Source organism: Ziziphus jujuba, chromosome 1 (genome assembly GCF_031755915.1).
Source record: "Ziziphus jujuba cultivar Dongzao chromosome 1, ASM3175591v1".
In the NCBI taxonomy this organism is placed as follows: Eukaryota; Viridiplantae; Streptophyta; class Magnoliopsida; order Rosales; family Rhamnaceae; genus Ziziphus; species Ziziphus jujuba.
In genome coordinates, this window is record NC_083379.1 from 30,421,286 (window position 1) to 30,493,374 (window position 72,089).

The 72,089-nt window shown below is 33.3% G+C and overlaps 3 protein-coding genes across 5 annotated transcripts; 2 read left to right on the top strand and 1 right to left on the bottom strand.

Moving 5' to 3' along the window:
• Nucleotides 1-39,781: 39,781 nt before the first annotated feature.
• On the top strand, nt 39,782-42,171 carry LOC107427065 (probable small nuclear ribonucleoprotein G). Of its 3 annotated transcripts, XM_048467399.2 has the most exons (5): nt 39,782-39,941; nt 40,059-40,081; nt 40,917-41,009; nt 41,716-41,837; nt 41,936-42,171. In XM_048467399.2, exons 3-5 carry the CDS (start codon nt 40,985-40,987, stop codon nt 41,996-41,998), a joined length of 210 nt encoding a protein of 69 aa, XP_048323356.2. In that variant the 5' UTR covers nt 39,782-39,941; nt 40,059-40,081; nt 40,917-40,984; the 3' UTR covers nt 41,999-42,171. The 3 variants fall into 3 exon arrangements, with proteins under 3 accessions (XP_048323356.2, XP_015892889.2, XP_048323357.2); XM_016037403.4 differs by lacking the exon at nt 40,917-41,009 and having other exon boundaries at nt 39,785-39,941; XM_048467400.2 differs by lacking the exons at nt 39,782-39,941; nt 40,059-40,081; nt 40,917-41,009 and adding an exon at nt 41,036-41,074.
• Nucleotides 42,172-43,925: 1,754 nt separating this feature from the next.
• On the top strand, nt 43,926-44,650 carry LOC112490401 (class V chitinase-like). The gene is made up of 2 exons (XM_060813223.1): nt 43,926-44,020; nt 44,164-44,650. The coding sequence occupies exons 1-2, from the start codon at nt 43,926-43,928 to the stop codon at nt 44,648-44,650; spliced, it is 582 nt and encodes a 193-aa protein (XP_060669206.1).
• Nucleotides 44,651-62,361: 17,711 nt separating this feature from the next.
• Nucleotides 62,362-63,943, bottom strand: LOC107427075 (class V chitinase). The gene is made up of 2 exons (XM_016037415.4): nt 62,778-63,943; nt 62,362-62,556 (listed from the first exon to the last, which is right to left on the bottom strand). Exons 1-2 carry the CDS (start codon nt 63,883-63,885, stop codon nt 62,534-62,536), a joined length of 1,131 nt encoding a protein of 376 aa, XP_015892901.3. The 5' UTR covers nt 63,886-63,943; the 3' UTR covers nt 62,362-62,533.
• Nucleotides 63,944-72,089: the final 8,146 nt, after the last annotated feature.

Consider the following 72,089-nt stretch of genomic DNA (forward strand, 5'->3'; position numbering starts at 1 on the left):
ATTACAAAAATAAAAATAAAAAATTTCTACATAGCCGAACTTCTTTCTTTGTTTACCCAAATTTTTGCTTCCTAGTTTGTTGGTTATTTTGCATATTAGTTCTTCTTAATTTGGTTTTTTTTTTTTTTTTTGGTTATTTTAATCTAAATTAGTTGCATTCATATATTAAAAAAAAATAGAGATTTGAAAGCATATTGCATGAAAGCCCTAAAAATTTTGCAATTTGTTCTTGTTTGAAATATGGATCGGGTTTGGTGAGATTTTGGCATTGGAAGTGCAATTTTAGTGTTGTTTCTTGCTATTGGAGTTGGTGTTTATAATCTGTGAGTGTTTAAAAAAAAAAGAAGAAAAAAGCCGAAGATAAAAAAAAAAAAATTACCGCACAGAGGTCGGTTTTGGTAGATCATTATTGGGGATTGTTTGCTTTCGGGAAACACAATTGTACCTACTGGTTGTTGATTATTTGTTCAATATTTGGTTGCTAGATTTTGAATTTTGAGTGCTAAAATTGTTTGGATTAAAATTGGGAAAGGATTTGAAACAAAAACTTTAATTACAAGAACTATAACCAACAAATTTTCCATAGTTTGTTCAAATTGTTTCATATTCGTTGTTTGAATTTCTTTTCTAAATTTTATCCTTGAATTATTGGTTTCTTAATATTCTAGCCTACTCTTTATTGATTCTAAAAATTGCTTGTTGATTTACCTTGTTTTCGGTTAGTTAGGCCGAGGCTAAGTTTTATCAATTCACTCGATATTTTCCTGTTTTAGTTACTGTTTTATTGATAAGTTTAATTAGTGCATACTCGTGATCTAATTTCTATTTTGAGTGTGTTTTAATAGAACTTTGAGATAATTTTTTGAATGGAAAAAGGCAAGAACGTGTGAGTTTAAAAAAGGGTTAAAAGTCAAAACTGGTGTGCAAACACAAGTGCTGAGACCTTGTTTGAGTGAAACACGTGAGGGAGTGATTTTGGTGAGGATTTTTGCATTATGTTTATGAAAATGACAGATCAAAGAATGAGAAGAGGAGATGGTTCATTAAGAAGTCTTGAAGAGGAATATGTGGGATACAAAGGCTAATCAAGAGCAACGAGACTTAAAGGTGAACCTATCGACATGATGGCGATCTTAAAACAAGTCCAAATGATGAATGCTCGCTTTGATCACCTAGATCAAAGAATGGATAGATTTGAGAACTCACAAGTTGATCTGAATCCTAGGATGGATTTACATGGAGGCTGAGGACAAGGTCAAGAAGGCCGTGGATGTCTTAGAGTAAGATTTAAGGAAGGTAATTTTGGAGACAATCTAAAGTAGGAGTTTGATGATATTTTTGCATTCCAAGGAAGGAAAAACTATGGGAGGCAAGCTAGAGATGAGGATGATGACTTTGGAAATGTTAAAGTGAACATCCCACCATTTTTGGGGAGGCATATATAGAGTGGGAGGAGCACATGGAGATGATATTCGATTGCCATAACTACTCTGAGGCAAAGAAGGTTAAATTGGCCGCTTTGGAATTTAGACATTACACACTCCAATGGTGGACTAATGAGCAAGGTACTCGAAGGAGAGTTGCTGATGAACCTATTACTACTTGTCGATAAATGAAAGGAGCCATGAGAAAAAGATTTGTGCCTACTCACTACCAAAGGTTGCTACATCAAAAGCTTCAATCATTATCAAAAGGAAGTAGGACCGTCGAGGACTACGACAAAGAGACCTAATTCAAGTGTTTGGAGAAGCAATCCCACATATGATACAAAGCCAAAACTGAAACATGGTGAAGAGAGCTCTAATCGGCCAAGGAAGGACAATCTGGCCGAACACCCACCAGCACCTAAATCAAGTGGTAAGCTTGATTCTAAACCTTTTGGAACTCAAGATATTGTTTTTTTTAAGTGCCAGGAACAAGGACATATTGCCAACCCATGCTCGAATAGAAGAATTATGATGTGGAAAGGCAATAGAGAGTTAGAGCTTGAAAGTGAGGAATCCGAAGCTGAAATTGAATTTGTAGATGAAGCAATTGAGGATGAAGAACAAGAGGAAGCCAAGACTATCAAAGCTTCAAAAGCCAAATTGAGTTTGGTAGCAAGAAGGGTCTTGACCATGTATAAAGATGAGGATCAAGTCCAAAGGGATAACATCTTCCACACTCGATGTGAAATTCAAGGAAATATTTGTAGCATGATAATTGATAGTGGAAGTTATGCTAATGTAATTAGTAATATGGTAGTTGAGAAATTAGAGTTAACAACCATTAAACATCCTGAACCATATAGATTACAATGGCTTAATGATAGTGGTGAGATGAAAGTAAACAAACAAGCCAAGGTAAAATTTAGCATTGATAAATATGTGGATGTTATTTTATGTGATGTTGTTTCCATACATGCTGGCCATATTTTATTGGGTAGGCCACGACAATTTGATAAAGATGCTATAAATTATGGTAAAGAGAATTCCGTTGTATTTAAATTAAGGGAAAGAAGATTAAGCTGGAGCCACTAACTCTAAAGGATGTATTTAGAGACCAATTTCAAATGCAATAAAGAAGGAAGGTCGAATGGCTCAAGGAAAAACCAAGCATGGCACCCATGGCTTCACCATTTATGAAGGAAGGTAAGGCCAACTCATCCATCCAAGGTAAGTCTTCAAAAACTGAATTTTTGGGGAAAAAGAAGGACCAACCAAGAGAGAGGAAAATGGTGAGAAAGCAGAAAGTGAGGGAAAAATATTGGTGGCCGAGAGAGGTAAAAAAAAAAAAAAAAAAGAGTGGAAGGAGAAGAAAAAGAAAAATTTTACCTTAGTTTTGGTGAGGTTAAAAAGGTAGTTTTGAGTAATAAACCATTGCTAGTCATGATTTATAAAGATATTTATCTAAATGATCAAGTTAACCTTGAATAGCTTGAGTTGCCAAGTTCTATTTCTTCTCTTTCATAGGAATGTAATGATGTCTTTCTGGAGGAAATTCCTATTGGTTTACCACCTATTCAAGGGATTGACCATCAAATTGATTTTGTTTTGGGAGCAGTAATTCCTAATAGACCTGCATATAGGAGTAATCCCGAGGAGACAAAGGAACTATTAAGGCAGGTAAATGAGTTGTCAGACAAAGGTTATATTCATGAGAGCATGAGTCCATGTGCTATTCTTATTTTATTAGTACCTAAGAAAGATGGTTCATGGCGCATGTGCATTAATTGTAGGCTATTAATAATATAACTGTTAAATATAGGCATCTAGTTCCTAGGTTAGATGATATGCTTGATGAATTACATGGTGCATGCATGTTTACTAAAATTGACTTTAGAAGTGGGTATCATCAAATTAGGATGAAAAAGGAGAATGAATAGAAAACTGAATTTAAGACTGAATATGGATGGTATGAATGGTTAATAATGCCTTTTGGATTAACTAACACACCTAGCACTTTCATGAGGTTAATGAATCATGTTATGCGTCCATTCATTGGAAAATTTATGTTTGTTTATTTTAATGATATTTTAGTGTATAGTTGAAATCTTGATGAACATGTAGAACATCTTAGGCTAGTTTTAAAAGTACTTAGGAAAGAAAGATTGTATGCTAACTTCAAAAAGTGTGATTTTTTCCAAGATGAGCTTGTATTTCTAGGATTTGTTGTGATAGTGTCTGATTTAGGAGATTGGGTTTGGTTACACTTAAGAAAGGAGAGGCTTTTGGAACAACGAAAGTCAAAGCATATGCCTTGAAGGAATGAACATTTTCAAGTCTTGGAGAGGATCAATGAAAATGCTTACAAACTTGACTTACCAAGTGAGTATCATATGGGTGCTACCTTTAATGTTACTAATTTATCTCTATTTTTTGCAGGTGATGATTTTGATTTGAGGATAAATCCTTTTCAATAGGAGGGGAATGATGAAAAACACCCGTTCCCGTACAACCGACTGCCCGCTGGGGTGCCAATCCTATACAAATGAAGACAAGACCAATCATGAGGGCACAAGCTAAGAAATTCAAGGATAACCTAGTTAGTTTCCATCCAAGGAGTGATTCAATCTTAAGAGGGAATGGCAATACCAGAAGATCCAGAGCCTGTCTTATGCATCCAAGTTATGAGGCTGAAATGGACCCGACAAGCTATTTTGGTGCTTCTATGGACTCTAGGCAGCAATGAGTGGATTCAACACTTTATGAACTCAATTGATATCACTAAAAGGCCATAGAATCATATCAACGTAGAAGCAAGCATCCAAATTCAGTTTGTGTGCATAAGCTTTCTTTTTGGCTGAAATGCTCATTCTAGTATTCTGACTTTGACTTCTTTTGTTGATCAAGCAAGCTTGACTTATTCCATTAAAGGGGCAACGCATGAGAATCAATGTTAATCCTATTTGGCATCCTACATGTCATATTAGAGCTGATTTGGAACATAAACTAGCTGGTGATTGGTAAAAAATAGCTTAGTTTGAAAACTAGTCAGTTAGTTTCCTAATTTGAGTTTGACATTTTGTTTAGGAAATTAGTCTTTTTATTTGATTACTTGCTGGAAAAATTAACTTAGGAAAGTTGATATTTTATTATTTCAATTGTAAATTAATTAATTTTTATTTCAAAATTAGGGAATTAATTAATACAAATTAGATTAGGAAAGGGTGTGAAATTTGGCATTTTCCTTTTATTCACCAATGTTGGCTGAATTAGGTACTGTTAGCCTATTTAAAGGCTCATTTTTCAATGAGAAAGAAGCTTAGATTATTATTCAAAAATTATTTTTGAGAAGAATTCATTTTGTTTTCTTTGAACACCTAAAACATTGAATATAGATCGAGTGTTTTAGTTTGACTTATAAATAGGACATCCATAACCTATTGTGGCATCTTCATCATATACCAAGGTTTCTAATCACAGGTAGATTAGGAGTCAAGGTGACCATTAGAATCTAAACATAATTAAAATCTGGGCTAATATAATACGGATTTAGGAGCAAGTCAACCAGGTTCGAATCACCACCATTCTTGGAAAAAAGTGATCTGGAGGCTTACTTGGAATGGGAAGAAAGGATGGAGATGATTTTTTATTGTCATAACTATTCGGAGGCTAAAAATATTAAGTTGGCCGCTTTAGAATTTGGACATTATGCATTCCAATGGCAGAATAATGAGCAAAGTACCTCCAATGGCAGAATAATGAGCAAAGTACCTGAAGAAGAATTGGTGATGAATTAATAACCACTTGGAGACAAATGAAAAGAGCCATGAGGAAGAGATTCATACCAAGCCATTACCATAGAATGTCGTATCAAAGGTTACAAGCTTTGTCTCAAGGAAGTAGAATCATGGAGGATTATTACAAGGAGATGGAGATGATTATGATGAGGTTGAGCATGAATGAGGACCATGAGGCAACAATGGCTAGGTTTCTTAGAAGATTAAACTGAGAGATTTCCAACCAAGTGGAATTACAACAATATGTGTAATTGGAAAAGTTGCTGCATGTGGCCATCAAAATTAAAAACCAACTCAAGAGGAGGGGTAGTAGCTCAAGGTTTGAAAAAGTTTCAAACAGTGGAAGGACAAGTTCAAGTGGTTGGAGAAGCAATCCTGCAATCGAATCAAAGCCAAAACCAATACTGGAGGAAGGTAGTTCCAATCAGCCAAGGAAGAACAATATGGTTGAATCCATACAAACACCAAAGCCGACTGGTAAGTTTGATTCTAAACCATCTAGAACTCATGATATTGTGTATTTTAAGTATCAGGGCCGATGACATGTTGCCAACCAATGCCCAAATAGAAGAATTATGGTGCTTAAAGGTAATGGAGAGTTAAGGTCCAATAATGATGAAGTTGAAGCTGAAACTGAACAGGATGATGGAGAATTCGAAGAGGAAGAACAAGGTGAACCTAAGACTCAAAAAGCTTCAAAGGCCGAATTAAGCTTGGTAGCATGAACGGGCTTGACCATTTACAAGGATGAAGATCAAGTGCAAAGGGAAAACATCTTCCATACTTATTGTGATATCCAAGGTAATATTTGTAGTATGATTATAGATAGTGGAAGTTGTGGCAATGTTATTAACAATGTTGTTGTGGAGAAATTAAGTTTAACAACATTCAAATATCCCTAGCCATATAGACTTCAATGGCTTAATAATAGTGGAGAAATGAAGATAAACAAAAAAATGCAAGGTAAAGTTTAGTATTGATAATTATGTGGATGTATTTTTGTGTGATGTTGTATCTATGCATGCTGGATATATGTTTTTAGGAAGATCATGGTAATTTGATAAGGATATGATGCGAATCCATCGAAACCCGCTCAACCGACAACCTTTTGGGGTGCCGACCCGATATGGATGAAGACTGGGCCGATCACTAGGGCTCAATCTAAGAATTTTAAGGGCAATCTTGATGTCTTTATCCAGGGAGTAATTCATATTCAAAAGGGCTTGTCCATACCCAAAGATCTAAGACCTATTTTGAGCATACAAGTGGTGGAAGCCGGTACGGACCCAGGTAGCAGTTTTGGTGCAATTATGGAGGCCAAGACACATGAAATGGTTCCAATGTTTCATGGATTCAATACATATGTCTAAGAGGACATGGAATCAAGTCAATGAAGCCTCAGAGTTGTCCAAAAAGGGGCTGTACAGACAGTTAGTAAGTTTGGCCTATTTTCGCTGTATTTTGTGTTAGCTTTACTGTATTGTTCTAAGTTGGCTTTTTCTCTTTCCTCCAAGCAAGGGCAATGTGTGGGACTCCATAATAAGCTATTTGGCAACCTAAAAAGCATATAGAAACTGATTTGGCACTCAAAGAGGTTAAAGATTGGTCAAAGTCAACTTAGTCAAAAAGCTAGTATTTTAGTTTCCTAATTTGATTCTACTTTTTGTTTTAGGAAATTACCATTACTTTTTGGTTTTTATTTATTTATTTTCTGGAGAAATAATTTTAGGAAAGTTATTAATTAATTATTTTCATTGTAAATTAATTAATTCTTAATTCAAAATAAAGGAATTAATTAATCCAAATTAGATTAGGAAAGGAGTGAGAATTTCGGCCACCATAGGAAACCACTTTGTATGGTCGGTTTTCCCTTTGGTTTTTAGGATTTATTTCATGAATTTATAGCCTATTTAAAGGCTTATTTTTCAATAATAATTAAGCTTGAATTTTATATAGAAAATTATTTGTCAGATTGAATTCTCTTTGTTCTATTGGACACCTTAAACACCATTAGTGAATGAGTATTTTAGTTTGACTTATCAATAGGCCTTCCATCACTTATTGTGACGTCTTCATTATATACCAAGGTTTCTAATCAGAGGTTGGTTAGGAGTCAAGGTGACCCTTAGAACTAGAACATAATTAGATCTTAGCTGATATAATACGGGTTTAGAAGCAGGTCGTCCTAGGTTCGTATCATTTAGTATCAGAGCTGAATTTTGTTCACGTTTGATCTATCTTTATTTTCTTTATTTGTTTTTGTGTTATTCTACAATTTTACCATTAGGTTAAGGTTGCATCCATCCCATACACATTCTGCATCATTAAAAAAAAAAAATCATTCCTAGTTGAATTAGGATTTCCTAGTTTTACCATATTTTTGTTTCCTAGTTTGTTGGTTGTCTTTCATATTGTTCTTGTTAATTTTGGTTTTTTGTTGATTTTTCTTTGATGTTTTAGTCCTCAGTATTTGCATTCATATATTCAAAAAAAAAAAAAAGGAAAAGAAAATTCAAACAGATATTAAAAAAAAAAATTGCACTTTTGTTTTTGCCGGAGGCCACGGGTTTGGTGGATTTTTGGTATGGAATTGCAATTTTTGGTGTTGATCTTTGCTACTGCAGTTGTTTTATGTTCTTTTAATGAAAAAAGAAATAAAAAAAAAAAGAGAAGAAGAAAAAGCTGAATAAAAAAAAAAATTCGGTTTGTTTGGAGTTTGATTTGTTTGCTGGAAATTTGTTGGAGCTGCTGGTTTGTGATTACTTATTCAATATTTGAGTTGCTGGAGAATTATTTTTGCTGCTGGATATTTGGAATTTTGGGTGCTTAAATTATTGGATTAAAATTAGTTAAAGGGATTGATACACAACTAGAATTACGAGAATAACAACCAACACTATTCCTTATTTTTGTTCGAATTGATTCTTGTTTGAGTTTGAAATTCTTTTTCCTAAATTTTATTATCAAATCCTTACACTCTTACTATCTGGTCCAGTTCTTAAAAATTCCAAAAATTTCTCATTGGTTTTCCTTATTTTGCCTAGAAAAGTCGAAAACTAGGATTTGTTAATTCTTTCGGTATTGCTTACTTTTCTGTTTTGTTGATAAGTTTAATTAGAATGTACTTGTGATCTAATTGCTGTTTAGTGGATGTTTTAATTAGAACTTTGGATAATTCATTGAGTGGAAAAAGGAAAGAGTGTGTGAGCTTAAAAGAGGATAAAAGCCGAAACTAGTGTGAAAACATGAGTGTCGAGACCTTGTTTGAGTGAAACACATGAGGGAGTGAATTTGGTGAGGTCTTATTTCATTTTTACATTATTTATACTAACATGGCATATTCAAGGGTGAGAAAAGGAGATCCACCTTTAAGAAATAATGAAGAGGAGTCCGTAGGATTTAACAACGAATCCCGAGCTACAAGGAGTGGCGAGCAAACGGACATGAGGGCTATAATGGAGCAACTACAGTGGATGAATGCTTAATTCAACCACATCAATTAAAGGATGGATAGAATAGAAACATCTCATGGAGGGACAAATTTGACACAAGAATCCCATGGAGGTCGAGGAGCCCGTGGGAGACCAAGAGAGGAGTTATAGGAGGAAAATTTTGGAGATGACTTTGAAAAAGGAATGGATGAAACACTTGCTGTCCAAGAGAGGCTAGGCCATGGGAGGCATCGGAGAGAGGATGTAGATGATGATCTTGGCAACATCAAGGTAAACATCCCACCATTCATGGGTAAAAGTGATCCGGAAGCATATTTGGAATGAGAAGAGAGAATGGAGATGATCTTTTACTGTCATAATTATTCGGAGGCTACAAAGGTGAAATTGGCAGCAATGGAGTTTGGTCATTATGCACTCCAATGGTGGAGCAATGAGCAAGACACCTGAAGGAGAGTTGGTGATGAATTGATCACTACATGGCGACAAATGAAAGGAGCCATGAGGAAGCGATTCATATCATCCCACTATCATAGGTTGTTGCATCAAAGGCTTCAATCTTTATCTCAAGGAAGTAGGTCCGTGGAGGATTATTACAAGGAGATGGAGATGCTTATGATGAGGCTAAGAATGAATGGGGATAGAGAAGCAACTATGGCAAGGTTCCTTGGTGGTTTGAATTGTGAGATAGCCAATCAACTCGAATTGCAACAATATGTGGAATTGGAGGAGATGTTGCATGTGGCTATTAAGCTTGAGCATCAATTTAAGAGGAAGGGTGTAAGCTCATGGTTTAGGGTATTTTCCAACAGTGGAAGATCAATTCCAAGTGGCTGGAGAAGCAATCCTACCTATGAAAGCAAGCCAAAGCCGAAGGTGGAAGAAGAAAGCACCAACCGATGAAAAATGGAGCATAAAGCCGAATCTGTCCAAGCACATAAAAATGAGGTAAAATCTAATCATAAACCTTCAAGATCAAGGAAAATTATTTGTTTTAAGTGCCAGGGATGAGGACACATCGCGAGCTAATGCCCGAATAGAAGGATGATAGTGCTGAAAGGTAATGGTGAGCTAGAATCAGAAAGTGAGGAAAGTGGTGATGAAACCAAGCAAGAGGAAGAGGAAGAGCTTGAAGGTAAGGCCGAAACTTTGAATGCTTCACATGCTGAATTAAGCTTGGTTTCTAGGAGAATGCTAGCTGCATCCAAATTTGAGGATGTAATTCAAAGAGAAAACATCTTCCACACCCGATGTGAAATCCAAGGTAAGATTTATAGTATAATTATTGATAGTGGAAGTAGTACCAATGTAGGTAGTAATCTCGTGGAAGATAAACTAGGCTTAACCACAATTAAAAATCCCAAACCATATAGATTACAATGGCTAAATGATAGTGGTGAGATGAAAGTAAATAAACAAGCCAAAGTAAAATTCAGCATTGATAAATATATGGATGTAGTTTTGTGTTATGTTGTGCCTATGCATGCAGGACATATTTTACTTGGTAGGCCTTGGCAATTTGATAGAGATGCTATTCATTATGGTAGAAAGAATAGTATTATTTTTAGATTTAAAGGTAAAAAGGTCAAGTTAGAGGCATTAACTCCTAAAGAGGTGTACAAAGATCAAATTCAAATACAACAAAGGAGGATGGCCGAACAACTCAAGGAAAGGACTAGTATGGCCCCCACGGCAACAACACCCATCCAAGGAGTCCAAGCCATGCAAAACCAACCAGGTAAGTGTTCTAAAACCCAACTTGAGTGGAAAAACCAAGAGAAGGTCGAAATTGGAGTGGAAAAAAAAGAGAAACCTGAGAGCTATAGCAAGAAACCCGTGAGTGATGAAAAATGTGTTGTGGCTGAGAGAGAGAGAGGGAAAAAAAGAAAGAATAAAAATATTTATTTGAGTTTTGGAGAAGTAAATAAAGCTATCTTGAGTAAGAAACCATTGCTGGTCATGAATTTTAAAGATACTTATTTAAAGATGTTTTTTATGCATAGAACTTTATCTGTATTGTTAAAAGCTTTACTTAGTGGAAATTTGAAAATTAGGAAAGATTGTTTACTAATATTAAAAGGTTTGGTGAACTTGTATTTTTAGTATTTGTTGTGATAATGTTTGACCCAGGAGATTGGTTTTGGTTTCAACCAAGGAAGGAGAGGATTCCCAAAGAAAGAAAGTGTTTATGCTACGAGGAGATGGATATTTTCAAGTTTTGGAAATGATCAATGAAAACACCTACAAGCTTGATTTACCGGGTGAGTATAATATGAGTGCTACATTTAATGTTGCTTATTTGTCTCCTTCTGTTGTAGGTGATGACTCTGATTTGAGGGCAAATCCTTTTTAAGAGGAGGGGAATGATGCGAATCTGCCCGAACCTACTCAACCGACAACCCGCTGGGGTGCCGACCCAATACAGATGAAGACCGGGCCGATCACTAGGGATCAAGCTAAGAAGTTTAAGAAAAATCTTGCTGTCTTTATCCAGGGAGTAATTCATATTCAAAAGGGCTTGTCCATACCTGAAGATCTTAGACCTATTTTGAGCATACAAGTGATGGAAGCCAGTACGGACCCGGGTAACATTTTTGGTGCAATTATGGAGGCCGGGAAGCATGAAATGGTTCCAATGTTTCATGGATTCAATAAATATGTTTAAGAGGACATGGAATCAAGTCAAAGCAGCTTCAAAGTCAGCCAAAATGGGGTTGTACAGACAGTTAGTAAATTTGGCCTCTTTTCGCTGTATTTCGTGTTGGCTTTACTGTATTGTGCTGAGTTCGCTTTTTCTCTTTCCTCCAAGCAAGGGCAACGTGTGGGACTCCATAATAAGTTTGTTTGGCATCCGAAAAAGCATATGGAAGCTGATTTGGAGCTCAAAGAGGTTAAAGATCGGTCAAAGTCAACTTAGTCAAAAAGCTAGTATTTTAGTTTCCTAATTTGATTCCACTTTTTGTTTTAGGAAATTAACATTACTTATTTTCTGGAGAAATAAGTTTAGAAAAGTTATTATTTTATTATTTTCATTGCAAATTAATTAATTCCTAATTCAAAATAAAGGAATTAATTAATTCAAATTAGATTAGGAAATGAGTGAAAACTTCGGCACCATAGGAAACCACTTTGTATGGTTGTTTTCCCTTTGTTTTTTAGGGTTTATTTCATGACTTTTTAGCCTATTTAAAGGCTTATTTTTCAATAAGAATTAAGCTTGAATTTTATACAGAAAATTATTTGTGAGATTGAATTCTATTTGTTCTTTTGAACACCTAAAACACCATTAGTGAATAAGTGTTTTAGTTTGACTTATCAATAGGCCTTCCATCACCTATTGTAACGTGTTGATTATATACCAAGGTTTATAATCATAGGTTGATTAGGGTCAAGGTGACCATTAGAACTTAAACATAATTAGATCTGAGCTAATATAATACGGGTTTAGGAGCAGGTCATCCTAGGTTTGTATCAGGATACCATACATTATCATTGAGAAAATGCTATTGTATTCTGATTTAAAGGTAAGAAAATTAAGCTTTAACCATTGACACTAAAGGTGGTATTTAGAGATCAATTGCAAATGCAACAGAGGAAGGAAGCTGAACGGCAAAGGGAGAAGTCTATCATGCCACCCACGGCTTCAACTAGTATTCAAGAGGGCAAGTCCGAGCATCATCATTCAGGTAAGTTTTCTAAGATCGAGAGTGAGAAGAAAAAGAAAGAGGAGCCCAATGGTGATAAAGAGAAATTTGAGAGTGAGAAAGAAAGGAAAGAGAAGAAAAAGAGAATTTTTTATCTTAGCCAAGGTGAGATTAAAAAGGCATTTTTGAGTAATAAACCTATTCTGGTCATGATGTTTAAATATGCTTATTTAAATCATCTAGCTAACTGAAGAGCTTGTATTTCCAAGTTCTATATCTTCTCATTTGTAGGAGTTTGATGATGTCTTTCTATAGGAGATTCCTAGTCGATTACCACCTATTCGAGGGATTGAATATCAAATAGATTTTATTCTTAGAGTTACAATTCCTAATAGGCCTGCATATAGAAGTAATCTTAAGGAGATAAAGGAACTACAAAGTTAGGTTAATGAATTGCTTGAAAAAGGATACATTAGAGAAAACTTGAGTCCATGTGCCGTACCCATGTTATTAGTGCCTAAGAAAGATGGTTCATGGCGTATGTGTTGTATGGCTATTAATAATATAATCATTAAGTATAGACATCCTATTCCTAGATTAGATGATATGCTTGATGAATTACATAGTGCATGCAGGTTTTCAAAAATTGACCTTTGGATTGAGTATCATCAAATTAGAATGAAAGAGATAGATAAGTGGAAAACCGCATTTGAGACAAAGCATGGTTTATATGAATGGTTAGTAATGCCTTTTGGCTTAACTAATGCACCTAGCACTTTCTGAGACTAATGAACCATGTTTTGCATCCATTCATTGGAAAAATTTGTGGTTGTTTACTTTGATGATATTTTTATATATAGTAGAAACTTAGATGATCTTGTAGGACACCTTAGGTTAACTTTACAGATACTTAGCAAAGAAAGGTATTTGCTAATTTTAAAAAGTATGATTTTTGCAAAGATGAACTTGTATTTCTAAGATCTATTGTTAGTTCTGTAGGAATTAAAGTTGACCAATCCAAGATCAAGGTAATTCAAGAGTGGCCAAAACCTACTACTATAACCCAGGTAAGAATTTTTCATGCTTTGGCTAGCTCTTATAGGAGATTTGTCAAAGATTTTAGTACAAGTGCAGCATCATTGACCAAAATTGTCAAGAAGAATGTAGGATTCCAATGGGGAGAAGCACAAGATAAGTCTTTTAATTTATTGAAAGAAAAATTAAATAATGCTCCTTTATTGATCTTATCAAATTTTTCTAAAACTTTTGAAATTGAATGTGATGCTTCAGGTATAGGTAGGTATTGGAGCTATGTTGATGCAAGAAGGATGACCTATAGCGTACTTTAGTGAGAAGTTGAATGCGCGACATTAAATTATCCAATCTACAATAAAGAGATGTATGTTTTAGTTTGGCTTTGGAGACATGGCAGCATTACTTCATACCAAAGGAATTTATGATTCGAACAGATCATGAATTTTTGAAGTACATCAACACCAAGGAAAGCTTAACCGAAGGCATGCAAGGTGGATTGAATTCATTGAGACTTTTCCTTATATCATCTGCTACAAGATAGGTGAGGAAAACGTGGTAGCCGATACCTTATCCTGAATATATGTTTTGTTTTCAATGTTAGATTTTAGATTGCTTGGTTTTGAACAATTAAAAGAAATTTATGAGCATGATAGTGATTTTAGTGCAATATATAGATATTGTGCTAAACATGTCTATAATAAATTCTATATCGTTAAAGGGTATTTGTTTCGAGAAAGTCAACTTCGTGTACCTTATTGTAGTATTAGGGAATTGTAAGTTAGAAAAGGTCAAGGTTGGGGCTTAATGGGACACTTTGGTGTAGCAAAAACTTTGTTCATATTGCAAGAACATTTTTATTGGCCGGACATGAGGAGACATATAGAGAGGTTGTGTGAAAAGTTCATAAATTGTAGGAAGTCAAAATCAAAGTTAAAGCAGCATGGCTTGTACATTCCCTTACCTATTCCTTCACATCTGTGGGTTGACTTGTCAATGGATTTTGTACTTGGATCACCGAGGTCTATGATGGGTGAGGATTCAATTTTTGTGCTTATCAATAGATTTTTTACAATGGCACACTTTATTGCATGTAATAAAACTGATGATGCATCTTATATAACTAATTTGTTCTTTAGGGAAGTGGTAAGACTTCATGGTATGCCTATGACTATTATTTCAGATAGGGATGCTAAGTTCTTAACTTATTTTTGAAAAATTTAATGGGTTAAGTTAGGCACTAAACTTTTATTTTTAACTACTTGTCATCCACAAATTGATGGTCAAACTAAGGTGGTGAATAGAACTTTATCTGCATTGTTGAGAGCATTGATTAGTTGAAATTTGAGAACCTAGGAAGAATGTTTACCACATGTCCACATGCATTATTGAGACATGGCAGCTCATGCCGAAGGAATTTGTGATTCGCACGGATCATGAAACTTTGTAGTATATCAAAGGACAAGGAAAGCTTAATCGAAGGCATCCAAGATGGATTGAATTCATCGAGACTTTTCCTTATGTTGTCCACTACAAGATAGATAAGGAAAATGTGGTAGCCGATGCCTTATTCCGAATGTATGTTTTGTTTTCAACGTTAGATTCTAGATTGCTTGGTTTTGAACAATTAAAAGAAATTTATGAGCATGATAGTGACTTTAGTGGACTATATAGAAATTGTGCAAAACATAGCTATAATAAGTTCTATATCTTTAAGGGGTATTTGTTTCTAGAAAGTCAACTTTGTGTACCTTATTGTAGTATTAGGGAATCGTAAGTTAGAGAAGGTCAAGGTTGGGGCTTAATGGGACACTTTGGTGTCGCAAAAACTTTGTTCATATTGCAAGAACATTTTTATTGGCCGAACATGAGGAAAGATATAGAGAGGGTGTGTGAAAACTGCATAAATTGTAGGAAGTTAGAATCAAAGTTAAAGCAGCACGGCTTGTACATTCCCTTACCTATTCCTTTACATCCATGGGTTGACTTGTCAATGGATTTTGTACTTGGATCACCTAGGTCTACGATGGGTAAGGATTTAATTTTTGTGCTTGTCGATAGATTTTTTACGATGGCACACTTTATTGCATGTAATAAAATTGATGATGCATCTCATGTAGCTAATTTGTTCTTTAGGGAAGTGGTAAGACTTCACGATATACCTATGACTATTGTTTCAAATAGGGATGTTAAGTTCTTAACTTACTTTTGAAAAATTTTATGGGCTAAGTTAGGCACTAAACTTTTATTTTCAACTATTTGTCATCTACAAACTGATGGTCAAACTAAAGTGGTGAATAAAACTTTATCTGCATTGTTAAGAGCATTGATTAGTAGAAATTTGAGAACTTGGGAAGAATGTTTACCACAAGTTGAATTTGCTATAATAAAATGATATAGTTTGCTATTAAATATTTACCATTTGAAATTGGTTATGGTTTTAATCCATTGACTTCATTAGACTTAATGCTTTTACCTTAAAATGAATGTGCTAATCTAAATGGAAAAAAAGAAGAAGCTAAATTTGTTAAGTAGATTCATGAGAAGACTAAAGCAAACATTGAAAAGTGGATTGAGCAATATGTAAAGGTAGCTAATCAAGGCTGGTTTAAGGCAGTGTTTGAACCATGAGATTAAGTTTGGTTGCATTTAAGAAAAGAGAGGTTTCCTAAAAATGTGATGACTTTGATTTGAGGACAAATTACTCCCAAGAGGAGGGGAATGATGAGAAACCGCTTACACTTGTGCAAACAACAATAAGCTGGGGTGTTGTGCAACCGAAGACCGGACCAATTACTAGAGCTCAAGGTAAGAGGCTTAAGGACAATCTTTTTCAGCTTTATACAAGGAGTTCTTAAATCTCAAGAAGGCATAATGATACTAGAAGATTCTATGGCCTTGTTGAGTATCGAAGTTGTAAAGGCCAAAATGGACTCGAGAAGCTAGGGACGATGGAAGATTCTATGGCCGTGTTAGCTTATGAACATGATTGATCTCACCAATGGACCATGGAATCAAGCCAAGACAGAAGCTAGGGCATCCAAGTTCATCATTTGCGTCCAAGCTTCCACATTGGCCGAATTGAGCATGTTTGGCGCTGGGAAGGAGTTATCTTGTAATCCAAGTAAGCTTTGATCATTCTAATCAATGGCAACGTGTAGGGACCAATTCTCATCCTATTAGGCATCGTATATGGCATATTGGATCTGATTTGGAGCCTAAACTAGTTGGTGATTGGACAAAGACAACTTATTTTGAAAACTAGTCAACTTCTTTCCAAATCTAAAATTTGACTTTTGTTTCAAGAATAATCCTTTATTGTTAGTTTTTATTTATTTATTTGCTGGATAAATTTTTTGAGACGGTTGATATTTTAATATTTTATTGTAAATTAATTAATTTCTATTTCAAAATTTAGAAATTAATTAATCCAAATTAGTTTGGGAAATGACTTGGATAATTCGGCAATTACCTATTATGTTGCTATGTTGGCCGAATTTGACCCAGTTACTTTAGCGTTTTATTTTTATCACTCAAACCTATTTAAAGGATTATTTTCTCAATAATATGCAGATCATCATTCATACAAAAAATTACTTGTGAGAAAGATTTCTCTTTGTTTTCTTAGCACACATAGAACTCCATTAGAGAACTAGTGTTCTAGCTTGACTTATCAATAGGACATTCCATAACCTATTGTAGCGTCTTCATCATATACCAAGGCTTATAATCTTATGTTGATAAGGGGTCAAGGTAACCATTAGAATCTGAACTTAATTTCGATCCGAGCTAATTTAATATGAGTTTAAGGGCAAGTTGACCTGGGTTCATATCATGATAGCATCTTTGTTTGTCTATTTATGAAATGGTTTTGTGAAGATTAAACTTCTTATAAGGTCAGTTACTAAAGCTTATGTGTAATAAATATGGAAATTAATTTTTATGATGCTAGTGAACTAGTAGCTAATTGAGGCATATGGATTTGATGTTTGGGTAATGTTGATAATTTGTTATGAATGCTTTGGTATTTGAATTTGAAGTGTTACTAAATTTAACTTTGTAGATGAATCATGTTTTGGTGGTTTGGAGTTGTGTAGGCCAAATTTAAAGTAATTTAGGGAAAGGAACTAGCTTGGTTAAGGTTGGTTTACGTTGATGAAATTGTTGGTAAAGGTGTTGAGGTGAAATTGTAGGATTGTAGAATATTCATTATAAAGGGCTACAACTATCTTGTTTTATTTGGAAAATTTTGTGGAGATTGGGTGGGTTTGAATGGAGATTTATGTGGTTTTGAAACTAGCTGATTGGGTAAGTTTTTATATGGATGTAGTAAGTTGGAAATTCAGTTTTGGTAAGTTAATATGCTGATTTGACTGTTGTAGTTGCCAAAATTAAGGTGTTCTATTAAGAAAGTTAATGGATAAGTTTGTTTTTGGGTATTTGAAAGTGGGGGTCAAAGTTTATAAGTTGAAATTGTTGAATCATGGGAGTAATTTAGCCAATGGCAATAGCCATTTGATCTTGAAAGTCTTAAATAAATGTAGGAACACTATATAAGGGTCCTTGAGGAGCACGTAAACCAAGTTCAATATAGAAGCACAAGTTTTATGAGTGGCTTATACAAATAATTATTTAGAAGTTAAAAACAAAAAGCATGTAAGTGCTAAAATTTGTTATATGCCTAGATGAATATATATATTCAAGAGTTTATATTTATATATATATATATATACACTTTCATGTCTATACATTTGATGGATTTATATAGTTTTGAAATTACGGGCATATAATCATGTTTTCATGGAACTGTCATTTTAAGGCTTATGAATACATCTTGATTAAGAATTTTTGAAAGTCTTTTCTTGTAATTGATAATTTGATACCACTAGTTTGGCTTAGGAAAATGATTTTGTTGGACTTGGTATGTTTGACTTTTAGGTTGGTATTGGAATTAAGGAGTGTTGTTTACATAATTTTTTTTTTTACTTTGAAAATATTTAGATGCAAATGATTTACTCTCCTAAAACACTTCCGTGGTTAAATATTTATTTTCTATTATGGAATTTTGGAATTTTTGTATTACTTAATGTCATACTTGTATGTATGTAGATACATATATATATATGTGTGTGTGTGTGCTTGCGTATTTGATGGTATTGACGACGATTTCTTAAAAAACTATTGTCTTTTTGGATGTCCAAACAATAAAAAGATACAGATGTTTACACCATAGAAGGACCCCATCTATATATATATGGTATATATATTCGTTAAAGGATTTTACTTTACTATATATATAATGAAAATTGTTTATAAATTATAATCTACTATAGATTTTATTTTATATCAAAAGTGATTATATTTTTCTAAACATTGTTTGTGGGTTATAAAAAATCTATTATTCAATTTGATTTTAACATGATATGTTTATATTGTCAGATTATGTACTGTGTAAATATATAAATGTGTATATATATAACTATGATTTTTGCAAGATTATTATTTATGCTTAATTATATTTATTTTAATTTTAATTTTATTTTATTTGTTTACTTATTTATTCAATTATATTTTTATTTATGGTTTTAAAAATTGGGATTATGTGGTTTTTTTATGATGCAACATAGAGTACTGATGTTTTCGTTATAGACATGATCGATATTACCGCAGATTATATTTAATCATCCTCTATGAGTTGTGATGAGCAAGGATAGACATGTATTTGACAATGATAACATTAGCTACCTTCCTCATAGCCGAAGGACGGTAGGTTTGCTATTCTTATAGACGCTATGGTGAGCGAAGGTTGGCAGGTAATTCTATCGTGATAACAGTAGTCACCCCCGTAGCTATAGGATGCAGGTTATTTAGCACCAGCACCATTGGGATGCTAATAGAGCCACGTACAAGTTCTCTTCTCCCCTATCTATCAAGTATTGTTTGGGATGCCAGGCATCACTTGATGATATTGTTATATCATATGGTGCATCAAAATATCCTTTTGACGTATATGTGTGTGTATATATATGTTAGGTTATGTTGTGGTACAGACCACATTGTACAAGGCAACAACCAAGCTCGACTTATGAACAGCTTAGTATCATATTTCTACTATCTACTGGACCAGCAAATTGGACTGCTATTATATGCAACCATCCCTAGTCATATTGGTAGTAATATACCTATGAATAGCTAATATTGTGGGATTGTGCATTAATATACTGTACAGTATATCAGATATATTTTCGCTATGAGTGTGTGAGTTATATAATGTATTTATCAATTTTAGTTCCATTTTACCTATTTATGATTATGGTTATTGTTATTATTAGTGTTATTGTTGTTGTTGTCAATGTCAACTGCATAATTATCATATTTGTCTTAATGGATGACTTAATAAGTTGGAAGGATTGCAGCCTTCGAGCAGTTATTGTAGCTTTTAGACAAGGCAAGTATTGTAACCTTTGGACAAGTATATTAACCTTCAGACAGGTACTGTAGTTTTCAGGGTAGGTATTGTAGCCTTTGGACAAGTGTATTAACTGTCGGGCAAGTATGGTAGCTTTTGGGCAGATGTGTTAACCGTTGAGTATGTGTGTTAACCTCTGGGTGGGTATTTCATTCTTAGGTAGGTTACCCAACTTTTTGATAGGCTATGTACAAATATGTAGAAAAAAAATATATATATATATATATATATACATATATTTACGTTGGTTCTCAATAGTAGTGATGTTATCGATACTACCGTTAAAACCTCAACTATCCAATTTAAAATACTTTTCTATTATGTGTGTTTTTTTAAGTGTAATTTATTTTATTAAAAGTTGTCTTACAATTTATCGATTATTAGCAGTACAATTTGTATATAAATACTTTCTAGATGTTAAAGGCCTAGGCTGAATGGTTTAGGGTATGGGGCCTAAATTGTATTACTATTATTATTATTGTTCTTGTTCTTTTTATTCTTCTTTTTACTTTTACTAGATATAAATGCACTTTCCAAAAACTCCTTCTTTTTTATGGCTCTTCTTTATTTGATTTCTTGAAGGGCATTGATAAGTTCATTCAAAGTAATCTCACTAAGATTCTTTAATTCCTTAAGGGAAGAAATCTTAGCTTCAAACTTTTCGGGCAAGCTTACCAATACCTTCTCTATAACCCTTTGGTCGATTAATGGCTCTCCAAGGACTCTAATTTGGTTACAACCTTTAGTATTCTATTAGTGAAGTCCTTAACCAACACATTTTCTTTCATTCTAATTATTTCAAACTCTTTTCTTAAGTTTAAAACTTGCATTTGTCTAGTCCTAGTGTTTCCTTGAAATTCTTTTTGCAACTTTAACCAAACGTCTCTAGCACTTGTACAAGACATGATTGTAGTGAAGATGGAGTCATTTACCAAAAAATGAAAGGCTGTTAAGGCCTTGAATCCTTTAGCTATCTTGGCCTCATGTGCAACTCCTTGTGCTTGTGTGGCATTTGGTCTTAACTCCTCAACTTTATAACCTTCTCCCATTACAGCCCAAAGTCTAAAGACTTGTAGGTAGGCTTTCATCTTTATGCTTCAAATGGAGCAGTTTTGGCCTTTGAATTTTGATGGAGTGGGTGGTACAAAACTTTGAGAAGCCATGACACAAAATTGAATTTTGAAGAAAGTAACTCTCAGGTTGGACTTTTGGTGAATTTTCTAACAAGGTTTTTTAACCATTTCAAACCAAAAATGAAAGAATGAAATGGGGGGTCCCATAAGAAAATTGGCTAGATAGAAAACGTACAAGGTCCTTCAATGGTTCAAACAAAGCTCTAATACCATGTTAGAGTTTGGTGTGGTTTTAGGTTCACTTGACTAAGAATGTTGTACACAAGGTATTAATCTTGTGTACAACTTTTAATCCGATTTTTGTTCGCTATTTAGGTATTTTTGTGTTTTTTTTTTTTTTTTTTTTGGTATGGTGATATTAAGGTTTGTTAGGGGCTTTTATTTGAAAGGAAGAAGACAAAGATGAAGAATAAGAGAATGTGCTAGGATTGGCCACACACACTAGACAACTTAATAATGTTATTTTTCATTTCATAGTTATATTATATTGGTGCAAAACTTAGTTCACATATGTGAAGTGTGTGTGAGACCAAATAAAGCCTTTAAAATTCAAAAAAATATAAATTTCCCACCAATAATCTAATAACAAAATGTTGAACTAGCAGCTGCATGTGTAAATGTACAAAGATGGTAAAGGTTGGTAAGATTTTGAATTACAAAAACTGTCTCCTTCCAAGTTGGGTAAAGCTACTTTGACCTGATGGAAGGCTAGGATATCTTCATACAAACTGCTTGGTATGTTAAAATATTGAGAATGAAATCTAAAGAAGACTAGGTCTAAAAGAATTGGGTAGAGCTGTAAATTCATCTTAAACATGTGGGCTAGTACTGCTGAAAATCTCAGCAGTTATGTAAACTTGTAACCTGCATATCTTAGGCTTTCTAAGTCCTTTTTGAGTCATTTTTTTGGTGATATTTTCCATTACATGTCTATTACAACATATCCAAAAATCATAACCTGGTTCAAACAACACAGAGCACACCAACCCCACAATGGACCTATGTTGCTGAAAACATAATTTTCAACACATAGTCATTTTACAAGTAAGTAGCAATACCCAACAAAAAGGACAATTCCAAAGATAGATACAATAATACATAGGCAATCCAAAGACATTAAAAGGAGAATAAAACATAGATATAAATATATCATTAAAACATTCAACAAAACATCTCTTGTGAAGAAAGAAAGAGGATGCAAATCTTGGTGGACTTTGGCCTGCACAAATGGCAAAATTACCACATTTTCAACACTTACTTAGATGGATACTCTAACTATCACAGTAGAGAACAAACCTTTCCTACTTCTAGCCTAACTCTTGTAAGAATCTTGTCATCCTTAAAATTTCCTTGCAACATTCAATAATTGCAATATACTTAGCTTCAATGTTAAACAAAACAACACATTTCTGCAATTTTGATTCCCACGATATAGCTCACCCTTAAAAAGTAATTAGATACCCGGATGTGGACTGCCTAAAATTAACATCACCAGTAATGTATGCATTTGTGTATCCATTTTTACATAGATTTTCCATCTTCAAAGCATAGACAAGCTTTAGAAGTACCTCTGCAATATTTAAGAATCCATTTTACAACTTCTCAATGCTCTTGCCTAAATTTGAGAGAAATCGACAGACTATTCCAACTACATAAGTGATATGAGGCCTTGTGCATACCATAATGTAAGCTACCAATTACTGATGCATAATGTACCTTATTCATCAATTCTTTGTCTTTCTCACTTGTAAGATATTGTTTTCAACTAAGCTTGAAATGACTTGTAAGTGGAGATATAACTGGTTTTGCCTTGCTCATGTTGAATCTCTCTAAAATTTTCTCAATATACCTTTCCTAAGATAACCAAAGTTTTATGTTTTATCATGAGTAATCTTCATCCTAAAAATCTATTTTGTCGATCCCAAGTTCTTCATGGCAAAGGATATATTAAGGTCCTTTTTTATAAGGTCCTTTTTTATCATTTCAATTTTACTTGCATCATGACTCACAATTAACATATTTATTCAACATAAAGGAGAAGAGTAATGACATCATTATTAGAAAATTTCTTCAAAAATGCATAGACTGAAGCTGAAATTTTCATATCCATGATCTTCCATGAAAGAGTCAAATTTTTTGTACCATTATCTTGAGGCTTGTTTGAGGCCATATAGGCTTTTCTTCAATATGGAGACAAGATGCTTTTTGCCTTTAATCTTTAATCCTTTAGATTGCTCTATTTAAATCTCTTACTTCACATTCCCATGGAAAAATTAGTATTCACATCAAGTTCTTCAATCTCCAAATTGTTACTAGCTTTAAACCCAACGCAACTCTCATAGAAGAAAAACATTATTACAAGTGAAAATTTTTCTTCAAAATCTATTCGTTGTTTTTGTTTAAACCTTTTCATAGCTTATCTTGCCTTATACTTTAGTTGTGACCAATTTTCTTAAGTGCTCGACTTGAAAACCTGTTTGTTCTTCGAAGCTCTTCTATCATCTGGTAATTATACCAAGTTATATGTGCGATTTTCATGCAATAATTTCATCTCTTTTTGCATAGAATTTATCCATTTGTTTTTCTTCTCAGTGACCACAACTTCTTTATAGCTATCTCATTCTCCCCCATCAATGATTATCACATACTCATAAGATGGATACAAGCTAGAAGATCGTCTTACCCTTGTAGATCTTCTCAGTTGAAGTTTAAGTTGTAGATATTAATGATCTTGCTCATTTAAATTCATAGGCTCATTAATGAGAGGTTTATCCTCTATATTAGAATTAGCTTCTTGAACATCTCCTTTTTCATTGTCATGTCTCATAGATGGAGGAGCTAGAACAATTATTTATTTATTGGTGGACTTTGGTTTGTCATTCTTCTTAAGGTCTTAATGGTTTAACATTCAAAGACTACAACATCTTTGTTTTTGATGACCTTTTTGTTAACGAGATTCCAAAATCAAGAGACAAATTCTTCATGGCCATACTTAATGAAAATGCATTGCCTTGTTCTGTACTTAAGCTTAATCCATTCGTCTCTATGCACATAAATAAATGTCTTACAACCAAAAACCCTAAAGTGGTCATACGAAATATCTTTTCATGTCCAAACTTTTTCTAGTACATCACCATCAAAAGGAACTAAAGGGGACTCCCATTAATAAGGCCCACAACAATTCTCATAGCCTTACCCAAAAGGATTTAGGTAGCTTTACATGAGAGAGCATGCACTTGATTCTATCATTAATTGTCTAATTCATTTCTTTGCAACGTTATTGTGTTGTGTTGTTTTCGTAAAAGATTTCTCCAATCTAATTCTATGAATTTTGCAATGCTCTTTAAATGATCCTCTATATACACCACCATTATCTGCCCAAACTGATACGAGCCTAGGATAATCTGCACCTAAACCCATATTATATTAGCCTGGATCTAATTATGTTCAAGTTCTAATGGTTATCTCAATTCCTAACTAACCTATTATTAGAAACCTTGGTATATCGAAGACGCCACAATAGGTGATGGACCTATTGATAAGTCAAACTAAAACACTCATTCACTAATGGTGTTTTAAGTGTTTAAAAAAGCAAAGAGAATTCAATCTCACAAATAATTTTCTGTATAAAATTCAGGTTGATTTCTTATTGAAAATAAGCCTTTAAATAGGCTAATATTACAAAGAAAAAGCCCTAAAAATTAATTTAAAACCAGACACAAAGTGTTGAGAAAAAGAAAGTAGAGAAAAGGGAAGTGCCTAATTTTTGTTAGTTTCCTAAACTAATTTGGATTAATTAATTTTTTTATTTTGAATTAGGAATTAATTAATTTACAATTGAAATACTAAAATAATAACTTTCCTAAACTTATTTTTACAGCAAAAAAAATAAATAAATATTAAAATAAAAAATAATTTCCTAAAATAAAAAGTCAAAATCAAATTAGGAAACTAGTTGACAAGTTTTACTACTAAGTTATCTTTGACCAATCTCCAGCATGTTTGGGCTCCAAATCAGCTTCCATATGCCATTTAGGATGTCAAATATGATTAATAATAATTCCCACACATTTCCCCTTGATTGCAATAAGTCAAACAAGAAAAAAAGTCAAAGCCAGCGGCAAAACAGCACATTTTCGGCCAAATTGAGAGGCTGTCTGTACATGGCCTTTTTAGATGCTTTTGATTTCATTGATATTCATTGATTTCATGAAGTATTAGAACCATTCCTTGCTGCTCGAAGACCAAATTTGCATGAAAATAGCTACTCGGGTCTATATCAGTCTCCACCACTTGGCGACTTAAAACGGGTCTCGTATCTTCAGGTATTATCATATCCTCTTGAGATTGAATCACTCCATGAATAAATCCAGCCAATTTATCCTTAAATCTCTTAACTTGTGCCCTAGTGATTGGCTCCATCTTCATTTGTATAGGATCCGTACCCCAGCAAGTAGTCTGTTGAAACGGCACTAACAGAATGACATCATTCCTCTCCTCTTGAAAAGGATTTGCCCTCAAATCAAAGTCATCACCTGTAAAAAGGAGATAAGCCAGCATTAGTAAATGTAGCATTAACATTATACTGATCCGGTAAGTTAAGTCTGTAAGCATTTTCTTTAATCCGCTCCAAAACTTGAAAAGGTCCATTCACGCACGGCATAAGCTTTGACTTTCTTTATTTTGGAATCTTTCCTTTCGTAAGTGCAATCAAAGCAAATCTCTTAGGTCAAACACTATCACATCAAAATCTAAAATACATGCTCATTATGGCAAAAATTACATTTTTTAAAGTTAGCAAATATTCTCTTCTTAATTTTCAAATTGCCACAAAGTAAAGCTCTCAACAATGCAAATAAAGTTCTAAATAACAAAAGCATATTTAAATAAGCATCTTTATAATTCATGACCAGAAATGGTTTCTTACTCAAGATGACTTTATTAACATCCCCAAAACTCAAACAAAATAATTTTTTTTCCTTCCTTTTCTTTCTTTTCCTTTCTCACTCATGGATTCATTGAATTTTTCATCACTCTCGGGTTTGTTAAAATTTTTCCACTCACCCTGGGTTTTAGAGGACTTACCTTGGATAGCAAGCTCACATTTTCCCTCTTGAATGGATGGTGGAATCTTTGGGCCATACTCACCTTCTCTTTGAGCCTCTCGGCTTCCCTCCTTTGTTGCATTTGTAGTTGGTCTCTAAAAATCTCATTTGGGGTTAATGGCTCCAGCTTGACCTTTTTACCTTTAAATCTAAAATCAATACAATTTTCTCATCCATAATGAATAGCATCTTTATCAAATTGCTATGGTCTACCTAATAGAATATGTCCGGCATGCATTGGCACAACATCGCACAAAACAACATCCACATATTTATCTATGCTAAATTTTATCTTGGTTTGTTTATTCACTTTCATTTCACCACTATCATTAAGCCATTGTAATCTATATGATTTGGGATGTTTAATAGTTTTCAAGCCTAATTTATCAATCATAATGTTACCAATTACATTTGTACAACTTCCACTATCAATAATCATACTACAAATCTTACCTTGAATTTCACATCGGGTGTGGAAGATGTTCTCTCTTTGAATTTCATCATCATCTTTGTATGCAGCCAGCACTCTCCTAGAAACCAAGCTTAATTTAACATGGGAAGCATTCAAAGTTTCGGTCTCACATTCAAGCTCTTCCTCCGCCCCTTGCTTGGTTTCATCACCACTTTCCTCACTTTCCAATTCTAGCTCACCATTACCCTTCAACCTAATGATCCTTCTATTCGAGCATTGGCTAGCGATGTGTCCTCATCCCTGGCACTTAAAACAAATAATTTCTTTTAATGTTGAAGGTTTAGGATCAAATTTTACCTCATTCTTTGGTGCTTGGACAGATTCGGTCTTGGACTACCTTTTTGGCTGATTGGAACTTTCTTCACCAAGTTTCTGTTTTGGCTTGTTCACAAAGGTAGGATTGTTTCTCTAGCCACTTGGATTTGATCTTCCGCTGTTGGACTCCCCAAACTGTGAGCCTACACCCCTCCTCTTGAATTGATGCTCTAATTTAATAGCCACATGCAACATCTTCTCCAATTCAATATATTGTTGCAATTCTAGTTGATTGGCTATCTCACGATTCAAACCACCAAGGAATCTTGCTATGGTTGCTTCTCTATCCTCATTCATACTTAACCTCATCATAAGAATCTCTATCTCCTTGTAATAATCCTCCACGGACTTACTTCCTTAAGATAAAGATTGAATTCTTTGATGCAGCAACCTATAATAGTATGATGGTACAAACCACTTCCTCATGGCTTCTTTCATTTGTCGCCATGTAGTGATCAAGTCTTCACCAACTCTCCTTTGGGTGTTTTTCTCATTGGTTTACCATTAGAGTGCATAATATCCAAATTCCATTGCTCCCGATTTCACTTTCTTAGCCTCCGAATAGCTGTGGCAATCGAAGATCATCTCCATATGCTCCTCCCATTCCCAGTAAGCCTCCGGTTCACTTTTTCCCATGAAAGGTGCAATGTTTACCTTGATATTCCCTAGATCATTATCTTCATTCCTTATTGGTCTCTCATGAATTAGCCTTTCTTGAGGTTCAAAAATTTCATCAAACCCCTCATCCAAGTCATCTCCAAAGTTACTTCCCCCAAATTCCTCTCTTGGTCGCCCTCGACCTCCATGAGCATCTCACCTTATATGTGGCCCTCCTCATGATGTTTCTATCCTATCCATCCGTTGATCTGTGTTGTCAAATCGGGCATTCATCTGTTGCAATTGCTTCAATATAGCCTTTATGTCTGTTTGCTCACCACTCCCCATAGCTCGTGAACCACTATGGAATCCCATTGACTCTTCTTCATTAATTCTTAAAGGTGGATCTCCTCTTCTCACCCTTGAATCTGCCATGTTAGTATAAATAATAAAAAAATGAAATAAGACCTCACCAAATTGACTCCCACACGTGTTTCACTCAAACAAGAACTCGACACTCGTGTTTCCACACTAATTTTTGCTTTTAACCCTCTTTTGAGCTCACACTCTCTTGCCTTTTTCCTCTCAATGGATTATCTCATAGTTCTAATTAAAACACCCACAAAATCGCAATTAGAACAGAAATATGTTTTAATAAAACATATCAACAAAACAGTAGCAAAAAGCAAGCAATACCGAATGAATTAACAAAACCTAGTTTTCGGCTGTCTAGGCAAAATAAAGCAAATTAATAAGGAAATTTTCGACACTAGCAAGAACTAGACCAGATGGTAAGCAATTAAAGATTAAGGAATAAAATTTAGGAAAAAGAATTTCAAACATGAACAAGAATCAAATCGAACAAATTATAGAATAGTGTTGGCTATTGTCCTCGTAATTTAAGTTTTGCATCAAATCCTAAAACTAATTTTAATCCAAATAATTTAAACACCCAAAATTCAAATATCCAGCAACAAAAATAATTCTCCAAAAACTCAAAATATTGAATAAATAATCACAAACCAGCAGCTCCAAAAAATTTCCAACAAACAAATCAAACTCCGACAAACCGAAATTTTTTTTTTATTCGGCTTTTCTTCTTCCTTTTTTTTTTCCACTCCTAGATCATAAAATAACTGCATTAGCAACACCTAAATTGCAATTCCAACACCAAATAATCTCCAAACCCATGACCTCCAACAAAATACAAAAGTGTAGTTTTTTTTTTTTAATTTGTTCTGTTTTTTTATTTTTTATTTTTTTTTCTTTTTTTGAATAGATGAATGTAATTATTTAAGACTAAAACAGTAAATCAAAATTAGAAAAAACCAAAATTAACAATAACAATGATGAAAAACAACCAAAAACTAGGAAGTAAAAATACGGTAAAACTAGAAAATCCTAATTCAACTAGGAATGAATTTTTTTTTAAAAAAAATACACAGAACATGTATGATGATAGAAGGAACCTTAACCTAATGCTAAAATTACAGAATAACACAATAAAAAATAAAGCAAATAAATATAGATAAAACCTGAAAAAAATTCGGCTTTGATACCAAATGATACAAACCTAGGACAATCTGTACCTAAACCCATATTATATTATCCCATATCTAATTATGTTCAAGTTCTAATGGTCACCTCAATCCCTAACCAATATATGATTATAAATCTTGGTATATTGAAGATGCTGCAATAGGTGATGGAAGGCCTATTAATAAGTCAAACTAAAACACTCATTCACTAATGGTGTTTTAGGTGTTCAAAAGAACAAAGAGAATTCAATCTCACAAATAATTTTCTGTATAAAATTCAAGCTTGATTTCTCATTGAAAATAATCCTTTAAATAGGCTAATATTACAAAGCAAAATCCCTAAAAAACTAATTCAAAACCGGACACAAAGTGTTGAGAAAAGGAAAGTGCCTAATTTTTCTAAGTTTCCAAATTTGGATTAATTAATTCCTTTATTTTGAATTAGGAATTAATTAATTTACAATTGAAATAATAAAATAATAAATTTTCTAAACTTATTTTTCCAGCAAATAAATAAATAAAAATTAAAATAGAAGACTAATTTCCTAAAACGAACAGTCAAAATCAAATTAGGAAACTAGTTGACCAGTTTGACTACTAAGGTATCTTTGACCAATCTTCAGCTTGTTTGGGCTCCAAATCAGCTTCCATATGCCATTTAGGATGCCAAATATGATTAATAATGATTCCCACACGTTGCCCCTTGATTGGAATAAGTCAAACATGAAGAAAAGTCAAAGCTTGCGGCAAAACAGCACATTTGCAGCCAAATTGAGATGCTGTCAGTACAAGTCCTTTTTAGATGCTTTTGATTCTATCTTGGCTGGATTCCATGCCCTCGTAATGATGTTCATTGAGTTAATGAAATGTTAGAACCATTCTTTGCTACTCGGAGACCAAATTTGCACAAAAATAGCTACCAAGATCTGTATCGATCTCCACCATTTGGAGGCTTAAAACGAATCTTGTATCTTTGGGTACTGTCATGTCCTCTTGAAATTTAATCACTCCATGAATAAATTCATCCATTTTTTTCTTAAATAAAAATATGAACTTGTGCCCTAGTGATTGGCCCCACCTTCATTTGTATAGGACCCGTACCCAAGCAGGTGGTCGGTTGAATAGGTACGGGCAGAATTACATCACAAACTAATCTCAACTTTTTTCCAATTTCTCTTTCAAAAGTAGTGTGAAATTGTTTGAAAGTATCAAACACTTGGCTTTTTTTCTTTCAATGAGAAACTCCAAAGTGTTTTTGAGTAGTCTTTAAAAAAAAAAAAAAAAACAACATAGTATTTAGCACCACACAAAATTTTGGCATCCATCAAATAGACACTAGTATGCACTAAATCCAAGATATTGATTTTCTAGAAGGAGGAAAACTTTGGAACATAACTTTATTATTTACCAGTTAAGCAATGTGTGCATACCTTCAAATCTGTACTCTTCAAAGCAAGAATTTTATGTTTCTTGAATAATATTCGCATCCTGTTTTTACTTAGATGGTTAACCCTCGTGTGCCATAACTCAGTAGAAGATTCAGCAATAGTCATAGCCCTTTTTATGTTGCTTTGCTTGCATTGTCTATAAGAAACAATTTCTTATACCTTTAGCAACCACAAAAGACCATCTAATGAGCTTTCATTTTCCATCATCAAAGCAATTTTGATAGCCTTCATCACCAAGTACACTAGTAGATATTAAGTTAAGATGGAGGTCAGGAACATTTTTGACATTTTTCAATAGCAACTAACACCTTTTGTTCATCTCCAAACATACATTTCTAATGCTGCAATCTTACACTCTGCATTATTTCCCATCTTTATATAACTAGATTGTTTGTTGGAATATGATGTGAAGAAATTACATCAAGATATGATGTGATATGAGGTACCAAAGTCAACAACCCATTGAGAATTATTGTGACTTAGGTTTATAGAATCATTGTTACAAAGTATAATGATGTCTCCATTAGATGCTACTATAGTATTATTATCTTCTTTCCTATTATCACCTCTTTATTTATTTTTGTTCCCTTTTTTTACTATTTACACTGATATTTCTTGTGGCCAGGTTGTCCATAGTGAAAGCCTATAAACTCCTTCCTTGGCTTAGCTCTTCCCTATGACTTGTCATCATGTTTGTGATTGTACTATGGAATTCAACTTTTACTACTTTCTAATTTTTCTAAAACAACTACTTGAGATTGTGGATTTATTTCGTGCTCTTTTGTTTTGTTTTCTTCATTTTTCATGCTGTCATAGACCATTCTTATGATAACTTTTCTATCAAAAGCATAATTACTTGATGAAAAAATAATGAGTGGTTCTAGTTATCAGCCAATAAATCCATCAATATCAAGGCTTATACTTTGTCATTGAATGTCATCTACAATGCCCTAAGTTGATTTAACAAATCTTTGAACTTTCTTAGATGCTTTGCCATGGGACTTCAATGTTGATATTTTGGCTTCATAAACTTTTTAATTTAAAAATAAAAAAGCTTACTTTTAAGCAGCTTTTATCTCGAACATCAGTTCTAGGGTCTCCCATAAATGATGAGAATTGGTTTCCTATGCAACAAACAATGTGGCCAACCCATTACCTAATCTTTCCAAAAGCTTTTTTGTTCAAATTTTTTTCCATTTAACGTCATTAATGTTGCTTTGCGTGCCAGCATCTTCTTCTATGGGCTCATAGAGATCATCCTCAAATAACAAATCCTCCATTCTAAACTTCCAATTTGTATAATTTGAAGTCATTAATTTGATTATTGAATGGGATTTGTTGATTCCTTCCTCCATTTAGCTTGCACAAGAAATGATGAAAATCCATCCAAGGCTGTACAACTAACAACCTGCTGGAGTTCTGACCCGATACGGATGAAGACTGAGCCAATCAGTAGAGCTCAAGCCAAGATATTTAGGGAAAACTTGGCTGACTTTATACAGGGAGTAATTAATTCTCAAAAAGGCTTGTCAATACCTGAAGATACAAGACCCGTTTTAAGCATCCAAGTAGTGGAAGCCAATACGGACCCAGGTAGCTGTTTTCGTGCAAATTTGGACTCCGGGCAGTAAGGAATGGTTCCAACATTTCATGAACTCAATGAATATCATTAAGAGGATATGGAATCCAGCCAAGGTAGAATCAAAAGTATCTAAAAGGACTTGTACAGACAGCATCTCAATTTGGCCAAAAATGTACTGTTTAGCCATTGGCTTTGACTTTTCTTCTTCTTTAACTTATTCCACTAAAGGGGGAATGTATGAGAATAATTAGTAATCATATTTGGCATCCTAAATGGCATATGAAAACTGATTTGGAGCCCAAACAAGCTGAAGATTGGTCAAAGATACCTTAGTAGTCAAACTGGTCAACTAGTTTCCTAATTTGATTTTAACTTTTTGTTTTAGGAAATTAGTCTTTTATTTGGTTTCTATTTATTTATTTGCTGGAAAAATCAACTTAGGAAAGTTATTATTTTATTATTTTCATTGTAAATTAATTAATTCCTAATTTAAAATAAAAAATTTAATTAATCCAAATTAGATTAGGAAAGGAGATGAATTTCGGCCAAGCTAGGTTTCCTATTCTTTGGTGGCCGGTTTTACCTAAATAATTAGGGTTTTATTTTGTTCTTTTCTAGCCTATTTAAGGGCTTAATTTTTAGAAGGAACACACTTTAATAATGTTCAGAATTTATTTTGTAAGATAGGATTCTCTTTATTCTCTTTGAACACCTAAAACACCATTAGAGAGTATGTGTTTTAGTTTTGACTTATTAATAGGAGATCCATCACCTATTGTGGCGTCTTCAATATACCAAGGTTTCTAATCACAAGTTGGTTAGGGTTTGAGGTCAATTCATTAAAATAGGGTTTGAGGTCAATTTATTAAAATCTGAACTTAATTGAGATCCAGGCTAATATAATATGGGTTTAGGCGCATGTCGACCTAGGTTCGTATCATATGGTACCAGAGACAAGATTTTGTTCAGGTTAGATCTATCTTACTTGCTTTATTTTGTTTTGTGTTGATCTACAATTTTAGCAATAGATTAAGGTTGCTTCTATCATCATACACATTCTGTATATTATCAAAATAAAAAATAAAAAATTGTTCCTAGTTAAATTCGGTTTTCTTAGTTTTACCGTATTTTTTATTTCCAAGTTTGTTGGGCGTTCTTCATTATTGTCCTTGTTAATTTAGTTTATTATTGATTTTTATTTGCTGTTTCGATCTTAAATATTTGCATTCGTATATTCAAAAAAAAAAAAAGTGTGTTTGCAGCAATATATATAAATTTATAAAAAAATACAAATTTGTATTTTGTTGTTGGTGGTCACAGGTTTGGTGGTTATTTGATGTTGGAATTGCAAATTTGGTGTTGATTCTTGCTGTTGCAGTTGTTTTTATGTTCTATGAGTAAAAAAAAAAAAGAAATCGGTTTGTTGAATTTAGTGTTAAAATTTGTTGCTGGAAATTTCTTGGAACTGCTAATTTGTTGACTATTTATTCAATATTTGGAGTTGCTGGAGATTTATTTTTGCTGCTGGATATTTGAATTCGGGTGCTAAAATTATTTGGATTAAAATTAGTTAAAGGATTTGATACAAAAAAACTTGAATTACAAAGAATAACAACCAATAACTATTCCATAGTTCTGTTTGATTTTATTCTTGTTCATGTTTAAATTTATTTTTCTAAATTTTATTCTTAAATTCTTAATTTCTTACCATCTGGCCCAATTCTTATTGATTCCAAAAATATCTTGGCTAAATTGCCTTATTTTTTATTAGAAAATCCGAGAAATAAGTGTTTAAAAATTCACTTGGTATTGTTTGCTTTTTGCTACTGTTTTGTTGATAAGTTTAATTAAAACATACTTGTAATCTAATTGTTGTTTAGTGGGTGTTTTAATTATAACTTTGAGATCATTTTTTGAATGGAAAAAGGCAAAAGTGTGTGAGCTTAAAATAGGGTAAAAGCCGAAACTAGTGTGCAAACATGAGTATCGAGACCTTGATTGAGTGAAACACATAAAGGAGTGAATTCGGTGAGGTCCTATTTAATTTTTGTGATATTCATACTAACATGGCAGATTCAAGGGTGAGAAGAGGAGATTCACCTTTGAGAATTAATGAAGAGGAGTCCATAGGATTTAAGAGCGATTCCTGAGCTATGGGGAATGGGGAGCAAACAGACATGAGGGCTATCTTGCAGCAATTACAGCAGATGAATACTCAATTTGACAATATATATCAAAGGATAGATAGATTAGAAATATCCTAAGGAGTGCCGAATACAAGGTTTGATGCTTATGGAGGCCGAGGTTGAGGTTGAGGAGGCTGAGAGTGACCAAGAGAGGAATTTTAGGAAGGTAACTTTAGAGACGCCTTGGATAAGGGATATAATGAAATTTTTGAACCTCAAGGAAGGCCAATCCATAGGAGACCAGCAAGGAATGAAGATGATGATCTTGGGAATATTAAGGTCAACATACCGCCTTTCATGGGAAAAAGTGACCCGAAGGCTTCTTTGGAATGGGAGGAGCGAATGAAGATGATTTTTTATTGTCACAACTATTTAGAGGCCAAAAAAGTTAAATTGGCAGCAATGGAATTTGGATATTATGCACTCCAATGGTGGATTAATGAGCAAAACACCCAAAGAAGAGCTAGTGATGACTTGATTACTACATGGCGACAAATGAAAGGAGCCATAAGGAAGCGATTTGTACCATCACACTATCATAGATTGCTGCATCAAAGACTTCAATCTTTATGTCATGGAAATAAGACCGTGGAGGATTATTACAAGGAGATGAAGATGTTTTGATGAGGTTAAACATGAATGAAGAAACCATGGTAAGGTTTTTAGGTGGTTTGAATCGTGAGATAGCCAATCAACTAGAATTGCAACAATATGTAAAATTGGAGGAGATGTTGCATGTGGCTATTAAACTTGAGCATCAAATCAGGAGGAGGGGTGTAAGCTCATGGTTTAGGAGTCTTTCTAACAGCGGGAGGTCAAATCCAAGTGGGTAGAAAAACATTCCTATCTATGAAAGCAAGTCAAAATTGAAACTTGAAGAAGAAAGTTCAAATCAGCCAAAGAGATAGGCTAGAATCGAATCTATCTAAGCACCCAAAAATGAAGATAAATCTGATCCTAAACTTTCAAGATCTAGAGAAATTATTTGTTTTAAGTGCCAGAGATGAGGACACATAGCCAATCAATGCCTAAATAGAATAATCATGGTGCTAAAAGGCAATGGTGAACAAGAATTTGAAAGTGACAAAAGTGGGGGAAAGGCAGAATTGGATGATGAAGAACTTGGAGAGGATGAGCATGAGGAATCCGAAACACTCCAACCTTTAAAGGTTGATTTGAGTTTAGTTGCAAGGGGGGTCCTTACTGTATACAAAGATGAGGATCAAATTCAAAGAGAGAACACTTTCCACACACAGTGTGAAATTTAAGGTAATATGTGTAGTATGATAATTGATAGTGGGAGTTGTACAAATGTGATTAGTAATATTGTGGTTGATAAATTAGGCTTAGCAACAATTAAACATCCCAAACCTTATGGATTACAATGGCTTAATGATAGTGGTGAGATGAAAGTGAATAAACAAGCCAAGGTAAAATTTAACATAGATAAATGTGTGGATGTTGTTTTGTGTAATGTTGTGTCTATACATGTCGGACGTATTCTATTAGGTAGACCATGGGAATTTGATAAAAATGTTATTCATTATGATCGAGAAAATTCTATTGTCCCTAACTTTAAAGGGAAGAAGGTCAAGTTGGAACCATTGACTCCCAAGGAGGTGTATAGAGATCAATTACAAATATAACAAATGAGGGAAGCCGAAAAGCTAAAAGAAAGGACTAATATGGTACCCACAGCAACAACACCAATCTAAGGAGACAAGGCCGAACAAAACCAACCAGGTAAGTGTCCTAAACTCAAACTTGAGGGGAAAGAAAGAGAGAAAGCTGAGAGAGAGAAAGAGAGAGCAAAACCCAAGAGTGAGAGTGGAAAAAGTGACTCCATGAGTGGGAAAGAAAAAGAAAGAAAAGAAAAGAAAAATAAAAATTTTTATCTTAGCTTTGGTTATGTAAATAAAGCCATCTTGAGTAAGAAACCATTGCTGGTTATGATTTATAAAGATGCTTATTTAAAAATCCTTTTGTTGTATAGAACTTTATCTACCTTGTTAAGAGCTTTACTTTATGGAAATTTGAAAATTTGGAAGAGATTATTTGCTAACTTTAAGAAGTGTAATTTTTGCCATAATGAGCATGTATTTCTAGATTTTCTTGTGATAGTGTTTGAACCAAGAGATTTGGTTTGGTTTCACTTATGAAAGGAGAGATTTCCAGAACAAAGAAAGTTAAAGCTTATGCCGCGTGTGGATGAACCTTTTTAAGTTTTGGAGCGGATTAAAGACAATGCCTACAAACTTGATTTAACAGGTGAGTACAATGTTAGTGCCACATTTAATGTTACTGACTTATCTCCTTTTGCTGCAAGTGATGATCTTGATTTGAGGACAAATCCTTTTCAAGAGGAGGGGAATGATGAGAATCCGTCCGAGCCCTCACAACCGACAATCCGCTGGGGTATTGACCCGATAAGGATAAAGATTGGGCCGATAATTAGAGCTCAAGTTAAGAGATTTAAGGAAAACCTCACTGCCTTTATATAGGGAGTAATTAATTCTCAAAAGGGCTTGTCAATACCTAAAGATACAAAACCCATTTTAAGCATCCATGTGGTGGAAGCCGATACAGACCCAGGTAGTTATTTTCATGCAAATTTGGAGGCCGAGCAGTAAGGAATGGTTCCAAAACTTTATGAACTCAATGAATATCATTAAGAGGACATGGAATCCAGCCAAGGAAGAATCAAAAGCATCTAAAAGGGACTTGTACGGATAGCATCTCAATTTGGATGAAAATGTGTTGTTTAGTCGCTGGTTTTGACTTTTTTTCTTGTTTGACTTATTCCAATCAAGAGGCAACATGTAAGAATCATTATTAATCATATTTGGCATCCTACATGGCATATAGAAGCTGATTTGGAGTCCAAACAAGTTGGAGATTGGTCAAAGATACCTTAGTAGTCAAACTAGTCAACTAGTTTCCTAATTTGATTTTAACTTTTTGTTTTAGGAAATTAGTCATTTATTTGGTTTCTATTTATTTATTTAATAGAAAAATCAATTTAGAAAAGTTATTATTTTATTAGTTTCATTGTAAATTAATCAACTCCTAATTCAAAATAAGAAATTAATTAATTCAAATTAGATTAGGAAAATAGGTGATTTTACCTAGATAATTAAGGTTTTATTCTATTCTTTTATAGCCTATTTAAGGGTTTCTTTTTTAGGAGGAACACAACTTTAATAATATTCAAAAAAAATTTTGTGAGATAGAATTCCCTTTGATCTCTTTGAACACCTAAAACACCATTAGAGAGTGTGTATTTTAGTTTTGACTTATCAATAGGATATCTATTACCTATTGTGGTGTCTTCATTATATTAAGGTTTCTAATCACAAGTTGGTTAGAGGGTAAGATCAATCCATTAAAATCTGAACTTAATTGAGACCCGGGCTAATATAATACGGGTTTAAGCGTATGTTGACACCCTAATTATGTAGGTAAAAGCGGCCACCAAAGAATAGTAAACCTAGCTTGGCCGAAATTCACCTCATTTCCTAATCTAATTTGGATTAATTAATTCTTTAATTTTGAATTAGGAATTAATTAATTTACAATGAAAATAATAAAACAATAACTTTCCTAAGTTGATTTGTCCAGCAAATAAATAAATAGAAACCAAATAAAAGACTAATTTCCTAAAACAAAAAGTCAAAATCAAATTAAGAAACAAGTTGACTAGTTTGACTACTAAGGTATCTTTGACCAATCTCCAGCTTGTTTGGGCTCTAAATCAGCTTCCATATGCTATGTAGGATGCCAGATATGATTAATAATGATTTCCACACATTGCCTCTTGATTGGAATAAGTCAAACAAGAAGAAAAGTCAAAGTCAGCACTTAATAGCACATTTTTGGTTAAATTGAGATGTTGTCTGTACAAGTCCTTTTTATATGCTTTTGATTCTGCCTTGGCTGGATTCCATGTCCTCTTAATGATATTCATTGAGTTCATGAAGTGTTGGAACCATTCCTTACTACTTGGAGTCTAAATTTGCATAAAAACAGCTACCCGGGTCCGTGTCGGTTTCCACCATTTGGATGTTTATAACGGATCTTGTATCTTCGGGTATTGACAAGCCCTTTTGAGAATTAATTACTCCCTGTATAAAGGCACCTATGTTTTCTTTAAATTTTTTAGTTTGAGGCTTAGTGATCAGCCCAGTCTTTATCCATATCGGATCAGCACCCCAGCGGGTTATCAATTGTGCCAGCTCGAGCAAATTCTCATCAAGAAATATATCAAAATAATGATCAATAAAGTGGACACGAGAATACATTACCCTTTGAACATATGATACTAACCTAGGTCGACTCACGTCTAAACCTGTATTATATTAGCCGGATCTTAATGAAGTTCAAGTTCTTATAGAAAAACCTATGATTATAAACTTTTGTATAATGAAGACATCACAATAGGTTATGGAAGTCCTATTGATAAGTCAAAATTAAAACACTCACTCTTTAATGGTGTTTTAGGTGTTCAAGAAGAATAAAGAGAATTATATCTCACAAATAATTTTCTGAATAATATTAAAGGTGTGTTCTTTTTCAAAATTAAGTCTTTAAATAGGCTAGAGTCAAAAAACAATAAACCCTAAAAACATAAGAAAAAACCAGGCAAAAAGATTAGGAAACCTAATGTGGCCGAATTTTTTCTTTCTTTTCCTAATCTAATTTTGATTAATGAATTCTTTTACTTTGAATTATGAATTAATTAACTTACAATGAAAAAAAAATAATAACTTTTCTAAGTTCATTTGTCTAGCAAATAAATAAATTGAAACCAAATAAAAAATTAATTTCCTAAAACAAAAAGTCAAAGTTAAATTAGAAAACTATTTGATTATCTTTTTAACTAAGCTGTCTTTAACAAATTTTTGTCCAATTTAAGCTTCAAATCAACTTCCATATGCCTTATAGGATGCCAAATATGATGATCATTGAGTCCCACATGTTGCCCTTGATTGGAACAAAGAAAAAATGCCAACTTAGCAAAATACAATAAAACCAGCAACAAAATCCAGTAAAACCGGCCAAAATTTCTCCTATGCGCATAAGCTTATTTTGTTTACCTTTGATTCTATCTTGCTTTAATTCCATGATCTCTTAGTGATAATCATTGAATCCATGAAAAGCTGGAACCATTTCTTACTGTTTGGAGTCTATATTTGCACAAAAACAGCTATCTGGATCCATATCGGCTTCCACCACTCGGATGTTTAAAACGGGCTTTGGCGAAAATATATTACTTATCAATATCTTAAATTCCAAATTTTTCTAATGAAAATTATATTCACAAAATTTTGTTAATATGATAGTTTCTATGTTTACATACTATATGTTAGTAAAAAAGTTATGTCTTTCTTTTTCAGCTTTTATTTTACTTCTAAAAGTTTAATTGTTATTTTTATTTGATCGAAGTTCTATTTATCAAAAGTTAGGCAGCAATTTTTTATGTAAATAATATACATATTTTCAATTTTCGGCTAAAAAGTGGTATTGGGTCAAGGGTTTTCTAAACCCGAACCGGCCCAAATTGAGGATTCCCTCCAAATCCTGCCCAATTCCTCTGCTTTCCCTCATATGCCGCGTAGCTATCTTAGGGTTTTGGTTTTTGGGAAGCCGAAGTCTCTAACGCCTCTGTATATCTCTCTCTCTCTCTCTCTCTCTCTCTCTGAATTCGATCCCGACGGAATGAGCAGGTCAGGTCAACCTCCAGATCTCAAAAAGTAAGCGCCTTCTGCTGCTTTCTCAAGTTTATAATCTCTGTTCCATGCTCTATATGTTACACTATTTAGGTCTTTAGACTATCTTCTAGATTTTTAACAGCCGCTCTTCTTTGACAGGTACATGGACAAGAAGCTCCAGAGTAAGTCCTTTGTCACATTTTTTGGGGATGCTCTGCTATTTTTTTTTTTTTTTTTGGGTTATTTGTTTCCAGTAATTTTCCGTCCACTGTATTCCTGTTGTTTGACTATCCACAAGTCTAGCTAAAATTGACAAGTATCGAGCTAATTACTGGCTTATTGTTTCTTGAGTTTGGTTTTAGATAATGCTTGTGCGGAAAAGAAAATGCTTGCTTTGTTTCCTCTTGATTTCAAGTTTCTTTGTTTATTTTTTGGGAAAATCTTAATGGGTTAGTATTATTAAAATGTGAATTTTGTGTCGTTTTGTTGTGTTGGTTGTACTCTATTTTAACAGTTGACGTTTCCCTTGACACAATTAGCTATTTAATTTGTAAAGATTGAAATTTGGACGCTGGTTTCGTTTAGTTGGGCAAATTATACGTTACTGTTGATAATGGTGGTTTTGGCTTTATATCGATGCAAAAATTTAGCGGTGTGCATTGTAGCTTTAGGTTGCGCTTGGGGATTAAGGTGTTAAAATCAACAAAACTCGGGTCCTTTTGTGACATTCTTCTAGTACATGATTCATTTTTCAGAGATGATATTATATGGGCCTCTGTTTTCTATTTTGTAGTCACAACGTTTATTTTATATGTCATGCGGTTTATAAGTCGTGGAGAAATCTTCTGTTGTGCCTTTGTAAACCTTTTATGTTTCTTAAAACAAATACTGACCCCTTTGAAGTGCATGATGAGATGTCCTTTTTCGTTTTCATATATGTATGAAGATCCAATTTTTTACGAATTTCTTTTCGTTGAAATCTATTGGTTATTTGTATATCAATGCTTGTTCTTTTAGTTAAAGATTTGATCCAGGATCCTCTTGGACATGTGGCTCCTCTACAATCCAAATAGGCTTTGCGAAGTATGGCTATTGGGAAGAGCTTTATTGGTCTGATGCTTAATGTCCTATGTGAAGCCCCTTTTTTTCTTTAAAAAAATTATATTTCTTAGATGGTGGGTTAAATCTTTCTATCCATGAACTGCTAGAGTATAAACTCACATTCACTACATTCTTTATATTGGTGAAATAAGACTTTTGGATAGCGCTATGCGGGTCTCACGAATAGCGGGTCTCACAAATCTATAACTTTTTAGCAAATCATCTTGTGAACCTAATTATATTCTGAGTAAAGGATCATAACAATGATCAACTCTATTTGAACCATGTTTGACAAGTTGGTTATCTATATCAGCTAGTTGGAATATGTTTAAGAACTATGTAGTACATGCAGAATTCTGCCTTATAGTGGTATGCATGGGTCACCTTTTTACTTGTAGTCCTCATATTGTTTGCAATATGCATCAGCAAGATCAGATGACTTAGATCAAATATACCTGGAGCATGCGTTGGGCTTTTATTGATGTTTCTATGGCCTACCCCATTTCCACTTTTTGTCACTATTTAATAGGATTGAACATGTATAAATCTTTCCTTGGCTTGTAGTTAAGTCAGGGGCAAGAAAATGTGCACATTTTTTCATCCACAGTTCCAGGACTAACAAATCTTTAGGCTAATATATAAATTACTGTAATGTGCATTTTAGGAACTTAGTACAACTGGAAATGCTGATTTAACTGGTATTTTCACCATGTAGTAAAACTGAATGCAAATCGGATGGTTGTTGGAACACTTCGTGGATTTGATCAATTCATGAATCTTGTGGTTGACAATACTGTGGAAGTGAATGGCAATGAGAAGACCGACATAGGCATGGTGGTGGGTCTCCACTGTTATCTTTTTTTTTGTTATCTGTAGTCTGCTTCCCTCTTAACTAATTTAGCATTTTGCAACTAATAATACTTCTATTGTTGCAGGTCATCAGGGGAAATAGTGTGGTCACTGTTGAAGCTCTTGAACCAGTGGCCAGATCACAGTGATTATGGCTTTGTAGGGATATGATCCGATACATAGCTGCTAGTATGGAAGAACCATGTTTTGTAGTTTTTAGTTTAGTGGTGGTCAAGACTCTTAACTGTGGGGTTCTTTTTCATATCTCTAGATTCCCCTTCAGAAGCTGACTTTATTAAGTATAATATGAATTTTTATTGAATAGCAGTTAAAGTAAGCTAGGAAATATGCAATCAGTTCGTGCAGCCTGAATGCTGATTGTAGTTTGATGAGGTAGCAAAGAGTATATATTTTTAATATATCTATTTTATCTATTGAATATTAATATCATATTTTTATGAAAAAAAATTAAAATGATATACACCTTTCTCACGTTTTTAATGTTGTAGTAAACTAATGATAATTTTTTTAAGGGCAAATAACAACTATGTTTCTAATGTGGCACTAAATTAACGATAATATTATTTTAGGGTAAATAACAATTAACTTAATAGTTTATTTTAATGTGGTACTAAATTAACGATAATATTATTTCAGGGTAAATAACAATTAACTTAACAGTTTGTTTGTATTATTAGAAGTCCAAATGTAAACGTCAGAGAGTTTATGTGAGGTTTTATATAACTAAAGCTTCTATTTGATTTGTGCTATTACTATCCCTCCCAGGTGTTGTCTAAGCCAGCGTAAACTTGCCCTGGGCAAAATGGGTGCATGCAAAATTAATATAATTTTTGTCAATTGCAATTGACGTACCAAAATTGGTAACAATACTCTGGTTAATATAGACTGTCGAAATTACATAGAAGCAGCCAGATTGACTATTTTTAGGCGAGTTTTTCATAAGGAAAAGCTCAAATTTGAACACAAGGCTTGGTGGGAAATTCCCGTATATGTCTTATTATTTGAATGTCCTCCATATTGTTCTTGACTTGCAGTATGCTGATCTACTATAATATCGTTTCTTAAGTCAACATAAACTTAGCTCCATTGTAGCTTGATATATTAAAAAAAGCTTCGCTTTTCTAAATAGGTCTACTTTTATACATCTTCCTTTAATCATCAACTATATCTACCATGGTGGCCAAGAGTATCATTCTTCTTTTACACGTTTACCTTTCTCTAGTAATTCAATCTTCAATCCAAGCTGGATAATAATTTATTTGTATTATCAAAAGTTCAAATTTAAATAACAGTTTATGGGAGGTTTTCTATAAGTAAAGCTTCTATTTGTTTAGACCTATTCCTATCCCACCAAAGTGGGGTCTAAGCCGGCTTAAACTTGCCCATGATACGGGTCAAATTAGGTGCATGTAAAATTAATACGATTTTTGCCAATTGCAATAGACTGATCAACAGAACTGCTACTATGGGCAAAGTGGGGTACCATATGGGTCAAATTAGGTGCATGTAAAATTAATATGATTTTTCCCAATTGCAATAGATGTAGCAATGTAGCAACAGGACTGCTACTGTGAGCAAAGTCCAGTGCCATAAGATGGGCGACAACTATTAATAACCATTAGATTTGTACAATTCCATTCTGGATGCTTCTTCCCTAACAAGTGATGGACAATTCCTCCACAATAGCATAGCATTTTTGGACCTATCAGAATAGGCAACAATATTCTTTGGTTAATATAGACTATCGAAATTACAAATAAGCAGCTAGATTGACTGTTTCGTAGCTTGTTTAAGGCGAGTTTTCCAAAAGTAAAAGCTCAAATTTGAATGCAAGGCTTGGTGGAAATTTCCGAATGTGTCTTGTTATTTGAATATTAGTTGAATGCCCTCTATATTGTTCTTGACTTGTATGCTTATCTATCATAATATTGTTTCTTAAGTCAACACAAACTTAGCTCCATTGTAGCTTGATACATAAACAAATGCTCGCTTTTCTAAATAGGCCTTCATAAAAGTATTCTATGTATCGCCCTTTAATCGTCAACTATATCTAACATGGTGTCCAAGATTATTGTTATCCTTTTCCAAAATTTCCTTTCTCTAGTACTTGAACATTCAAGAGCACAATCTTGGATTCAAGCTGGATACCGGTTTCATGGCAGTGAATTTCCCATTTCAAATATAAACTCTGCACTCTTTACTCACATCATTTGTTCTTTTGCAGAGGTTAAATCTTCCACCTAGGAGCTCTCCTTCCCTTCCTCTCATGAACAACAATTCTCCTCCTTCACAGCCATTGTCAGCCTAAAGAACCCATCAATCTCCGCCCTTTTTCGATTGGGGTTGAGAAGGCAAACTACTCGGTCATCTCAACCTTTTTGAGCAACTCATCTTACAGAAAGTCTTTCTATGATTCTTCAATAAAAGCTGCCAGGCTTTATGGTTTCCAAGGACTGGACTTTCCTTGGGGCAATGCAAGCACAACCCCGGACATGACAAACAAGGGCACCCTATTCGAAGAGTGGAGAGCTGCTGTGAATTCTGAGGCTAGAAACATAAGCCATGCACAACTTATGTTGACTGCTGCTGTCAAATCCTCACCAGATGTGGGTGGAATTGCTTCTTTGCCCGTAGAATCAATTCTCCGCAATCTGGATTGGATACTTGGTATGCCTTATGGGTACCATAGTCCAAAAGATAACTTTACTGGTGCTTATGCTGCTTATGTTGCTTTACATAACCCATCAAGCCAATCAATTATAAAGTATAGCTTCAATTAATGGATTATTAGAGGATCAGATCCCGCCAGATTGGTTCTGGGCATGCCTTTCTACAGCTATGCTTTGACACTTGCAAATCCCAGAGATTGGTTCACCAGCAGTTGGGATTTCAAATATTGATGAAGCAGCCATGAGCTACAAGGAAATTCGGGATTATTAGGAAGCAAATAATCCTAAAGTGAAAAACAATGCTACATATGTAGTGAGATACATCACTGTTGGAACAAAGTGGATCAGCTTTGATGATGCTGAAATTGTTAAAACCAAGGTTTCTTATGCGAAGGATATGAAGTAACGCGGGTATGCTGCCTGGATGGTCTCCCATGATGATGATAATTGGGAGCTTTCTCTTGCGGGTAGGCAAATCAAAAGCATATTTGTGTGCACTATTTGAACTTTCTGCAAAATACTGTTTATTCCACAGGTTTCAAGAACACACTGATCTCTGACAATTTCACTAATAAATTAATTATATGGTCAGCTAAAGAAAGTGCGAACAGCGGGAAACAGAAGTGGCGATTAATAATAATCATTTTGACAACAGAAGCTACAGCTATTTTCCTCTTTACTTTCTATTTTGTATTACTTCCGGAGGAGAATGCTCAAGTCGAAAGGTATATCTTCTGTAACTATAAATCTCATTTACAATTATGAATAGAGGGTGGGTATTGTTATTCTAAATATGGGTTTCTACTGCTAAATACATAAACACCAGATGCACATTTAAAAAGAATATGATAGAAAAACCTGTTAGTCGAGGTAAGAATTTGATTTTTTGGCCTTAAAACAATTTTCGCCCCGCACTGGTGCTCAATGGATTGATAGATGACGAATGGCTCCCAGGTACAACAACTACTTTTTCAAAATAGTGGCACTCCAAATTCCCAAAAGCAATGAACAATTTTAATGCTTTACTTTCCCTCTGTTTTTTATATGAATGAATGATAAAAACAAAATAACAAAAATTTCTTTCTATTCTTATGTTTCAATTGTGGAAAAGAAATTGTTATTATAGGAAATATTACACCTATATGAAGAAACTCAATGTTTTAGAATATATGAAGCGTTAAAAGTTGCTTCGTTTATAATAACAGGTACCTTTCCACTTTAAAGACGTGTTATTTCATTAGAATATTGTTTGTTATTATTTTATTTATTTGTTTATTTATTTTAAGATAAAATTCCAGTATTTTAAATATTATAGCAACTAAATAAATAAATAGTATTTATAATTTCTATTCACAAAATTCCTTCAATCCCCACATGAATAGAAATTAGTGCAAGATGATTATGCCGACACTAAAGAGAGTTTGACAAAAAGAGATTGCATCAGGATAGATAGCTTTCGCCTTGAATCGTCCTTAGTGAATAGTTATCGAGTTTACTTGTCGATCAATATGCATAATGCTTTGAATTGTCGACTTTTGATGTAAACTGAGACAATAACCAACACACAATTCCTTTTCTGCACAAAATTTGTTCTTATTGTTGTGTTCATTTTGGTTTTAACCAACCTGGTTTTCATAAGTGCTTTAGATAATTACGCTTTTTATAATTCTCATAGAAGCGGCCCCACTTCTACACTTATATAGATGACTTTCTATAAGAAATATCCTGCCATATTTTACTTGGATTTCCAATATATAGACATCATTAAAAGCATAGCTTATCCTAATAACACATTGCAGGCAATACTGTTTCACTTTAGAAATGGGAAGACGTATTTTCTCTTTTAATACTTCATAGTATTTCTTGTGAATCATACATACTTACATTGTCCCATTGAATGTAGACCCTGGGATCAACATTCAGCTAGGTTGGGTTTCTGTTTATGATGATTCATTAGATTTACACTTTAATCCCATTCCCCTCAATGACTTATAAACTTACTTTCTAGACAAACCTTTAGTAAGTGGATCCACTAGGTTGTCTTTTGATTTTACATATTCAACATTTATAATTCGATTATAGAGAAGTCATCAAATGGTATTATGTATTCGACGTATATATCATGATTTACCATTATACATATTAATTTGTGCCCTACCAATTACTGATTGACTATCACAATGAATACATATAGCAGGCACGGGCTTTGACCAATTTGGAATATCTTCTAAAAAATTTCTAAGACATTCGGCTTTTTCTCCAGCTTTATCTAAAGCTATAATTCAAATTCCATAGTTGATCTCATGATACAAATTTTTTTTGAAGACTTTCATGACACAGCAGCACCTCCAAGTGTAAACACATATTCACTTGTAAACTTTAAGTCTTTTGTGTCTGATATCCAGTTAGCATCGCATCACAATATCCTTCTAATATAGCGGGATATCTTGTATAGTGTAACCTATATATCATTGTATATCTTAAGTATTTCAAAACTCTAATTAAAGCTTTCCAATGATCTTTATTTGTGTTACTAGTAAATCTACTTAACTTATTTACAGCATAAGCTATCTCTGATTGAGTGCAATTCGAGGTATACATTAGGCTTCCTATAATTATATATACACTTTGACCATGATTTTTAGCTAGGTGCAAAGTTATGTCAACATGAGTCTTTTCCGGACCTCCATCATACTTATCAAATGTCTCAAATACATTTTTAATGTAATGAGATTGTGACAGAACTATTCCATTTGATGTCTTAGTAATTTTAATACCTAAAATCACATCAACTTCACCTAGATCTTTCATATCAAACTTATCAGTCAACATCGTTTTAGTAGCTTTAATAATTTCCATATTGCTATCCATTATTAGCATATCATCTACGTATAAGCAAATCATGATATACCCTTTTTGAGTGCTTTTATAATATACACATTTATGACACTCATTAATTTTGAAGCCATTTGTCATCATTACATTATCAAATTTTCCATGCCATTGTTTTGGTGCTTGTTTTAATCCATACAATGACTTAACTAGCTTGCAAAATTTCTTCTCTTGTCCTGAAATTATAAACCCTTTTGGTTTGTTCTATATAGATCTCTTCTTCTAGATCTCTATTTGAAAATGCAGTTTTTCACATTAATTTGATGTATTTCAAGATTATACAAAGCTGCTATTGCAATCAAAATTTGGATTGATGTAATTCTAGTTACTAGTGAATAAGTATCAAAATAGTCCAAGCCTTCCATTTGCTTGTAACCTTTAGCTACTAGTCTAGCTTTCTATTTATCAATAGTACCATTTGGTTTTAATTTCCTTTTAAAAATCCACTTATAACCCAATGGTTTAGTATTAGATAGAAGATCTACCAACTCCCATGTATGATTTTGCATTACAGAATCAATTTCATTATCAATTGCGTCCTTCCAAAATGGAGCTTCAGGAGTTGACATTGCTTTTTTGAAGGTTTGAGGTTCATTTTCTAACAAATAATTCATAATATCAAGACCAAATGACTTTTAGTTCTCTTACTACCTCTTGGTTCATCCTTTTTTCCTTCATTTGTGTCTCTTTGAGTTTGATTACTAGTAATCATATCCTCATGAGACCTTTTTAGTGAACTATCTATTTTTTTATTTTGCATGGAAAAATATCTTCAAAGAAAGATGCAGTTCTCCATTCTATAATGGTATTGACATGTACATCAGGAATATCAAATTTATACACCAAAAATTGATATATACTACTATTTTGTGTATAGCCAATGAAAATACAGTCAATAGTTTTAGGTCCTCTTTTAACCTTTTTAGGAAAAGGTACTGCAACTTCAGCAAGACATCCCCACATTTTTATGTACTTATATGTAGGTTTTCAACATTTTCATAACTCATATGGTGTTTTATCTAATTTCTTACGAGGTAACTTATTTAGTATTATATTTTAAACATTTCAATTGCTTCATATTTGCTTCGTAATAAATAAACATAATAATATCTTTTACAATCATCTATAAAATTAATAAAATACTTTTTTTCGCCTCTAGTTTGTATTTATTTTAAATCACATGTATTAGTATGGATTAATTCTAAAGTTTCTATATTCCTTTGCGTATTTTGAAATGGGATTCTAGTTAATTTAGCTTCTACACATGTTTCACATTTATGATTAGAGTGACTCTCAAATTTAGGTAATAAGTCCATGTTCATTAATTTGCATAATGCGTTATAATTTACATGTCTCAATCTACCATGTCATAAATTAAATGACTCCACAATATAAGTAGAAGAGTTAACTTTATTATTATTAATAGAAGGTACAATAGTCAAATACCCCTTTCCCACATACATCCCATTTTTAATGAGTACAAATTTGTCAGCCACAAAGACTAACTTAAATACATTTTTGCTAAGCAAAGATCCAAAAATTAGATTCTTTCTTATATTAGGTACATGAAGAACATTGTTAAGAATAAGGTTCTTGCTGGATATCATCTTCAGAACTATTAACAAAAGTTACAGACCATTTGCCACTAATTGCAAACTGCCACTAATTGCCTAGACCTAAGGAACGAATTTAAAACAATAAAACATGAGATAAAGAAATCTCAGTGAGTGGCATAGTATAATAGAAAAATAATAATTTAATTCCGTAAAATCTTTCTCTTAAGACATCTCATTCCATCGTTTGAAAAGCTCCCCGTTTAACAATTATTTCATAAAACCTAAACTTGTACCCCAATTCAATATCATGAAATGGATGCTTAAAAGGTATAAAGTGAACAATCAATATAATATTATAAAATACCTTGATTAAGATGTAAAAATTGGGTATAAAATATTATAAACACAATTTCGAAAAATAATTATGATAGTGCAGTAATAATCACATTATTTGAAAACCAACAATGTACTCAAAACATATACAACGTACCATTCGATGTACCAAACTGTAAAACGTGGGATATACCCACCTCATGATCCTTAATATACGAAAGGCATCGTGAAAATAATAAACATCAGGATGTACCCAACCTCACCGCCCGTGGCAATAATAAACTTGTGAGATGAACCCAATCTCACGGCACCGTGTCTATAATAAACCTGTGGGATGACCCTAAGCTCACAGCCCGTGGCAATAAACACTCTACGGGATGAACTCAACCTAACGGTACCGTGGCAATAATAAACTTGTGAGATAAACCTAACCTCAAGGTTTGTGGCAATAAATAACTTGTGGGAAGAACCCAACCTCACGGTACCGTGGTAATAAATAAAGCTATGGGATAAATCCAACCTCACGGTACTGTGGCAAACCCAGTGTGCTGTAATATAATTCTGAACCGAACTCTAGTACTATATGGTATATCAATTAGAAATAACTAATACAATATTCTTAAAATAATTTTGTAAGATCCTAAATACTTTTCAAACAATCCTGTATCATAAATCATAATTTAATATTTAAATTCCACCGTTTACTTAAATATTTCAAAATTTTCAAAACATCAGTTCACGTTAAAACCAGAAATACCACACATGCATATAATATTATCTATAATGAGTCCAATATTTAGATTAGAGCATTCTAAAAGTGTAAACAAAGTTTAGAAGTACAATTGAATAATAAATGAGTTAAGAAAGGTAGGCTAAAATAAATAAAATTTAAGTACTGCTGCTGTCGTGGAAGGAACGAAGTAACAAGTGGTGCGTGAGGTAGACTGCTACTAACTACCTGGACCTGAGGGAACAAATTTAAAACAATAAAACATGAGATAAAGAAATCTCAGTGATTGGTATAATATAATAGAAAAATAATAATTTAATTCTGTAAAATCTTTCTCTCAAGATATCTCATTCCACTCATTTGAAAAGTTCCTTTTTAAAATTATTTCAAAAAATTGAAACTTGTACCCAAATTCAATATCATGAAATGGATACTCAGAAGGTATAAAGTCGAAATGGATGCTCAGAAGGTATAAAGTGAACAATCAATATAATATGACAATGCCTTGATTAAGATGTAAAAATTGAGCATAAAACATTATAAACACAATTTTACAAAATAGTTATGATAGTGCAGTAATAATCACATTATTTGAAAATCAACAATGTACTCAAAACATATACAATGTACCATTCTATGTACCAAACTGTAAACCGTGGGATATACCCACCTTACAATCCTTAATATACGAAAGGCATTGTGGAAATAATAAACTGTTAGGATGTACCCAACCTCATGACCCGTGGCAATAATAAACCTGTGAGATGAACCTAACCTCACTGCATTGTGACAATAATAAACCTCTGGGATGACCCCAAGCTCACGGTCCGTGCCAATAAATAACCTATAGGATAAATAACATGTGGGATGAACCTAACCTCACGATACCGTGGCAATAAATAAACTTGTGGGATAAACCCAACGTCACGGTCCGTGGCAATAAATAGCCTGTAGGATGAACCCAACTTCACAGCACCGTGGCAAACCCAGCATATTGTAATACAATTCTGAACCAAACTCTGGTATTATATGCTACATCTATTAAAAATAACCAATACAGTATTTTTAAAAAAATATTGTGAGATCCTAAATAGTTTTCCAACAAGACTGCATGATAAATTATAATTTGATATTTTAATTTCACAGCTTATTTAAATATTTCAAAAATTTCAAAACATCAGTTCATGCTAAAGAAAAAAAAAATACCACAGTGAAATATATTCACCATAAACCAATTTTAATCACATAAAATTATAAAATATTTGAACATACTTAAAATCATATGATTTTCAATCCGCTTTCTCAAATCAATTATTTTTTGAAAGATTTAAAACCTCAATTCAATTACCAAGATTTTTAAATACCACAAGTCCATTTATGAACTCATTAAAATTGAAAATCACTTAACGTATTGTCAAAAATCACATAAAATGATAATGCACATATGTGAAAGCAGATATTTATATATGCATAAAACAACATTTCAATCAAATGATATATACATAAAATATTTAAACCACATATATATTACACTATATACTCAAAACATTTAAAATTGAGATAACCACTCAAGTTACTGCAGATGCTTACTCCTGCTCCTCTACAGGATCACCTTCAGGCTCAACTCGAGTACTTGCAGTATAATAAAATATTTTTCAGACTCCAATAACTAAATTAAAGACACTTGTATGATCCACATGTCTGAAAATGATTTATACTGCTATAAAATTATATAAATTGGACATCGAATGGTCCGGCTATACCGCGTACTCTTAGGATCTCGTACCCAAAATTGGGATTTTTCATCTGGAAGCTAATCTTTTGAAATTGAACCTTCTAATGGGTCCTAATAATATCTAATTTCACTAATCTAACTCCAATTTTAACCAATTTGACTAATTTTGTGCAAACATAGTCCCAATTTATCTGGCATTTAACTAATTGACTAAAAAATGGAAAAATTATCAAATGACCTCTAAAATTCATAAACTTTATATCGACAGAAAGCCCAAGAGATAAGGAACATAGTGGTATGCTCACCTCGGTCCAAAAGTTCCTCGGATGATCGAAAAACTTGGTTGAAGTTTCTGTGGAAATTCCCTTTGTCGTATTTCTCAAATGGTGAGGAATTTAGACAAAAGAACCACGGAAATGATTTCAGAGGGTCCAAAAATGGTAGGATAGGTATGTGAGTTGGCCTAAAATGGCCAAAAAACACGAAAAATGGCCACCAACCTTGCTAGCTAGATTCGGGAGCATTCGGCCGCCGTTCGCCGTGAAATCTCACAACTGAGCTCACCTTCACGTGGGCTTCCTCCCTGGCTGGCATATGTGAGAGATTGGTGGCTTAAATGAGTAAAAACTGCAGTGACCCGATTCAAAATTAAATGGATCAAAACGATGCAGTTCGGACCCACGGGTCTTGGGGGAGAATTTCTGGGGTTTTGGGAATGAAATGAGTATTTTGGAGTTTGTTTCGTATTGGGAACACTTTCCAATATTTATATAAAGCCTTGGGTCACTAACAAAGGAAAATCTGGGACTGGTTAAATGCTGATATAAAACTGATATTTGAAACTTTCACAGAACTATAACTTTTTATCAGTAACTCAAAATTTAGCATGCCGCCGGTCTATGATCTCGTATCAACGAGCTCTATACAATAGTACATCAGTAAAACCAAAAATCTCAACCATAGAAAAAGTCAACCTTGGACCCATATACTGTTCACTTGGTCAAACTTGTACAATAGGGGTATTTTGGTATGGGTTGTTACAACCTACCCCCCTTAAAGAAATTTCATCCATGAAATTTACACGTTAGTTTTGGAAGAGGTGAGGATATTGACTCCGCATTTGATCCTCTCACTCTCAAGTTGCCTCATCGACTAGGTGATTTCTCCATAGACTTTTCACTAAATGTATGGTCTTGTTGTAAAGCCTTTTCTCTTCCCTACTTAGAATCTACATTGGCTGCTCTTCATAAGACAAGTCATCCCTAGACTCAAACTCCAGCGTCTCCAACACATATGATGGATCCGAGATATACTTGCGAAGCATTGAGATGTGAAATATATCACGGACTCGAGAAATCTCCTCTGGCAAGTCTAACCTGTAAGCCACTGGACCTATCCTTTCAACTATCTCATATGGTCCAATGTAGCGAAGACTTAGCTTCCCTCATTTTCCAAAGCATACTACGCCTTCTAAGAAGAGAGTTTCAAGAATACCTGATCACCAATCTCAAACTTGAGATCCTTCTTAAGCACGTCCGCATAGCTCTTTTGCCTATCCTGTGCTGCTTTCAACCTTACCTATATAATATTAACCTTGTCCATTGTCGCTTGTATAATTTTGGGACCAAAAAGTTTTCTTTCACCCGTCTCATTCCAATGTAACGGTGGCTGACATTTTTTCCCATACAATGCCTCATAAGGTGACATCTAAATGATCAAGCAATAATTGTTGTTGTATGTGAAATCTGTTAAAGATAAACCCTCATTCAAATTTCCCTTGAATTGTAGTACACATGACCTCAACATGTCCTCTAAGGTCTGAATAGTCCTCTCAGATTGTCCATCGGTCTGAGGGTGAAAAGCAGTATTCAAATTCAACTTGACACCTAGTTCATTCAATAATTTTGGCCAAAATCTCGAGGTGAATCATGGATCTCTATCAGATATAATCGATATTGGCACCCCATACAAACTCATTATATGATTCATAAAGAATTCTGCTAATTTCTGAGGAGAAAACCTCTTACAAATGGGTAGGAAATATATGGACTTGGTGAGTCGATCCACTATCACCCAAATACCATCATGCCTCAAAACTATGGGAGGAAGCTTAAATATAAAATCCATTGTAATTTGCTCCCATTTCCATTCTGGAATGGGTAAATGCTGTAGGAGTCTAGAAGGCTTTTATCTTTCTGCCTTCACTTACTGGCAAAGGAAATACTTGGATACATACTCAACAACTTCTCTTTTCATTCCTGCCCACCAATAATACTCTTTTAAGGTACGGTACATTTTGATGCTACCGGGGTGCATAGCATAGGCAGAACTATGGACTTCTTCCAGTATTTGCCTTTTCAGCTCTTCATTTGCAGGAACACAGAGCCTAGAATCCATTACCAAGGCTCCATTGCCTCTAATAGCGAAATATGACTTTCCTCCTTATTTAACTTTCCTTCTCATGCTCATTAAGTAAGGGTCTTCGAATTAGGCCTTAAGAACACAATCCATAAGTATCGGTCATGGTCAAAAGCTAGTAAAAAGTTCTCATGAAATATGCATCCACAAATTAACACCCAACTGTTGCAACTCACACATGAAAGGAATAGTGCAATCATAATCCTTGAGCAACCTCATTCATCTCCTTTGCCTTAAGTTCAATTCCTTATAAGTAAACAAACACATAACGCTTTTATGATTGGTAAAGGTTCAACAAGAAACCTATCCAAGTAGTGCCTCCATGCCTTCAATATAAAGATCGCTGCAGCAAGCCTTAAATAATGAGTTGGATAATTCAACTCGTACTTCTTCAACTGCCTAGAAGCATAAGTAACAACTCATAATTTTCTAAAAAAAATGTATCCAACAAATCAAAAAGTAAGTTTAGAATTTAAATATAATTTTCTTAAACCAAATACCAGTATCACAAAGTTAAAACTGAGATTGTTCTTCCTAGTACTTACAATTATAAGATCTATGTTCCTCATTAATTATCCAATTTTCCTAACCTCGACAAACGTCTTTCTTTTAACCAAATTCATCAAAGTCATAAAAATGAAAAATTCTCACACTTATTCCAATGGAGAGCCTTAGATTGCTTATAAAACCTAAAAGAAATCCTCAAGATTATCAACACCAATGAATATGAAGTCAAAAGATCAAGTCCAAGTCCTCTTGTCATCTCAAATATCATTTTTGAAGAAACTTTAAATTTTTCCTATTTCAAACAAACTACAACTCGAGTAATAAAGCAAATTAGATCTTAATTCTAATATCACAACTAAATATTAAGAACTAGTTACTAGATCTTCAAAACATAAGGAAACATTAATCATTTTCTTATATTCTAGCTATGCTCCAATAATCATATTCCTTAGGAGATTAAGTTATCATCAAGAATATCAACCACCTTAGATCCATAAAACATCGTTGGCATAAAACCATTAATCTCTAAGAAAACAAAATATCAAAACCAAGATATAAAATTATCACCCAAAAACAGATGCCATAAAACTAACTTATAAAATTTACAGCTTAGTTCTCAACAAGTTGTCCCACATCAGATCATCGAAATGCATCAACCAAACTTGGTCTATACTAAATTCTAATATAAGATCTTAGTGTCCATGCAAAAAAGATAACTACTCTTAAATATCTGACGGGGTCAAAAGAATCTTCCTGTGGATGTGGAACTTTTCATGTAACATCCCAAAGGAACTAGAGACATCTTAACTTGTGTAACATATTCACGTAAAACAAAAGAGCGTGTGTTCCTTGAGCCATTAAAATATATCCATCACTACCAAGCATAGGTAATGTATTTGTCACAATATTGTATTGATATGTGCCTCCTAATGGATCATAGCATATACCTTGGTTGTCCCTTCTAGCCTCTGCCTCTGACTATGGAAGAAGATCATTGTCCAGTGTTGGTAGAACCTTCTGAAGTCTAACCTATTTATATATCAAGTACTTTATACCCATCAGTTAGCTGAAATTGTGCACCCGACCTTAAAGCTCTAGCATGCCTATGTCCTCGATAGGGGCAATTCTTTTTAAAGTATTCCAACTGCCTATGATAAAATCATGATCCATTTCACTAGCATTGCCCATCATGAAACTTGCCACATAAGCTACCTCAGACTGCAGATCTCTGAAAATGGTCGCTACTATTATTCACTATCCATTATCTTGACCTTTGAATGGGTGTCTCAACTTTAACCTCTCAATCTTAACAAAGGTTGGAGGACAAAACTCGGTGTAAAATATAGTCTTGAACTATGTCCAAGTGTGATGTCTTCTAGTTCTTTCCAATTGTCCACCACTTCTTTGTGCTTCCCTTTAGCATAAAGCTAGTTAATAAGATCTTGTCCTCCTCCAAACATTGCATAGGATTTGTGGAGCCATTAAAATCCACTGCTCCAAGTCTACGAGCCTAATTAACAGAATACCTAGTAAATCCACTCCTCTCGAGTGATCGAGCCTAGCGCTATACAAGATGCTCCTTATAAGTGGACACATCTGTACTTCCAGCTATAGCATGCTGGCAACCACGTCTACTTCCTCGCGACATCAAGAAAAATTTCTATACGGTTGAATCGGTCAAAATATAATTAACACCAACAAAAGGGTAGGTATGGAAGGTAAAATACAGGATGAGTCGTACAGCGATGCACAACCCCGAGGAAATTCAGAATATAAAGCTCTGATACGAAGCCGACAGGACCTGCCCTAAGAACCCTCCCAGGATCTCTTGGGTGGTCCTGCCTCGTGAAGTCCTATTGGAAAATCCCTTGAAGATATTCAATGGAACCTCACTTAAAACGTGGATAACGAACACATGCAATATATTCACAGTAGTGCAAAAGTCCACAACCCGCCTATTCATAAGCCATAACTACACATGCATATAATATGATCTATAATGAGTCCAACATTTAGATCAGAGCATTCTAAGAGTGTAAACAAAGTTTAGAAGTACAAGTTAACAATAAATGAGTCAATAAAGATAAGGCTAAAATAAATAAAATTTAAGTACTGCTGTTGTCGTGGAAGCAACGAAGTAACAAGCGATGCACGAAGTAGACTGCTACTCACTACCTGGACCTAGGGGAACAAATTTAAAACAATAAAACATGAGATAAAGAAATCTCAGTGAGTGGCATAATATAATAGAAAAATAATAATTTAATTCCGTAAAATCTTTCTCTCAAGACATCTCATTCCACTCATTCGAAAAGTTTCCCTTTTAAAATTATTTCATAAAACCCGAACTTGTACTCCAATTCAATTTCATGAAATAGATGCTCAGAAGGTATAAAGTGAACAATCAATATAATATTATAATGCCTTGATTAAGATGTAAAAATTGAGTATAAAATATTATAAACACAGTTTTGCAAAATAGTTATGATAGTGTAGTAATAATCACATTATTTGAAAACCAATAATATACTCAAAACATATACAATGTACCATTCTATGTACCAAACTATAAACCATGGGATATACCCATCTCACGATCCTTAATATACGAAAGGCATCGTGGAAATAATAAACCGCCAAGACGTACTCAACCTCACAACTCGTGGCAATAATAAACCTGTGAGATGAGCCTAACCTTATGGCATCGTGACAATAATAAATCTGTGGGATGACCCCAAGCTCATGGCCCGTGTCAATAAATAACCTATAGGATAAATAACCTATGGGATGAACCCAACCTCACAGTACCATGACAATAAATAAACTTGTGGGATAAACTCAATCTCACGGTCTGTGGCAATAAATAACATGCGGGATGAACCCAACTTCATGGCATTGTGGCAAACCCAGCATGTTGTAATATAATTCTGAACCGAACTCTGGTACTATATGGTACATCTATTAAAAATAACCAATACAGTATTCTTAAAAAAATATTGTAAGATCCTAAATACATTTCCAACAAGATTGTATCATAAATTATAATTTGATATTTTAATTCCACCGCTTATTTAAATATTTCAAAAGTTTCAAAACATCAGTTCATGCTAAAACCAAAAATACCACAGTGAAATATATTCATCATAAATCAATTTTAAGTACATAAAATCATAAAATATTTGAACATGCTTAAAATCATATGATTTTCAATTCGCTTTCTCAAATCAATTATTTTTTGATAGATTTAAAACCTCAATTCAAGTATGAAGATTTTTAAATGCCTCAAGTCTATTTATGAACTTATTAAAATTGAAAATCGCTTAAAATATTGTCAAAAGTCACATAAACACATATATGTGAGTGCAGATATTTATATATGCATAAAAATATTTCAATCAAATGATATATACGTAAATATTTAAACCACATATGTATTATACTATATGCCCAAAATATTTAAAAATGATATAACCATTCATAGTAGTATAGATGCTCACTCTTGCTCCTCTACAGGATGGCCTCCAAGCTCAACTCGAGTGCTTGTAATATAATAAAATATTTCTCATGCTCTAATAACTAAACTAAAGACACTTGTACGACCCAAATATCTTAAAATGATTTATACTACTATAGAATTACATAAATTGGACACTGAACGGTCCAACTATACCGCGTACTCTTAGATTGTATCTAGTTTTGAAAGATTTATTAAGAGATTCTCTATTACCAAGTCTAGTATGTTATTATGCCCTGTCGACATACAATATTCTTAGATGCAATGATATTTTTTTTTAAGGAGATTTTGTAGTGAGTTTGTTGTTATATGTAATGAATATGGAGTCCAAATGGAAGCATATTAGATATTTTACATGGACTAGCGATAATTATGTTTCTCATTTACTGAGCTTATTTATGCCAGTAATAGGACTGACTTATTTATAGTCTTTTTGCAACAGGACCCTTTGACACGCATTTTCTGTAATATTTTAGTTGGTCCATTGGACTGGAGGACCTATTCTCTTTAAAAACCCAATTGACTTATTCCCTATTTTTATTATTATATTATTATTATTATTATTATTATTTATTAATTATTTTATGTGTATATATATATGTATAAAAAATGGGGGGTAAGTCAGATTTAACGATGATACATACGATATTGAGAGATTAGGGCTTGAGGGCATCTATGATATCTATTTTCATGAAAATCTGAGTGAAAAAGGTTAGAAAGGAACATTTCCATTAGGTATTGGTTTGTGCTATGTTTTTTAGGCTATAAGATTCAAAGGATCTGATGAATCAATGGCTATGTTTTAGGGTCAACAAATTTTGATATATCTCTAATTGAAACATAGTTTTATATATAGATTTAAAGAATGTAGTGCTACAATATTGTTGTGTATTGATCTATATGTTTTGGCACATATTTAATTTAATTTAATTTGTGTAGCATTGACATGGTCTTGGTTTTGCTTAAGGTGGTGGAAATATTAGTTCAACCAGTTTTTCCAACCATTTACATGTAATCAACCATTTATAACACATAGAAAATTATAAGTCCCTTGGTGACAGGCCTGATGGCAATGGTAATGAGCCCTGTCTTGGAGTTGATTATGCATGGTTCTCAAACCATCCTCCCCAATTAACATGTAAGGCATTGAAATTAAAGGTAACCAATGTGCCAGTTTACGTACCCTTAAATTTTTATTTTTTTTGGTCATTTTCTTAATTTTTTTTTTTTTTGGGCCCGTTGCATCCTCTCTCTCTTTTTTTTTTTTTTTTTTTTTGTGGTTAACTTTTTAACTTAATTGTAATATAATTGGACATGGGAACAAAAAGTGAGGATGATAAAATGCAATTTTATATAGCTTGGGGTGCAAAGTGAAAAAAATTTAAATAAAAAATTAATTAAAGTATAAAATTACTAAGTAATACTATTATTTTTAAAATAAGTTAGTAAAAAGACCAAAAGAAATTACAAATGTACCTTTTTCAAAAATAAAAAATAAAATATTTACATATAGTCGATATCTTAAAAAAAAAAAAATAAAGACCAACAAAAAACAAAATTGAACACGCGTTGAAAAATATTTTTTTTAGAAAAGTTAAAATTTTATTATACATAATTTATTTTGAAAAATAAAAAAATCTTATAAGGATCTTTTCCCAAAATATTAAATTAAATGTAAAAATTACATGTAACAAATAAAATAATATATTTTATAAATAATAATTGTATGATATTTTTTTGGATTTTAACAAAATCTTATTTTTCAAAAATTTTACTTGCATTCCTTTAAAACTTTATTAATTTTTCAAAAGAATAATAATTCTTATTAATGACAAAAGTTATTTATTTTTCATTAAAATTTTTAATTGGAAAATTTGCACTTTGCACTCTTAACTACACATAGTAGTATATTGTATCCTCACTTTTTTCCCCATTTGCTAGACATGTGACAACTATGTTAAAAAGTTTGCAACAAGAAAGTGGAGGGTGCAACATGTGACCAAAAAAGGAAAAAAAAAAAAAAAAACGGAGAAGAAGTTTAAGATGCAAAATTACAGAGGAAAAAAAAATATTTTAGGGTACAAAGTATCAAATGGTGTTTAATTTAGTATCCATTAGAGCCGATTTCCCTATATATGTTGTTTTATTATAACTAATAGCTCGGATTTTATCCAAATCAAAATTTGAATCAAGATCTAGAGGTATAATTTCAATGGTTTTACCCCTATGCCAAATCTAGAAGTATCAACTTCTCTATATTAATAAAAAGCATTAAAATGCAATCAAGCCTAGTTTCAATAAATATAGTATAGGGATAAGGATAAATTTTCTAGGATGATATTCCTTATGAAATCTTTACTATTACTTAAAAAAAGAATAATCTCAATATTATTAAAGTATTTTCGTATAATAATAAAAAAAAAACTATTTTCTTGCGACTCAACTATGTATATTTAAATAATTGTTGAGCTGAGGTATTAAGTTATACCTTTGAAAATAAAATAAAATTAACAAGACGTACTTAAAAATTTGACAGAAACACAAGAAAGACTTCTACATCAATTCATGAATTGATCAATTTGCCAATCATATATATATGCTCCAGCCATAAAATAGAGAAATGTAATTTGTATGCTTAAAGATCTTATTGATCTAACTGCTCCCTTTTAAATCAACACTTTTAGTTAATTGGCAATGTGATGAGGACTTTTAGCTAGACAAAATATTTAATATAACAGGAAAAGGAATCTTCCGTCTTTAGACCATGAAATTTCAACCTAGTCTACCATAGGAATTAGAAGAAGTCGGTCCACCAATGATTTGGCTGGCTATTTGGAATTTTTGTTCTGAATTTGTTGCTTCCCTAGAATGCAAAACAAAATGGATGGTGATCATCTAGATCCCTGTTTCCGTTACTCTTTGTTTGCTTATTTAGTTTTTCTTTTTTATATCCTTTTTAGATGATATGACATGTGATATATATTATTAGTAGGATAAAGCTAGAGATACTAAAAATTGAACATAAGATCTGGACCCGTAAGAAAACTCCCCTTCCTATCTCAAGTGGGCAAGAGCTCTCTTATCATGTATCTTGAACAAACTATGAATTAAAGCTTTCTTCTATTTATTTATTTATTTATTTTTTAGACTAATCGTGGTTAAGCCAATTGAGGGTCAACTAAGTTATTGAATATAAGGGACAAAATTTTCCAATTAATTTGATTAATTCAATTTGAACAAGCTAGTGAAAAAAAAAAAAATTTATTTTTGGGTGATTATAAGAGAGAGACAAAAAAAAAAAAAACTGCGTTGGGAGTATCACTAACAGTGGTTTTTTTTTTTTAAATTTTAAAAAACATAACTTTCAAAATAAAAGGTATTTTGATGAAACTTAAAAATATAGAAATTGAGTTTTTTTTTTTTTTTTAATCCAATTTCGATAAGACACTCTTGAATTAATATTCATTTTGTGTTGCTCGATAAAAAATTATGATGCACCTATCCCTTCATTTTTTTTTTCCCCGTACCACCGTTGCACTGAAGGTTTTCTCCCTCTTTACACCAAAGTAGTATTTAAAAGCATTAAATTATCAATAAAATTATAATTAATAAATTTAATTATTAGGTGCATAAAAAATTGTAGCACAATGCACATGAATTTATTAAAAGTTTTATATAAATAGTAGTTTTGGTTTTTTACATTTAAATAGATAACTCTCCTCTTTAATTTGAAGTATTTATTGAATTTATGATAAAAGTATTGTAGCTCTTTAAAATATGAAAGTTTTTAAAAGGCTTGTTTGGAGATGCGCTAATGTAAAATCGAGTTGCTCAAGAGATTGCTTCATATGCAGTATCTTTACATGATTTTCAATCCTGGCTGAAAGTTGTCCTAATTGGCCTATGTCTTCTATTCAGGATGATATTTGTATTGTTGTTCTTTAATTAATATATCTCTTCTGTTTTCACCAAAAAAAAAAAAAAAAAAAAACAAAAAAAAAAAAAAACAAAAAAGGTTATATTGATTATTTATGACAGGCACATCACATGATAAATGGAAGAGAGAAAAATCAGGAAAAACAAATCAAATGACGAGCAAAAATTATCATGAGAAAAATGCAAAATTGCTATATATGATTGAAGACCAGAAAATAATACTATTAATTGCTTATTGTTCTTCATTAATTAATTTTTCATTTATTCGCAAAATTAAGTACATATCAAAAGCCTTTATTAAGTCTGTATATATTAAAACTATATATAGAAACTATTCATATCGTGCCAGCATCTGGTGAATTGGGCCTCCTCTCTATGCTCCCCATGTGCGCGAAGCTACAAAAACATACATAAAAATTGATCAACTACATTAACAGGTACAGTAAATAAATTCTAAGCAAATATATTATTTTTGTTATTTTATTTTAATGGGTTCAACTAGAAAGTTTCAAAGAGAATAATAAAAAAAAAAAAAAATACATAAAGCATTGAAAATTTACGGTAATCAACTTTGAAAAGTATTTATTTATGCTTGTTAATAATAAAGTTTGACAAACCTGTTTGAGAAAGAACCCAGTTGGAATCAGCTCCAACATGCCAAGCAAAGTAGCCAAGCAACCCTTTTCCTTTAGCATAAGAAACCTTGGTAGACACACTCTGCGTGTCATCGTATCCAATCCATGTCGTCCCTGAATAAGCATAGTCCGTAACCACAGTTCCGTTGTACACGGCCGTCGCTTCATTTTGGCTTATAAAGGTCCTGATCTGACCGTAACCAATGCCGCCTGATATCGCCGACCCATTAGCCGGAGCAAAAAGTCCATGGTTATTCGAGTTCACCAAACGCCATGCATAGCCATAGAAAGGAAGGCCAAGGACTATCTTCCTAGCAGCCACGCCGGACTGAATCCAATCGCTGATTCCGGCATCCCCGTTGACCTGACCGGAAGCTCCACTGTATAATGCAGCCGGGGGAGCGGTGAAGTTTGGCGACCAGCCGGGGCCATAGAAGTCATAGCTCATGACGTTGATCCAATCCAAGTTGTCTGATACAGACTGGACAGGATAATTCAATGAGTCGCCATAGTTGGAGGAGCGAAAGACTGCCGCAGTTAGAAGCAATGTCGGCTTACCGGAAATCCTGGCTTCGTTGGCGATGGCGGTTCTCCATTCGTTGAGGAGAGTACCGAAGTTGGTGTAATCGACCGCCGTATCCAAGTTCTCCCAGTCGAGGTCGAGGCCGTGGAAGTTGTTGGACCTTGCTAGGTTTATGGAGGAATCGATGAATGATTTTCGCCTGCTGGCTTGGCTTGCCATGGAAGAAAAAGCAGCTTTAATAATATTAGCAGCCTCTTCATTAGCGCCTCCTCCGCCGATGGATAAAAGGGTTTTCACATTAGGATTCTTCTGTTGGACGGTCTGAGTGAAGTTTTTGAATTGTGCTTCGTTTGCTGAAGAAATGGTGACTTGGTAGGTGATGTTATTGAGGTCGGCGAAGGCGCAGAAAATGTGGGTGAAAAGGGTTGAATCAATGCTGGAGACTGGGAATTCACTGTCTGGAAACCAGTAGACTGCTTTTACGTTGGCAGTTTGGCCGGCACACGAGTGGAGGCCAAGAAAGAAGAAGAAGATGGAAAACAGAAATGGTGAGGCTTTGGAAGCCATGGTTGCAGAAGATTAAAGAAATCGGAAATAGTCTTTCTGTTTCCTTGATAATTAAATCTGCTATACATATACATATATATATGATATTATATGTACATATTTCACATTTACAAGTTACACATACATGTCAAAATCTTTGCCTAGGATGATGATATAATTATTATTATTATTTGGGTAATATAAGATGATGATATCGTGGTGGATGTAGTTACGTGCTATATTATAATTTGAAGTTTCAACTTAGAGAAATTAGTTAACATTTTTTTTTTTCCCTATTTTTGTTGGAGTGAAAATTTGGTTACTGTTGATGGAGGAATATGCAGAAAGAGGTCATTAGTATTAATATAGAGCGGTTCAAGAACTTTAATTTGGCGAGCTGATTCATTGCCATGTGTGTAAGATAGATTTTATTTTATATACATGTCAGGGTCAGGGTCAATGGGTCAATGGCCCAGTTTGCAGTAATAAAATATTTCTGGTCTAAATTGTCAGCTGGGAAATTATCTCTTAAAGGAAAAAGGGTCTCTGTTTTTATTTTTTAATTTAAAAAATGGATAAAATCCATTGTTAATTGTGAGATGAAAAAAATAAAAGTCTAGGAAATTATGAGTACCTCTATTGCCGTACCGTTTGATATACGGACCTTTTGAGTCCACAAATTGCAGAGCGTAGTGATCTCTGTCTTCCCACGCCTAAAAGATTCTTGTTTCTTTTACATTTTTTAAATAATTTTTGTTATATTAGCAAGCGCAATAATGACCAGAATAAAAAAAACACCGAATAGCTTATGCCCTAACTAATCCAATAGTAATGAAAGTTCTAGCATTGAAGAATTTGCTGCTAAAATTGTTGTTTACTAACCATGAGCACTTTGGATGATTAGTCATGTAATCTCGTTTAAATTTCAATTTTTATATTTTTCATAAATAAAAATGTTCAAATTTTCATATATTTTGTCTATCAATAATGCTACATATATAAAAATAAAAATATGTTAAGATGTTATTAATTGGCACATTCATATTCCCTAAATATGGATGAGTAAATTTTTAAATAGAAAACTAATTAAATATTATTATATTTTTTGCGGCATCATTTAATCAATAAATTTTGTAAATATTTTGATAAGTCTTACATTATCATTTGTTGTATACATATTTAAAAAACAATATAGAACAAACAAGTAGAGAGAGAAAATATAATGGGAGAAAATAGAGAAAGAAAAAAAATAATATAGAATCAAGACGGAGGAAGAATTTGTAGTGAAAAGGTGAATGAAATAATTAGAGAGATAAAGGAGAGAAAAAATAGGTTTTAAGTTAATTTTAAATTTTAAAAAAGTATTGACAGGGGTAAATTTAATGGGAGGGATCTCATTTCACCAACCAAACACCACTTAAAATTTTGCAATCTTTTGTTAATTACATCATCAAATTACGCCGTTTAAAAAAAAAATAAAAAATAAATAAAGAAGTTTATAGAACTTTTAGTCTTCCAAGAAGTTTGAATATGATACTTGATTTTAGGTTACATGGTCCGGAAGGCATTGGTCTCCACATAAAAATTATTCCTTTCCGTAATCCCAACTCACAAATTTTAGGACCCACTATATCAATGGGTTACAGGTGATTCCGCTGGTAATTTAGCTTTGATCCTCCTACATTTATTTTAGAGCGGTTCTTTACATATGAGTATGACCATTGTTTCTCTTTGCATTAATTTTTATTTAATTTTTCAAAAAGTTCTTAGTTATATAAGATAAAATATTTAGTTTTATAGTATTAAACATTATTTAAATATTTGATTAGAATAGATTGTTTAAACGCTTTGTAGACTCCAACCGAACAATACTGAGATGTTCATAAATACAAATCAACCGAAATATAAAGATATATTCAGCGCTAATACAAAAAGAACATACCTAAAGGAGGTTTAAATATCCTTTAAACATATTTTGCTGTCAATTTTTTTTGAATAAACATGTTTAAAGTTAAAATATTTTGTTGATTAAATCCTTTCCATTAAATATAATTATATTTAAAATTTATATAGTTAAATCAATTAAAGCTTTTTATTTCTACCATGAAAAAATATGTAACATGATGCGAATCCGTCTGAGCCCATACAGCCGACAACCTGCTGGGGTGCCGATCCGATATGGATGAAGACCGGGCCGATCACTAGAGCTCAAATCAAGAGGTTTACGGAAAACCTTGCTGCCTTTATCCAGGGAGTAATTCATTCTCAAAAGAGCTTGTCCATACCCGAAAATTCAAGACCTGTTTTGAGCATACAAGTGGTGGAAGTCGATACAGACCCGGGTAGCGGTTTTGGTACATTCAAGGAGTCCGGGCAGCATGAATTGGGTCCAATGCATCATGGATTCAATACATATATTTAAGAGGATATGGAATCAAGTCAAGGCAGATTCAAACCCATCCAAAAAGGGGTTGTACGGATGGATTGAAGAATTGACCGGTTTTACTGTATTTTGTGCTGGCTTTACTGTATTTTGCTGAGTTGTTTTTTCTCTTTCTTCCAAGCAAGGGCAACATGTGAAACTTCATGGTCAGCTTATCTGGCATCCTACAAAGCATATTGAAGCTTATTTGGAGCTCAAATTTGTCAAAGTCAACTTAGTTAAAAAACTAGTATTTTAGTTTCCTAATTTGATTCTACTTTTTGTTTTAGGAAATTACCATTACTTTTTGACTTTTATTTATTTATTTTCTGGAAAAATAAGTTTAGGAAAGTTATTATTTTAATTATTTTCATTTTAAATTAATTAATTTCTAATTTAAAATAAAATAATTAATTAATCCAAATTAGATTAGGAAGGGAGGAGACTTTCGGCCATATTAGGATTCTTCATTGCATGGCTGGTTTTTCCTTTTTGTTTTAAGGTTTTATTTTGTTTTCTCTTAGCCTATAAAAGGGTTTGTTTTTGAGGAAGAACACACCATTAATAATATTAAGAATTTATTTTGTGAGATTGAATCTCTCTTTATTCTTTCGAACACCTAAAACACCATTAGTGAATGAGCGTTTTAGTTTGACTTATCAATAGACTTTCCATCACCTATTGTGGCATCCTCATTATATATCAATGTTTCTAATCACAAGTTGTTTAGGGGTCAAGGTGACCATTAGAACTTGAACATAATTAGATCCGGGCTAATATAATATGGGTTTAGGAGCAGGTCGTCCTAGGTTCGTATCATTTGGTATCAGAGCTAAATTTTGTTTAGGTTTGATCTATCTTTATTTTCTTTATTTGTTTTTATGTTAATCTGAAATTTTAGCATTAGGTTAAGGTTGCTTCTATCATCATACATGTTCTGCATTTAAAAAAAAAAAAAATTTCATTCCTAGTTGAATTAGGTTTCCTTGTTTTACCGTATTTTTTGTTTCCTAGTTTGTTGGTTGTTTTTCATCATTGTTCTTGTTAATTTGGTTTTTGTTGATTTTTATTTGCTGTTTTAGTATTAAATATTTGAATTTATATATTCAAAAAAAAGAAAAGAAAAAGAGCCGAATAGATATAAAAAAAAAATGCACAATTTGTATTTTATTTGGGAGGTCATGGGTTTGGTGAATATTTGGTGTTGGAATTGCAAATTTTGGTGTTGATTCTTACTACTGCAGCTGTTTTATGATTTGTGAGTGAAAAAAAGAAAAGGGAAGAAGAAAAGCCGAATAAAAAAAAAAAAAAATTTCGGTTTGTTGGAGTTTGATTTGTTGCTGGAAATTATTGGAGCTGCTGTTTTGTTGATTATTTATTTAATCTTTGGAGTTTCTGGAGAATTATTTTTGCTGCTGGATATTTGAATTTTGGGTGTTTAAATTATTTGGATTAAAATTAGTTGAAGGATTTGATACAAAACTTGAATTACAAGGACAACAACCAACACTAATCTATATTTTTGTTCGATTTGTTTCTTGTTCGTGTTTGAAATTCTTTTCCCTAAATTTTATTCTTGAATCCTTAATCTCTTACCATCTGGTCCAGTTCTTGCTATTTCTGAAATTTTCCTTATTATTTTACTTTATTTTGACTCGAAAGCCGAAAACTAGGATTTGTTAAATTCATTGGTATTGCTTGCTTTTTGCTACTTTTTTGTTGATAAGTTTAATTAAAACATACTTGTGATCTAATTGCTGTTTTGTGAGTGTTTTAATTAGAACTTTGAGATAATTCATTGAGTGAAAAAAGACAAGAGTGTGTGAGCTTAAAAGAGGGTAAAAGCCGAAACTAGTGTGAAAACACGAGTATTGAGACCTTGTTTGAGTGAAACACGTAAGAGAGTGAATTTGGTGAGGTCTTATTTTATTTTTGCATTATTTATACTAACATGGCAGATTCAAGGGTGAGAAGAGGAGATCCACCTTTAAAAATTAATGAAGAAGAGTTCGTAGGATTCCATGATGGTTCCCCAGCTACGGGGAGTGGTGAGCAAACGGACATGAGGGCTATATTGGAGCAATTGCAGCGGATGAATGCCCAATTTGACAACATAGATCAAAGGATGGACAGGATAGTGATGTGAATCCACCCGAGATCGTTCAACCGACAACCCGCTAGGTTGCTGACCCAATACAGATGAAGGTGGGGCCGATCACTAGAGCCCAAGCCAAGAAGTTCAAGAAAAATCTTGCTGTCTTTATTCAAAGGATAAATCATAATCAAGAAGGAATGATCATAACCAAGACCTGTTTTGCTGATACAAGCACTGGAGACTGGTATAGACCCGGGTGACGATTTTGGTACATTTTTAGAGTCCGAGAAGCATGAAATGGTTCCAATGCTTTATGGGTCCAATACATATGCCTAGGAGGTTATGGAATCAAGTTAAAGCAGCCTCAAATGCAATAAAAAAGGGCTTATACGGATAGCATCAACAATTTGGCCGAATTTGCTGTATTGCTTGCTGGATTTACTGTATTTTACTGTATTAGCCTTTTCTTATTTTTCCAAGCATGGGAAACGTGTGGGACTTCATATTCAGCTTATTTGGCATCCTACAAAGCATCTACAAGCTGATTTGGACCTCAAAGAGGTCAAAGATTGATCAAAGTCAACTTTATCAAAAAGGCTAGCATTTTTAGTTTCCTAATTTGTTTTTACTTTTTTAGGAAACTACCATTACTTTTTGGCTTTTATTTATTTATTTTCTGGAAACATAACTTTAGGAAGTTTTTTATTTTATTCTTTCCATTGTAAATTAATTAATTCCTAATTTAATATAAAAGAATTAATTAATCAAACTTAGATTAGGAAAGGAAGTATAGTTTCGGCCAACTAGGTTTCTTTATATGTGTGTGGCCGATTTTACCTAGGGTTTTTAGGGTTTATTTTGTTTCTTTCAAAGCCTATTTAAAGGCTTATTTTTCAATAAGAACATAACTTTGATTTGATTGAGAAAATACTTGTGAGATTAATTATCTCTTTGTTCTTGGAGAACACCTAAAACACCATTAGAGAATTGGTTGTTTTAACTTGACTTATCAATAGGTTTTCCATCCCCTATTGTGGTGTCTATATTATACCAAGGTTTCTAACCACAGGTTGCTTAGGGGTTGAGGTCCATTCCATTAGAACTTGAACTTAATTAAGATTCGGGCTAATATAAAACGGGTTTAGGAGCAGGTCGTCCTAGATTCGTATCATTTGGTATCAGAGTCAAATTTTGTTCAGGTTTGATCTATCTTTATTACTGTATTTGTTTTTGTGTTATTCTGAAATTTTAGCATTAGGTTAAGGTTGCATCCATCCCATACACGTTCTGCATCATTAAAAAAAAAATTTCATTCCTAGTTGAATTAGGATTTCCTAGTTTTATCGTATATATTTTTGTCTCCTAGTTTGTTGGTTGTCTTTTATCATTGTTCTTGTTAATTTTGTTTTTTATTTTTATTTTTCTTTGCTGTTTTAGTCTTAGATATTTGCATTTATATATTCAAAAAAAAAAAAAAAAGAGAAAAAAAAAAACTGCACATTTGTGTTTATTTGGAGGTCATGGGTTTGGTGAATTTTGGAGTCGGAATTGCAAATTTGTTGTTTGTTCTTGCTACTGCAGTTGTGTCTGATATTCAGTGAGTGAAAAAAAAAAAGGAAAAGAAAAGAAGAAAGCCGAATATTAAAAAAATATATATATATATCGGTTTGTTGAAAATTGGTGTTGAAGTTTGTTGCTGGAAATTTCTTGTAACTGCAGCTGTGTTGATTATTTATTCCATATTTGGAGTTTCTGGAGAGTTATTTTTACTGCTGGATATTTGAGTTTGAGTGCTAAATTATTTGGATTAAAATTGGTTAAAGGATTTGATACAAAACTTGAATTATAAGAACAACAACCAACACTTTTTCTATACTTTTGTTCTCTTTGATTCTTGTTCGTATTTGAATTTCTTTTTCTAGAATTTTATTCTTGAGCTCATAATATACTACCATATGGTCCAGTTCTTCAAAATTCAAAATTTTTCTCATTAATTTGCTTTATTTTGTCTAGAAAAATTGAAAATAGGTATTTTCATTCTTTTCGGTATTTGTTTATTTTTACTTACTGTTTGTTGATAAGTTTAATTAAAACATACTAGTGATCTAATTGCTGTTTTATGGGTGTTTTAATTAGAACTTTGAGATAATTCATTGAGTGGAAAAAGGCAAGAGTGTGTAAGCTTAAAAGATGGTAAAAGCCGAAACTAGTGTGCAAACACGAGTGTCGAGTCCTCATTTGAGTGAAACACGTAAGGGAGTGAAATTGTAAGGTCCTATTTTATTTCTATTGCATTATTATACTAACATGTCAGAATCAAGAATGAGGAGAGGAGATCCACCCTTGAGGATCAATGAGGAGGAGTCCGTAGCATTCCATGGTGATGCCCGAGCTACCGGGAGTGGAGACCAAGTGGACATGAGAGCTGTTTTGGAGTCAATACAGCGGGTTAGTGCTCAAGTTGAGCATGTGAATAAAAGAGTGGGAAGACTAGAAGCCTCACAAGGAGTGCCAAATACAAGAAATAGGCAAGAATTCCATGGAGGGCGAGGCCGAGGACGAAGAGGTCGCGAGAGATCGAGAGAGGAATTTGATGAAAAGCCATTCGGTGGAGACTTTGAAGAAGGTATGGATGAAACTTTTGCTGTCCAAGATAGAGCTGACCGAGGGAGATATAGGAGGGAAGATACAGATGATGATTTGGGAAATATCAAGGCTAACATCCCACCTTTTATGGGTAAAAGTGATCCTGAAGCTTATTTGGAGTGGGAAGAAAAAATGGAGATGATTTTTGACTGCCACAACTATTCGGAAGGTAAGAAGGTGAAGTTGGCAGCAATGGAGTTTGGCCATTATGCACTCCAATAGTGGACAAATGAGCAAAGCACCCGAAGGAGAATTGGTGATGACTTGATTACAACATGGCGACAAATGAAAGGAGCCATGAGAAACTGGTTTGTGCCATCACATTACCATAGGTTGCTGCATCAACAGCTTCAATCTTTGACTCAAGGAAGTAGGTCCGTGGAGGATTATTACAAAGAGATGGAGATGTTAATGATGAGGCTGAATATAAATGAGGATAGGGAGGCAACAATGGTGAGATTTCTTAGTGGTTTGAACCGTGACATTGCCAACCAGCTTGAATTACAACAATACTTGGAATTGAAGGAGATGTTGCATGTAGCAATTAAGCTTGAGAACCAATTCAAGAGGAGGGGTGTTAGCACACGGTTTGGAGGAGTTTCTAGCAGTGGAAGGACAGGTTCAAGTGGCTGGAAAAACAATTCCACTTATGAAAGCAAGCTGAAACCGAAACTTGGTGAAGAAACTACCAACCGGCCAAGGAGAGAATTTAAAGCCGAATCTGCCCAAGCCATTAAAGGTGAGGTAAAATCTGAACCTAAACCTCAAAAGTCAAGAGAAATTATTTGTTTCAAGTGCCAAGGAAGAGGACATATAGCCAGCCAATGCCCGAATAGAAGGATAATGGTAATTAGGGGTAATGGAGAGGTGGAATCCGAAAGTGAGGCTAGTGAGGCTGAAATCAAACAAGAAGACGAAGGACTTGATGATGAGGCCGAACCATTAAACAAATAAAATGTTGAGCTAAATTTGGTCTCAAGGAGGGTACTTGCTGTTTACAAGGATGAAGAACAAATTCAACGAGAGAACATCTTCCACACTCATTGTGAAATACAAGGTAAA

Bases quoted from the DNA above. Each gene is read 5' to 3' on its own strand.
- LOC107427065 (XM_016037403.4), top strand. From the start codon at position 39,796: ATGCCGCGTAGCTATCTTAGGGTTTTGGTTTTTGGGAAGCCGAAGTCT. The intron at 40,082-41,715 runs GTAAGTCCTTTG...TTCACCATGTAG, and splicing joins CATGGACAAGAAGCTCCAGA to TAAAACTGAATGCAAATCGG. The intron at 41,838-41,935 runs GTGGGTCTCCAC...CTATTGTTGCAG, and splicing joins AGACCGACATAGGCATGGTG to GTCATCAGGGGAAATAGTGT.
- LOC112490401 (XM_060813223.1), top strand. From the start codon at position 43,926: ATGGTGTCCAAGATTATTGTTATCCTTTTCCAAAATTTCCTTTCTCTA. The intron at 44,021-44,163 runs GTTTCATGGCAG...CCTCCTTCACAG, and splicing joins TGGATTCAAGCTGGATACCG to CCATTGTCAGCCTAAAGAAC.
- LOC107427075 (XM_016037415.4), bottom strand. From the start codon at position 63,885: ATGGCTTCCAAAGCCTCACCATTTCTGTTTTCCATCTTCTTCTTCTTT. The intron at 62,557-62,777 runs GTTTGTCAAACT...ATGTTTTTGTAG, and splicing joins CTGGGTTCTTTCTCAAACAG to CTTCGCGCACATGGGGAGCA.